At 38.3% G+C, this 72,089-nt stretch overlaps 1 long non-coding RNA gene across 1 annotated transcript; it reads left to right on the forward strand.

Annotated features, from left to right (window-relative positions):
- Window positions 1-15,678: 15,678 nt before the first annotated feature.
- On the forward strand, window positions 15,679-47,778 carry LOC125328612. The gene is made up of 3 exons (XR_007204787.1): window positions 15,679-15,962; window positions 38,887-38,934; window positions 46,463-47,778. It is a non-coding gene; the product is annotated as an uncharacterized LOC125328612 (long non-coding RNA).
- The last annotated feature ends 24,311 nt before the right edge of the window (window positions 47,779-72,089 follow it).

The following is a 72,089-nucleotide window of genomic DNA, read 5'->3' on the forward strand; positions in this document are numbered from 1 at the left end:
CACAAGTTTCCCCTTTTGAGTGGCACGGGATTTTTGCTCACATTTAATACTTTGATAGATCAAGTGTTAGAGTTCATTCCAGATGCAGTGTGCTGCTGAATACAAATCTTTGGCAGCAGCTCATGGCAAACTTTGCAGACATCTACAGCAAAAAGGAGCAGATGTATGCATGCTTTCTGGCTGCCAAGATCAGACGCCCAGGTAATGCTCAGCACCAAGTTCCAGTCCCAAACACCCACCACACCAATGCTGCAGCAGCAAGTTCCCTTTGCAGACACAGGAAGACACCAGCACACAAAGGAAGGGAGCCACTGCCTCTTCATCCGTTCTCACACTGTGGTCATCTCTCGATCCATCAAACAGCTGTGACCAGAATTGTGCCAGAAACTGCACCATGGTGTTCCTGTAACTCTGCTAATTCCCTATGCTCAGTTTAATTATATGAACTGCTCCGGATACTAATCAACACATCACATTATGATGATGCTGTTATAAATGTAATTATGAAAGCAACATGAATAATTTCATTAACTACATTTCAAGCTGTCTCCTTCTCTCCACTCCCTTTGTTGGCAACATACTATGAGTCTGCTCAGATCTTCTGGGAATTAGGCCACACACGTATGACATGTTTGTACTGAAAAGCACAATCCTGCAGACCTGAATCAAGGAAAAAGGAACTTAGATGCCTGTTGGGAGTTTTGCCAGAATTATGACTGCAGTCTTCAGGCCACTCTGTGCCAAGGACTCTGAAAATAAATGCTTCCTTACAGAAAATAATGTTTGATTTTAAAATCCAATTCCAGTACCCGAGTGGCAGGAAGCAAGTCTGCCAGTGGCCCTATAAACACAGTGTCAATAACTGCCCATTCTTCTTTCTGCTGCTCACTCTTTGTAATCCAGCAGTACTTGGCAGGCTACAACAGGGAGAATGGCCACACTTGCTCTGTGCTCTAGAAATAAAGGAAAGAGAAAGCACCAGTCTCAGACAACACATAATTTAGGATTATGAAAGGAAAAGACAGAAGGTGAAGAGTTAAAAGGACAAACTGCTCCTCCACTGAAAAAAAAAAAAAAAAAAAAAAAAAAACACCAAAAAATTACACCAAAATGCCACAGATGGTTTCAACAGTGCTGGTGGATCAGCTTTTAAAAAATGCCTCTCTGCTGCCTCCTATCCTGGCACCCAAACCAGCTTTTCCTTCTCCCTTCTTCCCACCTGTAAGCCCCCTCTTCTTCTCAAGCTGAAACTAAAAAGTTTCCACAGCCTCTTGCAAGGAAAACCAAGCCAGATGCCCACCCTCCAAGACTTCTGCTGTCCTTACAAGCTTAGCCTTTGTCATCTTGATTCCTGTTTTAGAGTAGATGGCACAAGTGGAGACAAGCAGAGCTTCACCAGAGCAAGTGGCTTTAAATTATAGTTATAGAGTGGTAAGTAACCCCAGACTGACCACTGACATTTTGCCAGGTGTCCTCAGGCTGTCATCTTTGTGCATTATACAGCACACTGAACACTCAGGCCTGTCCCATTTCCCAGGCTCAGACTGCTCTAAAGCTCAGCTCTAGATCGCAGCGTGCACCCACATGTCAAGAATGCAGAGGGCCTGGAGTGTGATCAGCCATGTAAACACAACCACGTCTGACAGGGCAACAGTGATGGACACTTAGCACCTGACTGATTCAAGTCCTGAGTATCCCAGTCATGGACCTGTTGGGGTGGTTTCAAATCCTGCAGAGACTATAGTTAAATAGAATCTCAAAATGTTCCCACAGAAGTGCTGCTTCTCTTTGCAACTGATGGAGTTTTGCTGAGCTAAAAAATAGGGTGAAGCTTCTTTATTAGCTTCATATATGGGACTTTAACATGTACATGCTATAGGAATTATGAATTAAGAAGCTAAAATAAATATATTTTTGAGATGAACAAAGAAAATCCATGAGAAAAGAGAAGGAATAGTTGACACAGGCTATTGTTCTGAGTAGTATAAGGATATTAACAAAAATTTTATCCAGAGATCCCACATGGGAAGTATACAGAAGGTGATTTCTGAAAAAAGAAAACCTATATTAAGCTCATGAACATTTTAAAATCCCTCCTTGCATTTATATCCAATATAATGACAATTTTCTGTATTAGGAATGACCTTAAAACAGGAAGCTTGAATTACACATATAGCTGGGGGATAAGATTCAGATGGATCCTACAGAAGCATGAACTTACAACTAAATTAAAACAAACACATCATTAAAAGTATGTAAACAGTCTCATTCATTGAAGTACTTCTTTTCTTGAAGGCAGCTTCAGTTTGGAGGTCACAGACAGTGAGATTAGCTTCCTGCTCACTGCCAAGCTGAAGGAAAAAAAAAAGGAGAAAACAGTTATAATTGTATTTTCTAATGAAATACATTATTTCAGAATCATGTAGGGAATTCAGACTGTATAGCTCTGATTCTCACTTCTTACAGATACACGTGGTGTTTAGCTTTTACATTACAAATCTTACTTTTATGATTTCTAACTAGGCATAAAATCACACAGTATGACCAAGGGGGTCAGTTTAAGCTCTCATCTTGGAAGTACGCTACTATTTGTTTCCTCTGTAAATATTAAAATACTTTTAAAGAAAGTTAAGCACTGTGATTAAGTTGAAGGGAAGCAACAATTAAAATCTGTCAGTCCCAAGTATTTTCTACTCCTGTGTAATGAATAAAGAACTCGTGGGTCTAATTCTCCACCTTATTTTAGTGAAACTGCAATGCTTTCAGTGGAGTTATTTTGAATGACAACCACAGTGAAAAAAAGAATTAGGACATATTGCCCTAATATACAGTCCCACTGGATTCAGCTTTACAGAAAAATAACAGAAAAAAAGAAAAAGGAAAAAAAAAAAAAAAGGAAAAAAAATCAAGCAAAGTGAACAACCATGAGAATTCTGAAAAAAAATTTAGGAGACAAATATCACTCTCAAATTCTGCATTTTCTGGATGTTTCAGAAGAACTGTTCTGAAGAACTTGGAACACACATAGAAAAAGAGCATGTGATGTCTTGGAAACACAAAGGCAGCAGAGAAGTCAAACTTTGCAAAACTTGGAAGATTCTACGCAGAAAGAAAGAACACAGAACTGTCTTAGGCTTAAACAGTAGAAGCGAGCAGATTCTGTTAAAACTTGTATGAGTCCCCTTATCGTTTCTGAAGTGTTGTGCTTAATAAGGACTTTTTTAGTAATCTCTACCATAACCTGAAGGAAAAAGTCAAATTGCTGAAAAGTTCATGTGTGGAATTTCTGTTTTATATTGGTCTGTTGATTTTGGTTTTGTTTTTTATATGACAAACACGAAAACATCAATTTATTTCACTTGCTTATGTTCTGATCAAAGTCAGGCATGATTTCTGCATGTTAAATTCATAAAGACAGTTTAAATTGAACTTTACAAACTAGCAGGGACCGTGTTAGGTTTTGAAAACCATATTCCTCTTCTTAATTTCACTCTCATATATGTGACAGCTGGGGAAGAGCTCAAGTAATTTCAAGAGGACATCATTTTCTCTGGAAGAAATACAGAACCAGTGATGTGTACAGAGCAGCCTCATTTTTTATCTGACTACAAAGACCAGGATATAAGGGCTCTCAAAATGCATTATTTTAAATTTGGAAAAATCACACTGACAATGCAGACCATTTCAGTCATAACTAAAAAATTACATATTAGAAGAGCTCTAATAAATCAGTGACATTTTAAACCAAACCAATTTGTATTTAAGATATATCTAAAACTAAAGCCCTCCTCTAAGAACTGGAAATTGAACAACTCAAAAGATGTTGAGCTCACAGAGTTTGCTTTTTAGGAGGAGGTATCAGACAGTGACATGGCATGCCATTGAGGGGTTTCCCCTGAAAACTTTGATGCAATCACATAATTTCCCTGAAACCTTCAGAAATAGAATATCTGAATTCAAGCAGACTCAGCTCATTCCCAGGATTTGTAACTAAAAAAGATGCACTTGAATAAATTGTTTTCTGGAATATAAATCGAAATTGAAATGTCAAAAATTTCACTGGCTGAACATAATGTCCCTGTTACACATGAGCCTTTTTTCTTCTCCGAGTTGTGGTCTCTTTCATGATCACACTGAGAGCAGGTGGTCAGCATAAATATGTAGAATGTTTTGTTGTTGAATGCAGAAAATATTGAGCACTAAAAATAATACATACATTGTTTATATTCTCCAGAGGAGCTCCCCAGGTTTCATTGCAGCTTTTGAAACTCCAGTCCACAGTGCAGAAATAGTGAAATTAAATATGCTTTTATAGAAGCTCCTTTTCACCTTTTGATGAACAAATACTGGAACACAACAATCTTGAACATTTCCCTAGTGTCAAAATAAATAAATAACAAATGTAAATTTGCTTCAAAGACAAGCAAGGCCCTTTGAGTAAGTTTTTCCACCTATATTTTGGTATGCATGATACATCCCTCAGAGAATATTTAGAAAATTGAAGGACTTTGGCAAATATATGCAAATATGTTCACACAAAAATTTGCCCAAGGGATGACTGTCCTAAAACCTCTTCACAAAAGTCTCTTTGTCAACCTGGGGTAGTAACAATGCCCTGTAAGGAAGGTGATCTGTCACAAACTGCAAACAAACAAGTAGATGAAAACACACACAAAACAGTTTGCAAAAAAATCACAGGCTTTAAAATGTGTTTCCATAAGGGTTTCCTGACCAATTTCAAACTAAGATTCATTTCAAACTTCTCCTTCCCCCTCCGAAAAAGAGGGGTGGATTCACGAGATGCATTATTTACCACATCTGTCACCTTGCTGTCAACTCCTAACACTTTTTTCCCCACCGCTAACAAAAAGTTCAAAAGGGGAAGATCATCTGATTTTTCTTGACAATCCCTTTCCTATTTCCCAATCTGCAAGCATATATATTTGACATATTTAGCCCTGGCTGGTTTGTTCCAGGTTTGATACTTTTCAGAAGCTTACTGTATGTGTGTTACCATATATGTCTCAATATGTATTTTAGAAAAAAAGGAAAGAAAGGGGAAAAAATCATTCTGTTTCAAATAATGAGCATGTGCACCTTTTTGCCTCAGGCCTTCATACACAATTTAGCCAGAAAGCCAGGGCAGATCATGATTTAGCATTTGACATCTCTTGCCTTCAGGCCAGGGGAGACTAATACAGATTTCTGACTCTGAGCACACCATGGAAAAAAAAAAGTGAGAGAGAGAGGCCTTTTATTGACTAAATGATAAAGAGGTTTGTAATGATAAATAACAGTCATTTTATTGTGGAATTCCCCAGAAAAGATGCATTCTGCAGTGTCTGAAGAAGCCTAAAAGCCGAAGCTCGTTCCCTGTGGATCCAAACCTGTTAAGCTCCAATCTTTCCAGGCAGAAATAGAGGTCGCAAATTGCATAGGACCTGCACTATTAAAACTGTATAAGCACGATACATAATCACTGCTGCATCCAGGACAGTTAGCACTAAGAGGATTAGCTGAAGGCTGCTTCTGGCTTTCTCCCCCTCAGCCTGCATCTAAAACAAGCCTGGTACACACCCAGGCTGCTTGAGAATTTTCTGCCAGCTTTGATCGATAGTTTAATTGTAAACTTTGGGAGCAATAATGGATAATTCAGCTTGAACCGTCCATTATATGCGCTGTTGCAGAGGATGGAGCTTTCAAAATTAAACAAGAGTTGTGTAATATTATTACATTTGTACTGCTCACCTACAGTTAAATTCCATTTACAAATACTGTCTTGACAATGTATGGAGTTCAATAAACATAGGCCCAGGTGGGTTGAGTGGGGAAAGGAAAGAGGAAAGAAGCTGAAGCCAATTATTTGCCATCTATTCCAGCAAGATTTTTATTTAACCTCACATAATAAAACACATAGAAATGGAAACAGGAAGACAAGAGATAGAGACAGATTCAAGCACTGAACTTAGTTGTGGTTACCATTTTGACCGCAGAATCGTGATGGAAACATGCCTAAATGTCTGTGGAGGTATTGTGGTACAGCAAAACCAGCAGAAAAATATCCCAGAAAAGTGGTAAACATGCACTGCTCACCAGGTAGTCTGTGTTGGCATAATCAATTTTTTAATAGTACTTGCACCAGTTGGTTGAGCTAGACTGGAGATATTCATGCTATCATATGGGTCATTTTCTAAAACACGAGAAGACACAGCAGCATTCTGTGGGGAGAAATCATCCTGTCTTGAAAGATGAATAGACAAAATGGCCAGGAATTCGGCTATCAAGCTTTCTGGCAAACACAGTCTACCGTACTACACATGCAAACACTTCCATACAATTCTAAAATGAGAAGTGAGGATGAGAAGCTTGTAAGAACATGGATTTTGAAATAAAAGCAGCAGTTTTGCAGGCACAAACTAAATTCTGTTTACAGAAACAAGCATTTTTCTAGTTTTATTAATAAATGAGTTGCATGAACAAAATTCGCTGAAAAATTACAATATGAGGTTAGAAAAGTAGCTCATGCTACCAGCTTTCCAATGAATTTAGGAACTCACGTCAAATTTACTCCATAAACCATTCTACACCTAATTTGAATTAAATGAATTCACTAATCATAAAAACACCTATGAGTTAGGAAAGAGTGTCAAGGTCACAGCGAGCTTTTCCCACTCCTCATCAAGGCCACTGATATCCACCAAAAGTGTCCACAAGTCCATCTTAGTTTTCACAGGCAAACTCTCATGTTTTGTGCTAATGACTAGGACTCATGGCCAGAAATATTTTGCCTTGGATTCCTCTGTTTTTGAGAAGGTGACATCCATAGTTAACTGTGTACTACATTAAAAAGTCAGCTAAAGCTCTTCCTACATGCTCTCTCATGCCTGACTAGCATGCAATTAAATGCACAGTATTCCTACTGCTTTTCTTATTACCCAGCTTATCACCTTGACAGAAAAATGCCCAGCATGAAGAAAAGGAGCAAAAAAGAAAAGGGGTTTTTTTGTTTGCTCGCAAACCCAAAGCTCCACTGGAAAAATTAGGCAAGTAGAAAACAAACTGGACAATTAAACCAGTGCAACTTGCAAACCAGGAAGCTGCTGGACTTGGCAGATGAAGCCAGGTAGCACCAATCTCTGCAGCACAACAGCACCTGTGTGTAAGCCATTCCCATAGAAATGCTCTAACTTTCATGGCTCAGTTATCTTCAAAGAAATCTTCATCTCATTCCACTCCTTTTCTTTTACAGCAAAGACACATTTTTCCATTTGCAATAAGTTCTTTGTAAAATGATGCAGATGTTGGAGTCATAAAGTATCGACACATTTTTAGCCTTTAACTGTGGTTTTTCCTCTTGGGAAATGAGGCAAATAAAAGTTTTCCTTGCTGATCATTGGTTTATAATGCCACCAGATTGCTGTCAGCTCCAACAAAGAACTCCTTGCACCAACAAAGACTCCCTCAGGCTGTAGGAAGAGACCAGAGTTTGCAAATGCAATCTGCATTCCAGAGAGTCAGGGAATTACCTATGGCTCTAATACTATATGCTTAGAGAGAATCAAACTTCCATCCACCATCAGAAACAGTGTGGCCAGCAGGGCCAGGGCAGTGATTTTCTCTCTGGACTTGGCACTGGTGAGGCTGCATTTCAACTCCTGTGTTCAGTCTTGGGCCCCTCTACGAGAAGGACGTTGAGGTGCTGGAGCAGCTCCAGAGAAGGATAACAAAGCTGGTGAAGGGTCTGGGGACCAATGAGGAGTGGCTTAAGGAGCCGGGAATGTTTAGCCTGGAGAAAAGGAGGCTCAGGAGGAACCTTATTGCCCTCTACAACCACCTGAAAGGAGGTTGTAGCCAGGTGCAGGTCGGTCTCTTCTCTCAAGTTACAAGGGATAGAACAAGAGGAAATAGCCTGTAGTTGAATCAGAGCAAATGGCCTGAAGTTTAGATTGGATATTAGGAAAAACTTCTTCACTGTAAGGGTTGACAGGCATTGGGACAGACTGACGAGGGAAGTGGTGGAATCCCTGGAAGTGTTCAAAAAAACATTTAAATGAGGCACGCATTTTTTGCCAAATCTTTAATCTGATCTGTCAAATATGAGGAGAATGTTACAGTAAGAGTTATCAACTACAAGCACAAGGCAGCTTACAAGTAATGCTGCTTGGTAAAGGAGGTTTCAGCTTTAAAATCGTGAATGGACTGAAGCTATTGACATAGAACTGGTTTATTCAGGATATTGAGGCTAAAACTGAAATACTAGGAAAATCAACAAAGTCCAACATGTCTTCCAGCTTTCGTGGGTCCTTCACATAAAAAGAAATTAAGGCAAAGCTCTGCGTGTGAAAATAAGGTGGAATTTGTTAGTCTAGATACCATGGTGATTGACAGAGTTTATCAAGTTGTGCACTGTGGTCACAAGCCACCAACCTGTGCTCAGCAATCACAGGTTCAAGGATAAGTAGTCAGTGTCCCTCAGAGTTGAGACAATGTTACCCCAAGTATAGGTTTAATAAAAGCTGCCGATTTCCTCCTCCTTTCCTGAGAAACAGGTTAAGAACAATGTATTTGTTTGAAGGGAAAAAAAAGTTAAAAAGTAAGCTGTTCACATAAAGCTAAATCCTTTTGGTTGGGTAATTTACAGTACAGTTTGGCCTTTAGTAATCATTTGCTTTGCTTAAAATGGAGAGACCAAAAATCACATAACCCAACTGAAATATCACAATTCGCTTTAATGTCTCTCCCTCCCTTTTCCATTTCCCAGGGTCACCCACCAGTCTTCAGACTATCTGTCCCATTTCCCCAATTTTTTAATTCTTGAATACCAAATTCCTGAAAATTATTTCTATCCAAAAGCTCGACTGAAGTGTAACAAAAAGACATGCAAAACCAAACCGCTGCAGATAGGTGCACCTAATTATTCAGTACATATAAGCTCATTCTGTCAAGGGGCAGTGCTGTTGTTGCCCAAAGCTCTGGGTTAGTTTATGCAGAATGAGCTCTCATCCTTCAGACCCTTTGTCTCTCTCTTGCATTTGACATACAGTGAATGTCCACAGCCCTCTCTCACTCAGAGCTGGATATTGGAACAGTTATGAAAACATTTAAGAGGCACAAGAGTTCTGTTCTTTCTCAGCAGATTCATGTGAAAAGAACTAAACTAGCATTTCCCAATTCCTTTGGCTCTCAATAGCATTTTTTCTCGAGACTAATTTCATCCTGGTATATCTGATCAAAGATTTTAAAAAATACACATTTTTGGTGAAGATATAGTATTCATGTGGGCATCCAGCCATTTCTTTCAGAAAGACAAAAGTACTTTTATGCAAGCTCTTTAGTTTTCTATTTGTAGAAAAACTTCTTGGCAGATGCTGGTTAATTGATATGCACATTTCCAAGGTCACTTTTTACAGCAAAATAAATATTTCTCTCTGTTCCCTTTCTAAATGCTTGTATTTTCCTCATGCTGATATCTATGACAACAGGACTGTGTGTTTGAAGCATGGGGTCACACTCAATTTTTCGCAAGCATACACTTTTCCTTGAAAGAAGTTTGTGCTATCTACCCAGCAGTGCACTCTGATGGCACACAAGGCAGCAAGAACAGCTTGGGAAGAAAGAGTGGCAGAAACATTGTGCAAAGAACTCCAGTTTGGGAAAGGCTTCACTTGTTGGCAACAAGGTTTATAACCACAAGAAAACCATCACCAAGAAATTTCTGACACACTGCTTAGTAGGATCCTGCTCTATAGCCCCCAGCTCTGGCTAAGCTCCACTGCCATTATAAACCCACGACAAAACTCCTCTTGATTTTAACAGGATGAGTTATGCCAGTTATATTGCTTGCTTTTAAGCCCCCTCACACAGTGTCCTTATACCCAGATCAGATACACATAATCAGCTGGGTTTATTTAGTTACGTACTGTCCTGGAAGATTTTGCAGCTGACTGTGGCCTGTGATTTACTAGGAGAGGTTCAGCTCTGTTGTCTCCATCACCTCTGAGCAGCTCCTGCTTCCAATCACTTGGTGGTGCTGCAGGAGAACCAGAAAGGGCATCTCCAAATCTGCCCATAGGGAACATATTGTTCCCTCTTTTCTGGAAATGATTAATGAAAAGAGTAGTCTGGAAATATGTTTTAGTCAGTCAGGGAGACAACTGACCAAACAGTTCACCTATGTTCCAGTGCTCCATACTAGCTCCGTGGTTTTTAGCACCCATTGGTAAACAAGAGAATAAGTCCTTCAAGGCCATGGAGTGCTGACATCCACGCTCAGCATGAGCAAAAAACCCAGATGCCTTTTAAAATTAAATGGGCACTATCTTTGGGATTAAAACATCATTTACTGCCACCTGTACTGTAGTAATAGGATCAACCTGGTTGTAATGACAAGAGGCAATCCATGCCATAACCATCTTACAAAAGAAGGTGGGCAGTAGAAGAAACAAATATCAGTATACAAAAGATTTATTTCCAACATGAACTGCAAGAAGGGAGGTCACTACCACAGTTCTGATGATTCTGATTTCTCAGGAATTCAGAAAAGGCTCTTTAGCAGAGGCAGCAATGACACATTGCTTTGGATTTGTGTGGCCAGGTTTTGGTGGCAGCAGAGCTCCAGGGATGGCTTCTGAGAGAAGCTACCAGAAGCTTCCCCCATGTCTGATGGAGCCATTGCCAGCCAGATCCAAGACAGATCCATCACTGACCAAGGCTGAGCACATCAGCAACAGTGGTTGTATTGCTGGGATAATGTGTTTAAGAAGGAGAAGAAGTTGCCACACAAGAACAATTGCAGCTGGAGAGAGGCATGAGAATATGCGAGAGAAACAGCCCTGCAGACGCCAAGGCTGGTGAGGCAGGAGGGGGAAGGACGTGCTCCAGGTGCCAGAGCAGAGATTCCTCTGCTGCTGCCCCAGGAGGTTCACAGTGGAGCAGAGATCCACCTGCAGCCCACGCCAGAGCAGGTGGATGCCCAAAGGAGGCCGTGAGCCCATGGGAAGCACACACACTGGATCAGGCTCCTGGCAGGACCTGTAGCCCCATGTAGAGAGGAGCCCACCCTGGAGCAGGTTTGCTGGCAGGACCTGTGACCCTGCGGGAGACCTACGCTGGAGCAGGCTGCTCCTGAAGGACTGCGCCCCACGGAAGGGACCCTCGGTGGGGCAGTTCATAAAGAACTGCAGCCTGTGGGAAGGACTCACCTTGCAGAAATCCATGGAGGACTGTCTTCCATGGGAGGGACCCCACACCAGAGCAGGGGAGGAATGTGAAGCGCCCTCCCTCTGAGGAGGAAGGACTGGTGGGGACAATGTGTGATGAACTGATAACAGTCCCAGTTCCCCTTCCCCCTACATTACTGTGGGGAGAAGGTAGAGAATTTTTGAGTGAAGTTGAACCTGGAAAGGGTAAGGGAAGGTGGTTTTGAGATTTAGTGTTTAATTCTCATTATCCTACTCTGACTGGTTTGGCAATAAATTAAACTAATTTTCCCCTTGATTGGCAATAAATAAAACTTATTTTCCCTAGATCAAGTCTGTTTTGCCTGTGACAGTAATTGGTGAGTGCTCTCTCCCTGCCCTTATCTCAATCCAGGAGCCTTTTGCTATATTTTCTCTCCCCTGTCCAGCTGAGGAGGGCAGTGATACAGCAGCTCCGGTGGGCACCTGGGTCAGCCCACATATAAGTTAACATAAGTTAAAAGTAAGCACAATTATGATTCAGGGTACACCAAATTTCCACCGGGTCCTGCCTATCACTTACAGAAAAGTCCTAGGGAAATTCAGATAAACAGAACACTTATAAATGTTTTGTAAAATTTTGTAGAGATGAAAATGCAGTTGCATACCGTGTAGTATACAGGAATATAGGACTATAGGAGGATAAAAAATCATATATATAGGCTATCCTCTATTATTTTGTGTGAGTGTAGGTAGATTTCCGTTAAAATGTGGGTGCTTAATTTCTAAGACATTAGTTTTGGTACAGGTGATGTTCAAGTCTTGGCTAATCACAGTGGGAGAAAAATCCTCACAGCAGATTCTTGACATCTTCTACCTTAAAATAGTGTGGTCACTACTCTCAGGAAAGCTGACCAGACACCTCTGCTAGCAGGCTCTGTGCACGCAGGAGTCAGAATTCCAGTTTTAATACTGAAACCTACAATATGTTCTCATCCTCACTAAGGCAAATTTTCCTTGCATGATGCTTTTATGAAGATCAGCAACTTGAGGAAACAAACATTGCTCTAAGCTTTGGCAATGGCTTGTCCAAAACCCTTCAGCAAAGAACCAGTCACAAAAAACAAGACAATAATTCCCTTGTGCTGACATCCACTTGCGGTCCTTGCTGTAGCAGCAATTCACCTTCGCAGTGTTAAACACATTTCCATCCGTAGGCTGCCAAAAACCAGCATTTACTTTGAGCAGAAATGAACAGACTTTTGAGCACAACAGAACTTTTTTTTCCTTTTCTGTGTGGGTGTTTCTTTACTTGAAAGAAAGCTGTATGAAAGACAAGGAAAGTGTCTTTGATGTGTATGTGCCATTTTAAAATAAAGGCTTCCTCTCACATACTCAGAATTTTACCAAGAAGTAGCAATTACAGGATTATCTGTGACTTCAAACATGAATTCTTTGGATGCTGTTCTTGCCTTGCTTTGTTACATTAATAATTATGTTTTAAGCTGTCTGGGATTTTTTTTCATATTTACAAACTATAGTTTGGTAATAAATGTGCAATCTCAGGATTGCTCACCAAAAGGGGAGTTTGCTTTCTGTCTTGTTATAACAAGTTTCAGCAGGTAGCTAATTAACATAAAAGAAATCTTTCTTCAGTCCCTTTACAGGAAGAAAGAGGGTAGACATGCTATGAACTTCTGAATGAGGTTTTGAGGTTTGGCTTTCGTAAGACCTGATGAAGTAAGTGTGCTTATTCCTCCATAAAATTTGCATTTGAAATTTGGAAAAGCTCTCTTCAAGGCATCCAGAAAATCATGCAAGCACTGATCATCAGGCCAACTACCAGCTGTTATCAGCACTCATGCTTTGCTCAAGAAGATGGGAATTTTTGTTCAAATAGCTGACTAAGTCTAACAATAACCCCAGTCAAGGCATTTAGAAGAGCTGGTGGCACAGACACTGCTGGGGAATGGAGCTGTGCCAGGTGGTGACCTGCACCAAGGGACAGAACAGGCAGTCTCTGCAAAACCACAGCCAAACATTACAGAAAAGGACTCAACAATTGCCTCCTGAGGTGCCCTAAATACACATCAGGATAATAACATTCACCAAGGCCAAGACCTAGAAAAATGTTTCAGTACTGGAATTTAACACAGAAGAAATTTTGTCACTCCTGGGATTCCTTGGGAAGCCCCAGGAGAGGAGACACACAAATACAAATATCTATAAATCAAACTGGAGTCCAAAGGCTGCAAAGGTTGTTTAAAGTCACCTCAGCTTTCTTTTATGCACCTTGGTCTGTAAGTTCATCTTTCAAAGAATTTTACTGTTACAATAAACTCACACACAGTTTGGCTGAAAAAAAAAATATGGGGGTTGGAACAGGAAGTAATTGAACATGTCAAAGAGTAGCTGGGGGTTTTTTTCTGACAGAGCTATTTCAGAAATGCTAAGGGTTTCACTGTCTGAAATGTAAAAACCATTCTGCTTCAATATTTTCTAGAGAAAATTGGTTTTCCCAGAAGGACAGTTTTTATTTTAAAATTCACCTATGACTTCAAAAAAATTAAATATTTAAAAACAAACAAACAAAGAAAAAATCAAAAACCCCACATTTATACAGCATGATGGAACAATTCAATATATGCTGGCCAAAGCACAGTGACTGATTGGACACATTCTTCCTTTTAATTTTTTTTTTTTTTAGTGAGAACTGAAAACATTCTGTGCTGGTTCAACCCATGAAAAACAACACATCCTTTATTCACAGCAACAGTCATAACACCTGTGCAAGCCACAGAAATAGTACTGTTCTCTTCTTGAGGAAGCTGAGCACACAATAGGCCAGTGACTTACCTAAGATCACATAAGAAGTCAATATTATTGCAGAGAATTATTCCCTTCCCCTTTCCTTGTTAGTGAAAAGTATTAACAGGGGCATCAGAAAAAACTGTCGTCTCATCCTGCCAGTCTCTGCAAACAAAAAGCCTAAGTGAAACAGGAGTTGGAGGTAGATCCTATCAAAGCCATCTTGCATCTACCATACTTAGAATTTCATTCTGAGAGTGCAGGTTTTTTGTGGCTTTTGATTTCTAAAATCTGTGAAAGCATTGAGCATATCAGAACACTCAGCAACACTTCACATCAGACTGAAGCCTCCCATGCTTTGGTTTTTCCTTTAGAGATTCCCAAAGCCATATTCTGTCTAAAATACTTCATGAGAATTTATGCTCGGTTACTTGAAATGCACACCACCAACATCAGACAGAATTTCTTTACTCTTCAGTGGCAGCTGCCAGGTGATCCTGTAAAAACAGTTCTGAGCAGAACAGGAAGACCAGGGTATTGAGGACTCCTTCTGATTGCACGTGCACTCAGGAGTTTCAGTGCATTGAAGACACACAGCTCTGTCTCTCTGCTCTAGTTCACCCTGCATGTTAAATCTCTGCTCTGCAGGAATACCAGAAAGATATTTACAGAAGGAGGTCTCTGAACTATTTCATCCTATATCTAGGGGAAAATGGAAACCCTACTGCTGGGTGAAACAGTGCTTATACAGTTGATTTGCCATGATTGCTGCTTTTGCTGCTAAACAACACAGCTTTGTTGTTGCCCCATGAGCACCAGGCTTGTAGGGACCTGGCATATACAAACCCCAACTTAATTCCAGATTGTGCATCTTCTACCACCCTGAGATTTTAGTTCCTTCCTGGACTCCTGCATTTCACTACTATTTCGTAAAGAAGGAGGAACAAAAACTACCTTATCTAATCAGATTGAAGGACATCTTTTATTCTCCATGAAGAAGCATGACCACGATGCCTCAGAAGTAGTTTGAGTCTTTTATATTTACATTTTCAGTTTGAGCAAGCGGAAAATAATAGGTTTAGCTTTTGTAATTCCCTACATACCTCCCAAAAACACTCCAGTTCTATTATGACCACAGAAGTCCTTGCTTTCCAAATACAGGCATGTGTTAGATAAGCCTGGATAGAAACAGGACTAAAATGAGACCACAACATTCATTTTTATCTTTGACTCTTGGCACTGAAATGTGGGTCTAGAGAGATGCCACAAAGCCATTTTGAAAATAGTTTCCAGAGGACAAAGCTAAAATCTGTGTTTCATCCCACTTTGTCCTGCAGATAAAGATTTGTCCTAAAGTGTTTACAGATTGTAGAGAAAGCAGACATGCATTTTGCCTAAATATGCATGAAAAGATGATGGCAGACTGAGGAGCTGATCCTGTTATTCCAGTGTGCCATACAGATTAACACAGAACACTCTCTGCATTTTTATTTGCATAAATATTTTGCCTGTCCTGTTGAGGTGACCCGGAGTAAGCAAAGGCCACAAAATGTGCTTTTTTCAGTGGGAGAGCATCTCTTGAGAAAATAACAACGTTTGCACTGCCAAAGATTGCGATAAAAAAGAACTCACTCAAACAAAAAGACTCCCACACAACTCTAGTACTGTTGGTACTCTTTTATAACAAGAGTTCTCTTGTGCAGAAATAGGAGACTGTCCTGTCACACATCCCAGGAACTGTGCACGATGCCTGTCTAGTTTAACATCCCAAAGACAACCACATGTAAGGAAGATGATATTGCACATCCCTGAATACTATGAAGGACTGCAGTGAAGACCAAGACCCAAATTACTGCTAACAAATCTCCTCCAGGAATGGCAGCCAGTGGTCAGAGGGAGGCGAAGCACCACTGACCTTGCCAGCACCTCTGCACAGAGTTGCACCAGTTGTAAAGCATCACAGGGGAAATGCCTGAGGTGAGTAGAGCTGCTCAAAGTACTTTGCAAAATGCAAAGTGTTATCATGGCCAGAACTTCCTGCAAAGCCACGTTTCCGTTTTCTATTTTGCCAGAGCTGGGCTCAGGTACTCTACTCTAAACCAGACATGTGCACACAAGAAAGCTTTAAACAATTTACTTTTTGTAATATAAAAAAAAGTCTAAGCCTATCTATGAAACTAATTTCTGTTGTAGCTCCATCCTAATTATTGCCTGCCTGCTTGTTGTCTGACTCTATGCAGCAAAGAATATGTAATGCAAGACATACTTGATGCATGTTTTTAGAATGTTGAAGAATTATGTTCATGGGTTTCAAAATCAGTTTTTATAGGCAGCATCCTGCACTCTTTCATGACAACTGCTATAGTTCATCAGTAGTGTGTCAGACCTCCTGTCACACTCAAATGAATTGACAAAAAATCCCATTACAAAATGCAGAAAAGAAGTGCAGTTTCTGCCTGCAATCATATTTTGTAAGTATTAAATCCAGACTATGCAAAGCAAATTGTCAGCAATAAATTCAATACAGAAATTTAATGGTTGTAACAGACTGCATTTGTGTTTCAATTATGAATAATATTTTCCTAATTAATTCATAATTGTATACCACAGCTTCCCTTTTTCACTTTTCAGTGTTAAGCAGTAGCTCCATCTATCCCCACCCATGGCATATCAGTGAAAGAAACATAAGAACTGCATACTGAATCATATTTGCACTTTGAGAAGTTATGGAACATTGTCTGAAACACACGTCTCAGGACCCAGAAACACCACCAGGCCTACTGACTGAGATTTAGCCATAAATACTGAACATAAGATAACACAAGAAAGCAAAAGGACACTTTGCTAAAACAGCCTATTTGTTCCAACATTTAATAGTAGTATTTTTTTGTTTTGAGACTGCAAGAGCCTTCTATTACTACAAATAAGCCTTTTCCAGCAAACATCTTAGTGGAAAGAAAAGAAAAATCCTATAACTTCACATGGTAGCCAAAGTACACTGCAAGACTTACAGACACAGCCTTGATAAAATTCCCATCAGAGGCCTGCAGATTCAGGCAAAAACATTTAATGATGGAGACCACAGGAATCAGGGACTAAAAAGATGTACTAGAGTACAAGAGCCAAGTCCCCCACAGACACGTCACTAGAAAGTGGGTGACCCACAATTTATCTATATGGAAAAGTTGTCAAAGATTATGTCACAACAGGAAACAACAGTGGGGTGAGGGGGCAAATCATTTAGAACATAAGTCAGAAACAGCCAACATTGAACCTAAAGTTGAGAGAGAGATTCCCACTTCAGGATTAGGTGGTCTCAAGATGTTCACACACCCAGCTCTAAATCAAAGCAAAGGCTCTTAAGTGACTTACAATTGTCCAAGTTACTAGCAAAAATGTGGTAGAGGATACTAATATCTTAGAAAAGATTAAAAAATACTTAGCAGGTAGCGTAGTAAAAATAAGCAACAATAATAGACAGTAAGTAGGAAATCATGTGAATGTACTCACATGGTATCAAGCTATGATTATACACGGTACATAGAACAGTATCGACCTGTTCAATAACTAATTAGTCCTTACTGGGCAATGGTTAACTCATACTAATCATTTTATCAAATTTTCTTTATATGAAATGTGAATGCAAAAGTGCTGGTGGCAATCCTGGACATGAGAATAACTCAGTTAACAGGCTGACACAAAAATCCAAGGAAGATCTATGAAACAGGGAGTTGAGCATAAATTCTATGATGTAAGCCTCTGAGTTGTCAATGCATTAGGATTGGTCAGCAGGGTCAAATTTATTTTTTTTTCATTAAAAAAAAAAATATTTGAAGAAGCTTCACACCTAAAGAAAAAGTTCCAGCTAAACTCAAGATGTAAACAAAGTAATAGATTACAGGAACATCTTCCTGTGATTTAGAGATTAGTTACCAGTTTCCAGTTTAGGAAGAAACAGAACATGGGTCCAACAAAATAAACAAAGAAAATACATTACAGAAGCGAGTAAGGTAACAGAGAGGTGGGAAAATGTACTAAATTATATTAGCTAGCCAAAGCTAAAGAAGATTATTAGGGGATTTAAAAGGACCCAAAAACTCTAGGGCACCGTGTATTTGAAATTCAACACAGAAAAGGAATATTAATTTCTTTGGAAAGGAAAAAATTCTTTGTTTCGCACATGCAAAAGTAACTACTGCATTGAAAAATAAAAGAAACCTAGAACACTGCAACAATAAAAGGAAAACAATTTGCCCAGCTGTGTGAAGGCATCTTAATCTTGACCACCTGGCTACATGAAAACTTACTACAGGTTCCATTTATGGAATATCAACAATGAAATAGTAACTTTTGAAAATTATTACATTTCTTTGCTTCTAACAGTAACTTCATTATGATAAACTCCATCTTAAATAAAACATAGCAGTTAAAGAAAGGGCACAGAACTTAGTAGTGGTACTGAAAAACTTCCCCAGGAGTAGAAATAAGGAAGTTTAACACTATTCCATTGAAAGAAACACTGACAAGAGTCAATGTAATGGGGAAAAGGATGGGTACAAAGAGGCAGTTGACAGTGTAGCTACTGGCTTAGGGTAACTGTGACTCCCTTTCCACCAGGCTCAGGGAAATTCAATCTTCACTCCCAGTTTGTTCACACACAGGTGCTGGAGTCTGTTCTGCAGACATGAGCATGTGCAGCTGCAGCATGAGAAGTTTTATTCTTCCCTCTCTACCACCAACCCTTCCCAATACTTGGGGTTCACTGATGTGATATATGACTGCTGACAATCCTAAATGGATAGTTTTCCATCTTTATCATTGCATTTTTGGGACAGTGTTTTATGAACAAACAGGCTTCTTTCATGTATACCATCCTCTGAAATACCTGAGCACACAGCGATTGGCAGAAAAGACGTGGATATCTGTTTAGGTAATTATTTTTTTATCTATTTCATAAACAGCATAACTGTTATTAAGAAAATATTTATTGGCTATTGTTCAGAAAATATTATCTTTTAGTCTTCTACTATTATTTGAAACAATTCCCAAATTCATTAAGGTATCCTTATCCACAAAAACATTGAGGATTCAGAAATTCGGGAATTTCTGAACTAGCATGATGTAAGGACCACAAGACCTGGGTCACAAACAAAGTCTTTTACTTCCAAAGCAAGCTTCTATTACTGTGGGCACCGATTCAAACATTGCCTTAACAGGCAAGAAATGATGAGTGAGTTAACAGCACAGAATTGCCATGCTGAAAGACAAGGGGAACTGTTCAGTGCAGGTGCAAAATTCCAGGGGCTCGAGGCACATAATGTCAGTTCTCATAAGTAATCATCTTCCAACACTGCTTATTATTTCAGGTGCTCCTCACTCTTTGCATGGAAAACAGTTGTCATTATTTCGTCATCTGACCACTTTGGAGAGCTCTGTAGGATTTAGACAATGCTTTTAAAAAATTGCATGGATTATTGAATTAAACCAAATTGATTTGTTGGCTTGAAGAAGGGGCGAGAAAAAGAGCCTTATTGCCATTACTCAGTAAGTTTCTTACAGATTGTTCACTAAACAAAAATTACAGGCTTTGTTTGCATGTTGTGTGACAAACTTGAAACTACAAGTGTTTACATGTGCTGCACGCATACACTTTGGGGTTTTAATAGCTGGTTGACAAGAGATTAAAGGCAGAAATATGGCATTTTATTAAAGCAAACATATCAGTATGCCTACCATGATAAAATGATCTAGTTTTCTTCAGACACAAAAGTTTCTGTTGAGTGATACCTTTGAAATTCCTTGAGGGCACCCTATTATTCACTTTCCTCAGCAGAGAGCAGCTGCAAATGGTCTCCAATTTTCAAAGAGTATTGCCTGGTCATTCTTTACTGTCAAAATGAAGAAGAGCATAAAAGTTAAGTCAATAAAGTAATATGAAATGCTTAATATAAAAATTCAAGAATGAATGATTAACCATTAAAAACTTACAGTAGCTATTTCAGCCAGGAAAAAAAATTAACATTTCCCTTGAAACCTATTAACATTCCTTGTAAACAATATTCTTTCTTGAAATATATGACCTTTCCTAATGCTCTCCATACACATGGCATTTTTCTTACATCCACTTTACCTTCACTGATATGCAGCTGAATTCCTCGGGAGAGGGTGTTTAGAGCCCCTTCCTCTGATGCACTGAAAAAAATGTATCCTTTGATTGCATTCCCCTTCACAAATACACCTAACCTTCAGCTTTAGATCTTAAAATCCTTTCCTCATCTGAGAGTCCTGTGGCCTGTTGTGGTTGTGACATGCCTCCACCATTCCAGCCACAGTCAAGCGTCGAGCATAAAATCGATCTCACTCATTTGAGCCACTGGTAGCTACATGTATGTACAGCAGGTGAAATGACACTACCCTGATGCATGTACCTGAACAGTACATTTTAAAGTCACACAATTATCTCAATTTCTTCTTCAAATGCTTACACTGAGCACGGCTCGTACAACCTTCTGCACAGGAAATATGATCCAATTTTTAGGAAGACAGCAATTCTCTCATTTCTGGGATTTCTTAGCCTCCAGCTTTTCCCTAAAAGTGCTGAATGTGTGAACCATGTATTGTGCAGGTGACCCTGAGGAAAAAATGACATGGAAAATGCCCATATTTTGCATTTGAGACTGACAGATGTATTGGTCTAAAACTACCAAAAGACAACTTTAGGAGTACACGTGCAGGGTTAGAACCTGAGATTCCACAGGTTCCACAATCACAGTGCAAGCCAAAGCAGTGTTAAGGTAATTTGTAGCTTGCTGGAAGCAGTTACATTATTAGAAAGTGTTTGTGACAAAAATGATTCAAACAGTGATGGAATTGGTAGGTGCACAGTAGAGGTGAGCATCCATGATGCATGAAGTCCCAATATTCAGTCTCCAGTTGAAAAATGTGAAAGAAAGGGCTGGCTTCCTATGGGTCACTCATGTACTGCCACTGGGGCTATGATCTTCATTTTCTCTTTCTTACTTCTTCTTCATCTTCTCCTTCTAATTTATGGGATTTATGGAAACAGACCAACAGGCCAACATTCTGTGCAAGGCAGCACATCACAGTAACAGTGACTCCAGCAGACTTCTGGATTTCATGTCTACTGGACTTTGCAAGTAGTGTCTGACACAAAAAAACACACTTGCAGATCACTTCAGTTAGATCACCACCAGATGTGTGGGGGAGGGAACACTAGAGAAACACTGATTAGGAAAGTCAAGGTAACCACGGCTTGGAAAAATGAAACCAAAAATAATAAATAATACCACCAGTAAATTAAAATCCTTCCATTAGGAAAATACTCTCTCAAAAGCACAGCAGATCTCACCTCATATAATGCAGATGACACAGGCATCCACTTGTAGTTGCAGCAGTTCTAGAAGGACAAGTAATACAGGTTATAGGGAGTTAATTGTATGCATCATTCAAGAGGATAACTTCATTATGGCTTTAGGCACAGGCGTCTTAATACAGATATGGACATATCCAAATAAAATTTCAGGGCCCTTCAAGGCGGGCTGAACAGGGCTCTGAGCAACTGGGTCTAGTAGAAAGTCATGGCAGGGGGGTTGTAACTAGATGATCTTTAAGGTCCCTTCCAACCCAAAACACTCTGTGATTCTATGATTCTAAGTTTTCTGGTTATCTGGGAAACTGGAATTCCCACTTCACTAGCTGTCTGTGAAATAGACACAGAATCTGTGAGAAAAAAAAATACATAAACCAGGGGTCATAAGTCACACCTCAAAATGTAGTATTTGGAAAATTGCACTAAAACATGGGACTCTGTCATTACTGCATGGACTGAACCCACACCAAAATAATCACAAGGCTAATTTACATATATCCGTAAAGAGCTTGAACAACTTCCCTGAAGTGCTGTTCAAATGTATCTTCAAATAAAGGGAAGATGCATCTACATTTTTCACTGCACAACTAAAGGTGGCCAAAGGAATATCATCTCACACCAGGTCTACAGAAGTCAGTGAACTGAAGCGAACCCCGCATTAACAGGCTAAAGCAAGGCCTTGTTTCCATGTTACAAACCTTAATGCAAACTGTTAATAATTACATGCTAAATAGATCTTTCAAGATCACAACTTAGAAAACAAAAAGCCACAAACATTAGTGATAGATATTGCATTTGAAGTCACATTTAAAACAAGGATGGTAAAATCTGCATCGTAACTGGTGAATCCTTTGATCTAGTGCTGCAGTTACTGCATTTACTCTAATAATCTTGGAAAAACACACTTTACATATACTCTGATTTCAAATAGAAATAGTAGCAACATTGGATATTAAAAGCCTCAAAAGACTTTTCCACAAAGCAAGGAAAAAATTCAGTGGGGTGTTGAATTTAATATGAGCATTTTAATCAAAGTAGTCTTAATTCAAAGAAACAAAAGTGAGGATTGCTCAGACCGGCTTGCACAAACCTATTGAAAATCTTGTGTCTCTGCTTAAACTAACATACTTTGTTAAGTCCCACTGAAATTTTTAGCTCTTAGATGAAAAAAATAAGTCTTAGTTTCTTCATTTTCCTGACAGGAATCTCAGTTTTCATTGTCTGACATCATTAAAGAGTGCCACTCCCTCCAAAGAATGATTAAGACCACATAGTTTAGACCCTTATTTCTGGTTCCCCTGATAAATTTCTTTATCAGCTGGCCTTAGTGAGAACCGCAATGACCGGTCATAGGCCACTCAATCATTCCAGATTTCTTGTTGCAGTAAGAAATTAAACTCACCTGTGAAGTAGACACCCAATTAGAGTAAGTGGGATTGCATCATATGTATAGTAAAAGAGTGAGCAGCTCAGACATATGTACTGCTTAAACTTCACAAAATTTAGTAAAGCTTTAAAGTTGGAGGTCATTGAAACCACTGCACACAGATGGGCACTTGCAAGAGAGGAAGGAAGCCCCAAAAATAAGACACAGGATGTGGTAGGCAGCAAATAGACAAAACACTCTAATAGAAAGCAAGACAGGTTTAGAAGTGGTGTGTGGTAATAATAAATTACATATAGTCTTGAAATGGAATGGAATAAGTATTGGAAAAGTTTAAAGGCAAAACAGAGACTGAGGATCAGATACATCTGAATAAAAATAGATGTGGATGATGCAGACCTGTACATTTGAGCTCACTGTCCAACGACCCTCTTATATAGACAGTGGTTATCTAGTCATGAAATAGCAGCACAATTCCAGAAAAACACATCTTGTCTTGGTTCTTACTGTAATTTTTTCTCCTTATACAATGTAGTAGAAAAGAAGTGCAAGCACATTGTTATGACAAAATAAGTGTGCTCAAAAGTTGCTTTCATACCTTATCTTCTTGAAGATGCTCTAAACACCATCTACACTGAATAAAATGTAAGACCAGAAGTTGCTGTTAATCAACCTTTTCTGAAAACTTCTAACTCAGACTTCCTTCTCCCAGAAGAAATGTATTGGTCAGGCATGAGTACCCAGGATCATTTTGATTGTTTTAAATGCAGGGGTTTTTTCTAGATGAAGCTTCTGTGAGTTCTAGCTAAAAACTAAATTACATCCCTTAAAACTTATTATTGGCATCTAATTTGTGCTCATGAATTAAATTCCTACAGGTCATTTTCCTTATAAAGGAGCATTATAGAAATAGAAGAAAAATGTTAAAGGTCTGGTGTGACATATTTTTATGATTTCCTGTGATAAACAGCAGAAACCTTCTATACTTGAATCATGTTCCACTGCCAATCAGGCCACGTCCATCAGTGAAAACAGCAGCACTGACTGTTATCTAAACAAAAATGGAGTTGTCACAGAACAGAGCATTTATTATCATTAGGCATTTACTGCAAGCAAACTACACTCCCCAGTTCACTCCCTGTATAGTTACTGTTGTTTGGCAGGTGGCCACCATCAAGACTGGTGAGAGTATGAACAGCTCCAGCACATTTGGGCATTCTACTTTACTCTTTTTGATGACACACCTTTATATTGCTTTGCCTCATAGACATGTACTATTGGGTGTAATTCTAAAACCCCAAACCTAAGAGCACTGAGTGAACTTTTCTCAATTTTAAACCAGTCTCATGGGTTTAGAGGATATGGTCGGACACATGAATTCAGCAGGTGTAGCACCAGTAGGGACACTGCACTGCAGCAGATGCTACAGATGTCAAGGCACTCCTGCATAACTAATACCAGAAGCCCCATAAGAATTTTTTAGGATGCTAGTAAAATTTTCCTAAAACATTTCTGTAGCTGAGACAGTACAGTTCAACCTTGATGAGTTCCATTTTAGCTTGTCTTCCTCTATGTATTCATTTGTGATTTATATTCTTTGCCTCTGCAATGAATTATGCAGCCGAGTTCAGGAGGAACAGGACTGTACTCAGTGGAAAGTCACAGTTCTAACATACACTTGAGATGAGAAGCAAATCTCTAAGACACAGAAAACACCAGATCCTGAATCACACTAATCTTAAGCACAGCCTATTGCATTCCATTTTTATGGTACCTCCCCACCACAGCAGAAGCACTCATAATGTGAGAGAGTTTCTACAAAATGAAATAATCTCAGGAGAAGGCACAATTCTACTCATTGACATTTTATTCTAAGCTTTCTTCAATCAGCCTCATAAAGCATAGGATAAACTCCTTCTTTCCCATGAATATTCCATTCACAGCCTTTTGTAGAAAATCATTGAGAGCCGTCCTGATAGAGGGTGACATCTTGATCTCACATTGACACATAACATTGCATCCCATCTTCTCGTATCATAAATGAAAAGAGAGGCTGCATTCCACAGTCTCTGAATTCTTTCAAGACAGCTCAGCAATCTACGAGTGAAAGGTAGGATAAATTATTACAGGAGACTTCTCAGCATGGCTGTTCTAAATCAAATGCTGTCAAATAATTTTTAACTTTCTTTGATCTGCACTCAGTCTCTGTGTTCTTTGCTGACCTATAGCACAGACTCTCCTTGACTTCCACTCCTTTCTTTTTCAGTCTCTTTGCTCATAAACTTTTATTTTCCCTTTTTTTATCATGTACATGTAGAAATATATAAAAAAAACCCCTAGATCCAGTGGCTTGGTGACTTCTATTTTATAGTTGCTTGGAAAAAAACACACCAACCTAGTAAGTGTGGTAGGAACCTAAAAAGAAATGAGAAAAAGACAGGAAGTTAAATAATCTTGCAAGAAGGAAAAATACAATATTTTGGGCTGAGAAAGTATTCTCCCTAAGGTGTTTTATGGTTATAAGAGGCACATCACACAAACTCTGTATCTGCTGGCTCCTACAATATATTTTGTAGGAGTAACAACTACAACTTAAAAAGCTGGACAGAGAGGAGAATTGGGCAGGCAGGAAAATAAAAAAAAAAAAAAAAAGAGTATTAATGAAGAAAACTAAATGAGAGCTAAAGGGGAAGCAATATAGACAGAGTAAGACAAATTAAAAAGGAAATTATGTGGATTAAGAAATAGCATAGTAAAATTAAACACATGAATCCACAGTAAATGCTGATTGCGTTGATTGTGATTGCTACTGAAATGGCACCTAGGGACTCCAGTGCAGGGTCTCGTTGCATTACCTTCTGCATTGCATTGTATGAACAAACTCCAGGCATGAAAGACACTCAGCTGTCTTGCCAGGGTGTACTAGATGAATGTGTGGACAGAGATAAAGAGAGAGGACACAAGGTAACAGTAGGTCAAGACACCATCAGTCTGAAATGTCACACTCTTCTGTTTATTTTGAGGAGAAATATGGAGCCTAGTCCATATGCCCTGAACAGAACTACTGTTCAGCTTTGCACTTCTTATACCTGAGCAGCTTCACACGTACTCTGAGATCCGGGAAAAGCAAACGTACTTAATTCCCTTACCAGTTCCTAAACACCTCTTTTGTAACACCTGGATTTTCAAGTGCCTCATCTGTGGTAGCAGAGCACCGTCACTGCTATGCACTGACTCTTGATTAACTGAAGCCATGAGAATTTTTTGGTTTGGGACATGCCCTCTTCTCCAGTTCTCAAAAAGTGCAACGCAAAATATCAGAACTAGAACAGTTCTTTGTTTTGCACTAGAGCAGGTAGAACATACAAGCAAGAATTTTTCCAACCTCCTTAAAAGTCTCCACTGGCAAAGACTGCATAACCTGCCATTCCAGGGATTAACTTAGTTACAGCTAGAGTGTCCCTCCTAATACCAGTCATTTTTGTTGATAAATGAACAAACTGTTTCCTATCATGACTTTGCTGGTCCTGGAGATGTGTCCTTGATGCATCAGAAAACTTCTTTGAGTCTCTGCAAATTTCTTTTTTTCTGGAAAACAAGAGAAACTCCATTTTTTAAAAAGGTTTTCCTTGGTGAGTTCTACATCACAATCCTTTTCTTTTTTTGTGCACTACCTGTTAGACTTCTCTTGAACACCCCACAGCCTGTCCATATTTATTCCTAAAATATAATTCCCAGAACTGGGCAAAAGCTCTTCCAATTGAATGACAAAGATGGTACAGGTATCTGACCTTATATTAAAGTGTGTTATAAAAGTTCATGCTTGTTACTAAACACAGGCATGAGCTATCCCAATTAAATTCTGTTTAAATGCCAACTCAACTACAGAGCATCCTCAACAGCACCTCACCCTGCTACTGAAACCATGTTCCAAACTCTCTTTGTTCACTGCTCTTAATACCAATTTAACTCCATCATGAAGTTACAGGAAATTTGCAGGACAGGCAGAGATGACAACTCTAATTTCTTTTTAACAAACAATCATACATGAGAGCCATGACAAAGGAGGAATAGCTGCTATTTTACATTAAAGAGGGTGGTTGGATGCAGATACACCCTAATAGCTTGACTGAAAAGTTACTAAAAAGGACAGAATTTGGAAGTTGGATTGTTTTCAATGGCCAGTGCATAACAGAGTCTCAAAGAGACCTGGACAACATCAGCTATGAGAACATACTGTGAACTGTACCTCTAAGAATTGCTCATACCCTTTTGTTACATGAACAAGCATCTTGAGGCTCCAGTCAGCAAAGAACACAGAAATCTTTAGGAAGTGTTTTCATAGTCCAGACTTACTTCCTTTCACAGTTTTCATCCCTTCCAACTTGCCCCAGTAAAGTTACAGCTACTGTTAAAGCAATGAAGTTACCATTGTTCAGCTTTGCACTGTTTAAACCTGAGCAGTTACTGGAGTTCATATTTTGTTTTCCATATTTCTCCTCTTATGCATTCAAATTCAAATTGACAAATGTCTTTGTATATAATTTTAAACCCTCCCCATCTCTAATGCATCAGTATCTTGTTACATTGCCTTTGATTTCATTGCTTGCAATGCTACTATCAGCAGCATGGAATTGCCAAGGCACTAAGCAGCCCAATTTTTCTTTAATTTCTCAGAAAATTGACAGCTTTATGAACTCTCTCTTTACCTATGCCCCATAAACATGTCAGGCTGTGGAAAACCATTCTAATTAAATCCCGAGGGATTGCAATGGAAGATTATAGCATCTTGGCAGGTTATTAAAAAACAGTTGTTCATATATACACAAATATCTGTACTAGAAGCTAGCATTTGACAGAACAGCCAAGGAATTAACCCCACTGGCAACTCCAAATAACGCTCACCAAAAAAGCCCAAAATAACAACAACAAAAACCACCACCACCAAAAAAAAGGCAACAAACCACTGAAAACAAACACTAGCCCATAAACCACGAACAAAAGAACCCAAGCCAACCAAAAAAGCCAAGGAAGAACAACCAAGTTAATTAAAATGGAATTGGGTAGGGATAAAGGGGGGAGGTGCCTTTGTATTTGATTCCTTTCCAAAAGCTGCTAATTCAAACTGTCATCTGCAATCATCACCTTTCATCCTTGATTACAAGCATCTGATATAAAAGAAGGAAGAAAAACACTTGTAAGGTCCATAGACATGGCCCTGCTGACTCCACAGCCTTGAAGTATATTAGGGCGGATGGATAACGCAAATCATTTGATTCAGCATAATACTCCTTCTGTCTGCTCTGATCATCCAAGGGAATACATACGAACTTCTGATGGTAAAATGTTTGTTAGAGGTCAGTGTGTGTCCTTCCCAACAACTTCCTCAAATAATGATGCCTTTGAGAGTAACGCTTGCCGCCCCTGCTCTTGCACCTGAAAGAAGTTGTCCAAGCTCTCATCTCAGCAACAGATATTCAGGATTTAAATACCGAGGAATTTCTGGGAGGCTGTACAGAAATTTTATTTTGTAACCTGTGTCTGACTTTTTACAAATGAATAGTTTGCATTGTGAAAGCAACTTCCAAAATGCTGTTTTGTTGAGAGAGCCTCTTGAGCCACAGTTACAACAGGCAACTCTCGTCTCTCCCCTAGGCCTGCTATCTTCAAGGAGAGCAGCCTTGTTACCTGAGAGGAGGAAGGGAAAGGGAACAAATTGAATGTTATTGCACCAAAGATAGCTATGAAGAAACAAGTATAGCATCACTGAGCCAGCTGTGTAATGGGTTTTGCAACTAACTGGACTTCTGAGGAGTTATAAATTATTTTAGTATTTACTTTTTTGAAACATGTTCTGGTGTCAGCAAATATAATCTGTCATGCAAATGTTTAGTACATCACTACTTAGATTTTCTGGTGTTCCACGTTTATGTGAAAAGAATTTCAATCAACATCAAGTATGAGAAATATCCAAGACTTAAAAATCCTCAAAGACTGACACACAAAGATGCACTGATTTCACGGTCTCTGAGATGACAGAGAATCACACTCAGAGAACTCCAAGTTTTTATCCGAAGAAAACTATTTTAGTTGCACTTTACATAAAAGGAGCTTTAAAATAAACCTGCTACTCCAACGATACATGTGTGAAACACAAAAAATCTGTGTATCAAACTGAAAGCCAAATGAATAAAGAACTTACACAGAGGTATCTGAGTATAGCACCAGATTGACTCAAGTCAACAAACTCAGAATTAAATATATCTGGTGTCATCTTTTTGTTGATGAAAATCACAGTGCTACCAATGACAGTGAAGAATCAAGTAAAGATAAGAATTAAAAGTTACATTTTTGGAGTGTGTAGGACCTGAGAGATGACTTTTTCTCCCTGCCATTTACTTGATTTATTCACTCATATAAAATACATAAGATATACCACACCTTGTCTGTTACTCTGCTAGGAAATTATTACGTAATTTAAAAAAATACAAAAACCTTCTCCAATGTTCACACGGTACATTAAAGGTACAGGATGGCTACTGGCTACATTCCTGCCTTACGGGACATCAGGGCTTTATTGTTCTGCCACTATAAGGAAATATATTAACAGATAATGACAAGTAGAATAAATATTGAAATTTGAACCCTGATAAGGTTTTTTTTTTGGATAGGTGAATTTATATTCTAAATCACCTAACAGCTTTCAACAAAGTGCCAATCTTCCTGTTATTGGTTTAATTTAAAAAGGGGATTACTTTCCTACTCTTATTGGAAAAAATATGACAGAGTATCTGTTTGACTGTGAGCAAGGACACTTTCAATGTGATAGGGACATTTTCCTCCACAAATTAATACATTTAATTTTGAAAGCTATTCTATCAGCCTATAGTTTTTATTCATGGTTTGTCTTGTGTCATGCTCATAAACTTCATGATAAAAATGCACAGATCAAACTATTTGAAGAGAGAAAAACCAAGACAGAAACCATGCTTGTTCTCCATTAAAAAAAAAATAAATAAAAGCTAATCTGCTTTCTACTTACACAAGTTCATTTTATTCAAGATGAAATGGAGTTTTTACATTTTTAGATAAATAATTTCATTTTTAGGCTACTCACAGTTAAGTGGTAAAAGTCTATAGCTACCATAAATGGTAAAATGGTGAAAGTCTATAGCTGAAGAAGAAAATTGAGAGGTGGGCAAATGCTAGACAAGGATCATGGTTACATCAAGTCACACAGTGGGGACGTCACAGGATGAACATCCAAGGGAGGAAGTACCACTTACAAAGGTAAGTCCTCACCTCTACCTACCTGAAACAATGCCAGAATCAGACACCTGAAACTCCTTTATCCTTTCGTAGCATCTCAGGTCTTCCTCTGAACAAATCAGCCACCAATTCACTGTATAGAATATGATTTTACTTGGAAGACACCTAATTTATATCTTCACATACTATCAAAAAAAGAAGACTACAGTCTTCTGAGAAAAAAAATGGGAAACAGAAAAACAAAAATATCCAGTATTACCTACTCACTTTCTTATTTTATATTTACAAATTCGAAAGAGGTGGAATGTTTGACTTTGGAGTAACTGCACATAACAACTAACAAATAAGGCACTGACTGTATTGACTGCAGGATCCCTTCTTTTTCAGGGGAGAAAAAAAATCTTCAAAAATAATGAAGCCACTTATGTCTGAGTTCTATAAAAACACCCATCTTTCTCCAAAACTTAGTGCTAGCTGAGATAAATCTGCCTTCCCTGCTTTCTAATGGCTAGGTTTTGTTTACTGGAAAGGTGTGTGGGGGGAAGTGATTTTGATTTATGTTCCTGCAATCACAGGATGGAGAAAAAAAAGTCTTGAACCACAATCCCCAGTTCTCAAAATGAATCCTTTGCTGGTTATAGTTGAGTGGAGACAGATTTACCACAGCCTAAAAAAAAAAAGATTGTTTTTCAGAAAAATATTTACCAAAAATGCATGTTAAACTCATTTCTTGCTCTCCACTACAGGAAAGAAAACAAAAATGGGAAAGACATAACATTAAGTATGAAATAATTCAGCTTTCTGCCATGTTGTATATCTAATCAAAGCTTAATATTTAATAGTTAAGTCAGGACTTTTATGAAGACACCAAGGCAACAGAGTGGCATGAAACCTTGAGAAGCATACTGAGCTAATTTGTAAAAAAATACAGACTTCTTGCATAATAAGGTGTACCTCCATCACCTGGTTGTCAGCGTACCTCTCACAACAATATTAAAGGAAAGGAAAGTATAATTTAAGAAAGAGAAAAGGTGTTTGAAGCACAGAAGTGATCTTTAGTTTTACCAAAGGTGAATGCACAACCAGAGATGAAGTCAGAATTACTTTAGACTTTTTCTGGCAGTAACACACGTTTATAATTAATACTACTATAAATTAATAATTATGATTGGTTCTCTGAAAGCTCTAAAATCAGGTTCAATCCTTCCTAAAGACCAGTGGTGACTGAACCTCTCCATGTTCATTGAAGAAGGCTAAGGAAGTTAAGTTAGCCTTTGCCAGAGGCTAGCAGTGTGAACATGAACAGTTCTTTTCCCTCTTTAATATTCATTTATACAAGTCAAATTCTGATCCCATTTATAATAACATAAATCTAGAATGACTCCCTTGCAGTCACTGGAGTGAGTTTAGATTTACTGCAGACTCTGTAAATAAGAACAGAATTTAGCCCATACACATTTAATTATCTTGTCTAACAGACTATATCTCTTGATGAAAGGAAAAAAAAAAAAAAAACCAAACTGCCTCAGACTTGGGAATGAGCAATAAAAAAGGTAGCACTGACCAGCTCCTGCACCAGCAGGAAGGACCCCAGGAAAGTAGGTAAGTACAACCTAAGGGACAAACCTATTTCTTTATGTTTTCCTGGAGATCTTAAATTCTGTCAAAAGTATATTCAGCTCTGATAAATCGTAAATATACTGTAGACTTGCTCCATTTCCTAGGTGTGTTGCTGATTGTTAGTAATTTACACTCAAGATATAGCAACGATTTGCCATTGGCTTGGGGGAAATTGTTTTGCTGCCTATGATTTATAGCTATGATTTGCTTAAGAGTTTTATGAGGCAGTTTCTCCTGAATATGCCCTCAGTGAAAGGCCCCCAAGCAGAGGCAGCTTACAGAGACCCTCAGACAGTATCTTATTTCTCCTTCACCCAAATAACAGGAGACTGTTCAAATTTTGTATTACTTTCACCCTTCTTTCTCTTACTCAAAAAAAAAAAAAAAAGCACACCATGAGGCAAGGCAATATTGATACTCTATTGACTGAACACTAGGTTTTCATGGATTTCATGCTATGTAGCACATGTAGCACATGCCTGTCTTGGAATGATATATCACAGCATTCTCAGTGACAGTGACATATCAGTTAATCTGGGCAAGGTATAGTACTTGATATCTCTATGATACAAGTGATATCTGGTTACGTCTGCATCTCATGGGAAGGCATGTAGACCTTACAAAGCAGGAAGGTCTGACGATGGGGGAAAAGTGCCAAAATCTCATTTCTGAATACTGGAAGCAACTGTTAAGAAGAGTCCATTTACTTTGTCAAAAATATGCCCAAGAGGATGATCTGTGGGCTGTTACTGCTGCGTACCTGACTAGGGAATACCATATCTCATCAGTCATGTTTTGAACCTAACTCATCAGAGGGCTCAGAACAGCTCTCAGTACTATGACCTTTTTCTGTAAACTATTTCCCTCCCTTTTTTCCTTTGTCACATATTTTCTCCAAAAGTTCTAATCAGTTTTTGAAAATACATATGGCCAAAAAGTTGTCTGGATTTTCACAGATGTTCTATATTTTATTTAATTAGCAGATTCCCTTATGCTATTGATTACTTTTTATTGCTGTTGCATTAGAACTTCTGAAATAATGGGATCCCATTATTGTGCTGGAACTTGGAAAACATAGAACAGACTAATTTATTACAGCTTAGATGTAGTTGCATGTTAAACTTCCCAAGGTCAACACCAGAAATGCAGAAACCAACCTAACAATTGCTTATTCCATTTCAACACTTAAGTGGATTTAGAAGTAACAAGTAATTTGTTCCAAAATTATTTGTCCAGATCCCTGTCTTGCACATATGTTCTCAAAACATTCCATAGTGACTAGTGACACTCAGTGGCTCATTAAAATCCTCTCCAGTGACCCAAATAATCACGTTATGAAGGCCAGATGATGTCTAAGTGTGTCACACTGGAATGCCAAAACCTAAAGTACTTAAAATCAGCACTGTAAGCAAGAGGATGACTACACACTGAATGTTTCTCTTGTTTTGTTAGGTCATAAGCTAGACATATAAACCAACCAGGTTGCAGATAAAATATCATGCATGTTTTCTGGCAGAAATGAGGAATCTTAAGGATATTACTTGTCAAGCAGTATCTCAAGTACGTGTTTGGCATCCTACTTTTCTCAACACTACCATTCTGTTTTGTAACCTGAGGTGTGTCACTCATCCTCCAGACCCACTTAGTCTTATCTTGCCAGCATACAGGCAGCAGCATGGACCTGAAACATCCAGCAGAGAAGGAAGCATTTGCCTAATTCAGATAGCCTCAGGAGAGAAGTTCACAGGCTGGACCATGCACCACCCTACATGAACTATTCAGCACCTTCTCAGAGTTTTGCTTTAGTTTCTGCTTGTAGTTCAGATTTCATGTTTAAACAGAAGGAATGTTGATTTACTTATTAAACACAAATTTCTGTAACTTCAACGCTACGCAGTCTTTGATCACATATCATTCCCTTAAACTTCTAAATATAAAAACTTTTCCAGCTGAAAATATCAACTCTTCTTTTATTTCTGAGATAACAGAGACATTGGGAACTGTCTAAAGCCCATCTTTCCACTTTGATCTTAGTGGCTGAGCATCATCGTTCTGATGGTTGGCAGAGCTGTGTGGGAGCACAGTGTTCAAAAGACCACTGGACACTCGTTTTGTTGCTATGCAGTAAAATTACTTGCTTTTATTCACTTATTGCCATGAAGGCTAAGGGAAAGTAGAGATCTGACATTTGTCAGTAATGCAATTTGTACTGTGCAAAACAAACCAAACAAACACAAAAATCTCTTCTCATGACCACAGAAAAAACAGGGGAATACAGGAAGATGGAACATTCTGCAGTGGTCACCCAGCTCATGAACAAGGGCCATAGCTCAAGTCCACATTGCAAATATTGACTTTTCTTTTCTTTTCAATACTTTGGCAAGGTACACCACAGCAAGTTGCTGCACTTGCTCAGCTGAGAATGGGCAGACAGCATAAAAGGTAATGTGGTATCTGCCAGAAAAATCTTAGGGTGTAGATTTAAAAGAATCAAAGCAGATGAGGTTTAGGAATAGCTGTGAATACCAATGTTGTCTGCTACTGTAGATGAATGCAAGAGAGGGATGAACTTATGCTGAGACTACATATAGGTTCAGAAATTTATAAATTTCTGAACGCACTTATAAATATGTGCGTCATTCGCTTGTGTAAATCCTATTTACAGTAATGGTTTAAGGAACTACCCTTTTCCTTAGAGGAAATACTGCATTACTAGAGAGCAAGAATTTATTTTTCATCGTGCTGTCTCAATAGTATAAAATGTGTACTCCCAATTATAACTTAACACTGTTTCTAAAAATATTTGCATAAATAGCAGTTTGACAGATCAAGTGTAAATGAAGAGCTGTTGGGCACATCAAGACACACAGTGCCACATGCCTGGGTTAATCCACATGCTTATAGCCAGAAGAAAAAAACAGAGATGAGAGTATGTTCCAGTAAATATTGATGCTATCAGCTCTGAATGTCAATTATATGTATTTCCCTTTAAATAATTTATAATCAGTGGTAAACCACAAGTCACCTCCAGCTACCATCCATAAAGTATAGTTTTCTACACTCGGTATGCAACAAATTCATTTTGAAGCATGTCTGAACTTTTTTGTCATGAGCATCAGACTGAATGCCTGTAATAAAAATGACAGGTAAATAAGAATAAATGGTTTAACGTTAGCAAGAAATAGGGCTCTGCTGTTTCACCTCTGATGACAGAATCACAAGTTTAGCTCTCCCCTGAAGTTAAATGCAATGTTCTCTCGCATCAAACCTTTAACGCCTCTTTTTTTTTTTCCAAGATTGCGGCAGCCCAAATGCAATTTGACCGAATTCACGAAACGCACTTTGTAAACAGATATTTATTGCCTGCAAGATAAATAGTCAAAATACATCAGATTTATTGATGCCTTGGGAATACGGTATTATGGCAATTTAGAAAGGAACTGTGAGCAAAACCACTGCAGGAACTGACTGTGGATCGGTCTGCGCTGAGAGCGGGAAAAGCAACAACACAGGAAATATACAGGACACATAGTGTTTAGGATAACATGGCTAAACCAAATGCACTGCAGTTTTTGTAGCAAACATTTTCAACAGGAACATGTACATCAAGTGCCTAGAATTTATTTTTTTAAAAAAAAAAAGTATTTTATACATTAAGGGAGAAAGAAATACTTTTGCAAAGAGGAGGGGAATAATCCATTCTACTTGTGCACTTTGGCAGGGAAAGTAGTGAGATACTTATATTTCAGCAAGTGAGATTTAGATACCAGTGAAAACTTTCTAATAGTAGGAACAGTTAAGCTTTAAAATAGACTGCCTGGAGTGATTGTGGAATCTCCAGTTCGAGGTTTTCATTGGGATATTGGACAAATATCTGTCAAAACTAATACAGATAAACTTGATTCTGCTTCTTGATACTTCTTCTCAGCCTTATTTTTCATTATTCTATGAAACATTTGCAAATTGCTTTTTTAAAATCATCGTTAGAATTGTATTTCACATTTAAAATAACACATGGAAACTCTAATGCTGCAGAATGAAAACAACTTGGATTTATTTTATATATTTTTAACTGCCTCTAAGACCACACAAGAAGTAGTACCCTTATTGATTATACTACATATCACTGAAGTGCAGAAGGCTCTAACCTGTGAGTTGTGAAGCAGGTGTCCTAACGGTGAACCTATGGTGTCCGAATACAACAGGGCCGATACGATGACCACGATTTTTTGATATTAAGAGGTCTGGGACACTCCTAACAGTGAAGGAGTGGTATGCTGCTGTGTGAGCTTGATCTTGTCACTGATACAAGACTTTAGAAGAGCATGTGAGCTATATTTTGCCCATATGTGTATATATAGATACACTGTATATACACAATATATACACATTGTACACAAGTGCAGAAAGCACACTGTAACAACACTGTAGAAATTCCTATCCACTCACCTCACTTACAACATACCTAACATCAGGAACTGTCCTCTCCCTGGCTTGTCTAGTCTGTATAAAATCTTGTCTCAGATTTCCTTGATTCTTCCAATCCACCATACTGCATTCAGCATGTAAGTATACACCTACCTGTTGTTCATTTGACTACTATTTTACTTCTAAAAAATGCTTTAAACATTGTCCCTGTAAGATAATGTCCTTAAGAATATTATGTACAAATGTTCATTTTAAACTAGATATATCTTCTTTACTGCCAGGTTGCAAAGACCTCTTGTTTTAACAAGCACCCCAATAAACATTTATCTAGGTCCCATGGGTGTATATTACAGGTTGCCAGTGCTTCTGAAAATGCCTGAGGTTTTTCAATAACTATTTACAATATTCTCTGACCCATTTTAATTTTTTTTCCTGAGTTTCCTAGAGCATGGTGTCTCCATTTTTAAATTTTAGAGGGATTAGATACATTTAGTATCTTATGGAGCGTCAACTAAACCTCAGTGCCTAACAAAAAATCCTTACCAGTTATATTCAACCCCCCTTCTTGTGGGCCAACAAACATGATGTGGAACAAGCATCTTAACAGCATAATTGAGCCAGTGTGAACTCAAGCTGGTTGGTATCCTTATTGTAAAAGCTGTTCCTACCCTGTTCACCACTAAGCTAGGTGTCCTCTTACCACTTATTCCTTTATTTGAAATTTTTACATGACAGCAAGAGCCGGAAAACTCTCGTGTTGCATTTTGGAGGTACACTCTATACAGAAAAGAATTTGTGATAAAGAGTCATTTCAGTACAAATAATACTGAACTGTTCACTGCACACAACAGGGACACATGAAGAGAGTATACACAGCCTAACTTTGGGCAGCACAGTCAGCTAGGCCAGTCGTCAGAAGAAAGAAATCATTCACTTCATGGGACCACAAAGCAGGCTCCTGCCCAAGATGCTTTGAACTGTCCTCTGGGGCAGTTTCTTTTTCTACCAATTAGAGAGGAACCCAGGGCTAACTAACTAATAGTTTACTACCTCAGTACACCATATAATGGGTCTAATTTTCATTCAGATTTTTACAACAGGTTAGAGATGAAAAGTTATCAACAGCCATGGCTTCCTAGAAGACATTTCCTTCTCTTTCTTCTGCTTGACTCTGAAAATCATTTCCACTCTTGTAACACCTGATGTGTGCAAGCTCCCCAGGACAGACAAATCCATGTGTAAGCAGACTGTTTGTTTCAAATTAGAGAAAAACTTCCTTGAGTCATTCTTCATAAACCAAACAGATGACATTAAAGGAAATAGTGGATAATCTCCTTTGGCTTAAAAAGGGTAATGAACAAGTGCCAAATAGATTTTCACTGATAATACAAACTGATTTGAAACAGGCTGGCTGCACTCTGGCCTGCAGTGTTCTGGTTGGTGTTCACTGCTGTGTACTTAATTTATGGACCATCTCCTAATGCCTAGAAACTGCTCTTCATGGGAAAAATATCTATGCCTACTTTATATCTATATATACCTAAGAATCCTTTAATGAGAAGCAATTCAGAGAGGCTTGTATCCACAGGGGTGGTTTAGAGAACTCCTCCAAAACTTTCTGCAGCTCAGGACTTCTGACTTGCCCTGTCAGATGCTCATCCTGTTCAGGTAATGTTTGCAGCCCTTCAGTACTGCCTCACCAACAGTCCTTCCTGTGCACCTGGAAGGCGCTTTCCACCTGTGAGCAGAAGCTGACTTACATCATCCAGCTTTCCACAGCCAGCCTGATAAGCTCCCTGAACTGGCTCAGAGCTGGAGCTCAGAGATTCAGAGCAGCAGCACAACTTTTGGGAAATCAAACCAAAACCCCGGCAGTGTAAAGATACCCCTACAATGTCCCGCAGCTTAGATGATCCAACTCATCAGGAAACAGGGATTTATAAGTGATTTTTTTAAATGGAGTTTTTATTTTAGTTTACAATGAGCAAACAAATTAAGAGTCTGCAAATCCACTGGGTTAAAACAATAATCTTGCCACATAGCCATCCAACTTGAAAGTGATCTCCAATTGTTTGGGTTTGGGTTTTTGGTTCTTTTTAAACACCCAAGACTCAACCCCTGACCTCCCCCCAGTATCTTTAAAGATAAAGATATCAGTAAAGATAGAAGAGAGTAAAATTTGGAATGTAAACCAAAAAATAAATTAATAAATAAAGAGAGTAACACCATGTTCCCTCTACTCCTCAAGTCCTGACCTGGCTAGCCCGTCTCCTGGCTAGCCAAAGCAACTGCCCAGGTATTCCAATACAAGGAAAAATCCTGTTCTGCATAAGGAGTCCCTTCACAGACAAAATTTTGAAGACGGAATTTGTGATTTAAGGGAAGTGAAGACAGAAATTTAATTTTTTAATCATTTCTAGCTTCTCTCTTCACAATGTCACTTTAAGACCCTTTCGTTTGCTTCAGTATCATTCACCTTGAGGTGGAACCAGAGCAGGAAGCTGAAATGCCAAATGACTGGAAGAAAAACTGTGCTTGTGGTACTCCTGACCACACCAAATGCAAAGAGCACAAAGAGCTCATTTTCTTAATTCTCCCAAACCCATTTCCACTCCAAAGAGCCATAGAAAAGCCTCAGATAAACATCCAGATCTTTGATTGTTTATGCAAACTGAACACTTCACAGGTTTTTGGAGGCTAGCCCATCACTAAAAGGAATAAGAAAAGCTTTCCATACCCGGAATCCGAGAGCTTTTGTCTCCTTCACGGCCATGATCAAATACCATTTTTTTTTCCTCTCTTATTTTCAGATTTCCTCCAACAGACAGAAAAACAGACAAGTGCACTCTATGATTCAGGTAAGGGTTTTTTTAAGAATATACAGATTAATATAAACAAAACCAAATTATAAGTGCAGACCAAACAAGTCACACAAGGAGCCCAACGCTATAGGTCAAATTCCATTCCTGCAACAATTTTACCCAAAACAGATGTATAACTAACCTTACAAAAACATGTGAGTCCCTATTTTGGCTGCTGGTTAAGAACCTCCTGTGCAGTCTATTCCTGTCAGGGACAGAAGTAAGATATTCCAGACAAAAAAAGTGACCCTCAGAAGCATAAATACAAAACTTATTAACTGCCTCTAATTCTCTAAGCACACAGGGACAGTGAACATTATTGGTTAGGGATATTCAGCACTTAAAATAATTGGTTTTCCTCTAGCACAGCTCCCCATCCCCACTAGCCTTAAATGGAGAATGATGCAAAGATTCAAGCCCAGGATTGTTTTTCCACAATGCACTAGATTTTCTAGACTACTCTCAACTCCCAGATGACGCATGTGTCTCAGAATACAGTAAAAGACATTTTAAAGTTCTGATTCCTGCAAAAGTTACTAAGTGAAAACCTGAAATTTCAAAAACTATAAACTGGGAAGACCTGTAATAGATAAAACCAAAAAAAAAAAAAAAAGAAGAAAAACACCAAACAACAAACGAGTGAAAAAGAGTTTATTATGGGCTTGTCTTCAAAGTATCACAGGATATCTTCTGTCCCACCCTACTCTCACATCATCAGCTCACTAAGAGGTGAGTTTCACTGACAGGCTTCACAAAAAACACCCAAATCCGCAACACAGGCAGGCAGAGAGAATCCTCCCCCAGGGGGCAAATTCCTTCCTCTGGGCAGGGGGTGATAAAAGCATTAAGAGGCCCAAGAAAGTTCTGTGCTGTGAGTGCTTTTGGTGTATAGTCCCAGGCTGGTCCAGAGGAAAAGTTTAGAATATCTCTGAAGTTCTGTTAATGTTTTTATACCTCCACACTTTCCCCATGGAAACTGAAGACAGCAATTGATAGGAAATAGAGGGAGTGCAAAGTATCTCATGGATGCCTGTTAACAAAGGTCCCAGGTCTTGTCTCTCTCAGAAATATATAAGGAGAAAATCCTGCATCACAGCTAAGACCTCTGTTTTATCTCAAAATTAGATAACCTGGAGTTAAGGGCTAATGTGGCTTTTAGGCAAAACAAGTTGAAAGGCAGTTGTCCCAGCTCAATATGTATTGAACTGGAGAATAAAGATCAGTGAAGCATGAAAGGTATAGCATAAGAGTAGCCATGAACCTAATTACTTGAGTAATTGAATGAGAATATACCCCACCCTAATTATAAGGAATAACATTTTTAAAGTAAACTAGCTATAAGATGTCAATATATGATAATCAAAAATATGCAGCATAGCTCTTGGATTTTGTGGGATCAATACCTCTCCTTCTAGTGGCATTCTAAATTGCTTCCTTTGCATGGATCACTATATCATCATTTAACAACCTGCACCTAGTCCCACTAAAGAAAAAAGAAATCTGAATTGACTGATGTTCATGATTCACTCTGCCAGAGTGGCACTTGGTACCCTCCTGTCCTCCCAAGGCGTGGATCTTGCTGCAAATCCAGGTGCACACAGGCGTCCCATGAGACAGGGTTCTTAGCCTCTTCTATGGGGTTCTGTGATCTTCCTTCAGGAAGGAAGATCTTGCATCCCTATTGTTACTGCTGACAGTGGAATTTCTGTTAAAGATGAGCTTTTGTTTGTTAAAAATGAAATTTTTTTTTTTTAAAAAACTGTTTCTCTTGTACTGACTTTGTTCAAGGCCTATTACACACACAGCATCTTTACAGCCATGCAGCAGAACCATACAGCTGAGACAAACCCGTCTCCAGAGCCTGGGCTGTCAGTTCAGACTTCTTTCCTTCTTTCCCTCCTCATGTTTTTATGTTTACTTTATTTGTGAGTGCAAGAAAGAACAAGTAGGTGGAGGGTTTAGCTTGGATTGGTCAGAATCTGCAAGGGTCAGAGGTTTCAGATCTTCTCCTAATCGATTTGTGTGTGCCGAGTTTCATAAGGGACAAAATGTTTTATGCTTTCTCCAAGTGGCGCAAAAGCACAAGCCTGGTTTCCTCGAGTAACAAAGATTGTTTCTGAGCAGCTTTTCCCGAGGCACCGAGTGATGTAAAGGATGATTGGCAGAGTGCGTGGCTCTGAATAAATGAATAGCACACATATGTTCTTTTTTTCTCTCTTTTCCTTTTCCCCGCTCTCCTCCGAGAGGCTTTTCAGCCCCGTTTCGGAGCGTGCACTTGCAGAGCAGCACCTGCGTTTTGCTGGCTTCTTTCGAGAGACCTGGCGGGCTGACACTCCCACGGCGAAGGGCTCGCTTAATAAATGCTTCTGAGGCAAAAAGCCATTTTTTTGGGGCTCGTTTCCGGCCCGGGGGGTCGGCGGGCGCCATCCGCACGCCCACACTGCCACCTGCCGGCACCGGCCGAGCACATCCCTCTCCTCCCGGCACACGGGCGAGCAAAAAAAATAAATAAAAAAGGGAAAATGAAGTTACCCTTGTTGCTTTAATAGGTGGAAATCTTCGTAGTAGTACCCCGAAAAGAGACAACTGTCCCAGCACATCTGGCCAGAAGTTGTTTTTTGCTGAACGGTGTTGGTGACCCAACTTGCTGACTGCATCCAGTTGAGACAGCCCGGCATCCTGCTTTGTGCCCAGCCCTAATGAGCTCCGACACTTCACATTGGGTTTAGCAAATAGATGGCTACCAAAGAATCATTTCCAGTTATTGTCAAACGTGGTTGGAGACCATATTTACTTTTTAAAGACAATTATTGATCTGCAGTTGCACAGCGGCCATCCATTTCATTTATCCCCTACACCACTAAGAACTGTGTCACAAGTTCCCAGTTTAATGGAATTAGATCATTTGGGCAACTCAAAGTTCCACATGAGTTACTTTAACTCCTCTACTGCCACACTGCCCTTCCCATGCCATGACTTACTAATACTCCTACAAAAGCTGCTAGATCCTAGCACTGTTCTGAAGTAGTGGTGCCTTCTCAGACACCAGAAGTCCAGAGGTAATTGTACCTTAGCTCCTGATCTTGGAACAATGATGCATGAATCAAACCATGAAGAAAAACAAAAAAAAATTTTTTTTTAAATCCCAAACAAAAACAAAGATCAGAAGATCTCTCACCATCTCGTTGCCACAGTCACATTCAAGACTTGTGCACAGAGTTGAAGAACCATAATTGAAAAAGAGCACTTGAATTATCACTGAAAAAAATGGCCATGGTTTGAAAATAGAATTTTATTTTAAACATGTTAACTGATCTTGTTTTTTGTGAGCCTTTCTGTGAGGAAAATTTCCTCCATGCAAGTGTTTACAGTAAACAAATTTGAGGCCCAGTACTCTAGTTGGTTGATGAAAAAACAGAGTGGTATTCCACAGTGCATTAAATTCTTTTTGTAGGGAAAAGGAAAATTCTACCTTCCTTTTGGGATGAATACCATAGAATAATGCTATGTTTCTGGCCAAAAAGTCTTAACAAAGAACCCGCTGAAAAAACATACATCAAATTATTCTGACAAGTCCAGTAGACCTTCAAGGCTTACAGAATATACAACTCATTGCATTTAAGCTGTCAGATACAAAAATAACATCAATACCATGTAATTCAGGTGACCAATCATGCAGCCAAAGTATCTTAGCATTTCACAGAATGACAACAGAGACAAATCAGATAATGATTCATGGGCTAAAATGTGTTTTATCTTTACAGTTAAAGCAGCACAATGGGAAAAAAAAAAAACAAAACAAAACATAAAATAGATAAAATAACCCTCCACAAAAATCCCCCCAGAAAAAAAAATTGCAGGAGAAACATTCTAAACATTCTTGAACCAGCTTGAACTATGACTTTTGTGGCTGTTCCTGTGTCAGAAAACAATGCTAGTGGTTCTTCAAATGATTTGTGTTCAGGTAAAACACCTCCATCAGTAAAATTCTCACTGACCTCAGCCTATCATCCCTAGTTACAGGGACATCAGAACTACCCATGCCCAAAAGAGATTTCTGTATCAACTCCAGGTTCTTTCTGTATCAACTCCAGGTTCTTTACACTGTACCCTGCATTCAGCGCCTCCAGAACTGGACTTAGAGGATATTAAGCTGGAGGAATTTCATTTCCAACTCATTCTGAAGATCCCTGTAATTCTATTAGATGCTCTACAGCAGTCCACCTCACCCAGCAGCTCAATAAGAGAGAATTTTTTAAAAAAAACGGTAAACTGTGCAGGTTTTTACTTGTCCTACTTGCTGAGTAGTAATGCAGTTATCCAGGGAGGTTCTCTCTGCACCCTCAAGTTTTGGAACTCCTGTGCAGTCACATCAAAGTAGCAGCCTTGCCACAGCAGCTCCTCTGCTCACACATGGACTAAAGGGCTCACAGCTATTACAGTAACATTTACTGTCCTCACAGCCATTACATACCCTGGAGCCAAGCAAGCAGACCAGATGAAATATCTCCTTTCTGTAATCACATGAACTTATGTGCCCTCAAATTCCCAAAAAAAAAAAAAAAAAAAAAAAAAAAAAAGGCTAAAAACACAACTCAAAATTAATCACCACCACCATAACTGTTCAAAACTAAACTCTCACTCCAAAAATTCTCACCATAACTTCTGCTGGTTAAATCCCATGAGGGTAATCAATATTTCTTACTCGCTTTTAACATGCTACTCTTCAATTTCATGAGCTAACACATGTGAGTTTGAACTACGGATAGAAATAACTAGGGCAGAGAAGGTAAGTAATTCCATGTATTTGCAATAGCAATGTTCTGGGAGTTTCACTGTCTGAAAGTGAGTTGGTGTACAAACAGAACATAATAAATACAGAGATCTCTTGAAGATCACTATATAAGAAAGTCCCTAATAAATGGTAGACAAACCCTGGGCTCTCAGTAATATGCCTGCTCTGAATCTCAAGTCCATTTTGGTTACACGATATCAAAAATTATTCTTTTCTTGAGCAGGCCTAACAATATCAGTAAAATTGCATGGATTTTTTTTCCATATGAGACCTTCAAAAAATGTGTGAAGCATTTCAATTTTTATTCTATAAAACTGTCTCAAGTATTTGAAACTAAAAGTTTCATTTCCGTGCTAAATGTTTTAAATGAAGAAAAGGTTAGCAATATTTTCACTTTACCAGAGCTATCCTGTCTGTTCCAAGACCATAGCATATTGGAAAATGGACTATTTAGCAACTGATCTACATTCATTCTTAATTAAAATTTAAGTGAAAATAATTAGTGAATATTTTAATGAGAAAAGAATATGGGTCATTTTTGAAATCTAGGTAACAAAAAAAACTTTCTCCCAAAAATAAAGGGGAACAATGAGTTTGTCAATTCAATTTACCTATTAGTTGGGTTTTCTTTTTTCAAACAGCTTCAGTAGAAGTAAAATTACTCATCAGAAAATCTGAGTATTATATTGCCAACATTTAACTGAACAAGCCTGTATTCTGTTAATTTCCCCAATCATCTGAAATGACCTCATATTTCAGTTGACAGAAAAAAATGTTTGTTCTTAAGGTTCCATAAAATGTTTGGGCAATTTGTGTTTCTACACTGCTCGCTGAAAATTTCACCAAACTCTTTGCACTGCAGAAATCAGCAAACTAACATTTTCAAGTCCCAGAATACTGAAGCTTTACAGGGGCAGTGCTCACTCCTGCATGGGAAATGGGAGTCCTCAGAAGCAGGCATTAATATTTGTAGGCAACAGGTTCAAAATTATTGGTATAAAGGGAATATTCCATGTCAGTTACTTTTCAAAGCCAAAACCTGCTATAATTTACCTGGGCAACACCCCTGCAATACACACACAATCAGTGAATGACACAGCCTGTTTGGGGCAGAGCCTCTGCTCCTGCTGCTCAAGACCATTGCAGGAAAAATGGGGCTCATCTGGAGATTTCCCTGTTCTTCACCTTAGGTCCCCTGACTGCCAGAACTGCAGAGATGAAGGAAAAAAGAACACGGGGTTCTCCAGTGTTATGGCTCAGGATTCTGAGAAAAGGTGCCTTACTACTAAAGACAAGGTGTTCACATCATTTGCACCATTACTTAATTTGGCCCAGGTACTTGTTTTCATCACTATTGGGTCAAATTGGACCCCACATCAGAAATATTTGATTGCTCTTTGATGATCCTCCTTTTAAAAGGGCACTGTAAAAATTAGCAGCAATTCTTTTCATCTCATAACTATGAATGATTCTTTTAACAGATTCATAACAAAATTTAACACAGAACATATTCCAAAGCACAACTCATATCAAAAGTGCTCAGTAGCAAATGAGCATACTGTCTCATTAAGCCTGACTTTCCTTTGCTAAGAAACACAGCACTGTAAACTTCTCTACAAAATACTCCTTCTGAGAGCCTTCTAACAAAAAGGTCCACATGAAATTATTCTTCAGAACTAATATTTAACAGGGATCAACAGTATTATCCCCACTGTTGTTTTTTAGCAGTATCAAAAAAATAAAAAAATCTACCCCATATCTTGAAGAAACACAGTTAATAGGAAAAAAAGTTTCATGATCTTGGAAGAACAATATTTCTGCAGACATAATTAGATGCCAAATTCACAGTACACAGACATTAATAATATTCATAGCTATATAAAAGTGTGACACCCCTTGGAAATCAACAAGATTTTGGCTTATGCACAAAGTCAGACCTCTAAATACTTGTAACCAATCTGATTTACTCATTTACACCAGTGAAAGATCTGAAATCAGTAATATTATAAAATTTGGAAGCACAGATAAGGTTATCTGGAGCATCACAAGTTCAGGTACTTGTTTTATATTCTTAATTCAACCCTGCTTCAACCCTGAAGTCATGAATGCATCAGACTTAATTATTTTAAGAGATAGTTAAATTGTTGATAACGCCTTGGTTACAGAGGATAGACCAAAACCATGAACTTTGAAGAGCGCCCCAAAAGCTAGAGGGAAATGAAAATAATTGATTTCAATCACAAATTTATAATTGGTACTGTTACTTACAGACTGTGGCTGCTGGTACAGTTGGGCTACTACACACCTAAGTGAGATGGCATCCTCTCCCTTCCTAATGAAATATGCTGCCCCGTGTCTGTGACTAAACTGCAGGTCCTCTCCCTTTTTTCACCATGGTCTGGGTCCAAAGTATGCATCCTTAGCATATTTTAACTGGCCCTCAAGTGTGAGGCATCCTTGCATGGATTTCCCTTAGAAAATAGCCCAAGTGGTAGCTGAGACAGATTATTGCAAGCTGTGGTAAATATGCTGGCCTGCATAATCAATGTATCTATCAAGATTAAAGCCCCAACAATAACTGTCTCTGCTGCAAAGTTTAGACAACTTTTTCTGTAAGTAACTGAATAAAACTAATGGGGTCTGGATTCCTGTGAACTTGTACTTGTTGAATCATCTAATGGAACCCAGAAGAACACCATAGTGCATTTGTGATGCCTTTCTCTTTTGCAGATTCCCAAGAGTCCAATATGTGGGCTCAGCTTGCAGTCACTTTGTCAGCACAGCTGCCAGCATCAACTCCCTCTTCTTCCATACAGTCCTGAAGCCCATGGACCCTTCATTCCTTCAGAACTGCTACTCTTCTGAAAACTTTAGCTGAAGATTTCCAAGAGTTTGGATGTCATGAGGGTGGCCAAGAAGAAGGATAAACATAGGCAGAGACAGACACAATGACCACCTCAACTTCCTCCCTAGGAAACCAAGCTAAAAGAGGAAACACATTTTCAGAATTATGCGCTGAGCTTCTTTCTGTCAAGTGGGTGGGTCTTAGTTTTAATGTAAAACACTAACTGAATTAAACCTGCTTTGATTAAATACAGCTAATTTTGAAACGTGTGTTGGAGCACTGCAGTGCTTCTGAATGCAGAGTTTTTAAGACACTGACAAGAACGTACTGAATTTTTTTTCCAATCTATTTCAATTACACTTTTATAATGGCAGAATAATGGCAAGATTAGTCTGTTTTATCATGATTAAATCTTGATTAACATATTAAATAACCATTGTACACTAATTAACTCTATTAAATACAATGTCCAATACATTGTTCTACTTCTGTAGACTTCCAATGAAAAAGTAACTATCATTAGTATGGTTATTTCTTATACAGTGTTTTTAGGATCTAACACGGAGTTTCACTATGGACGAAATACCTAAAGGTATGATTTTGATAAGCTGTTTGGGAAGACTTTATTTTGAAAGAAATTTCCAGATAAGTTACAATATGAACAGAGAAAAATACATTATTTAAGAGAGCATTTCCAAACATGCCCTATGCAATCTGAACACTGAGGATATAAAATTTAAATCTATACTCTTGTAAGGACAGCATGAAGTTGAATTTTAGATAACTTTCCAGTTCAATTATGTGAAGTGGCATTACAGTATTTTACAGGATGCACAAATGAAAAGCCATTACCAAGGATTTGTCATTATTTCACAACTGTGAACAACTCTAGGCAAGGCTTTTAACCAGCAGTTAAAAACTCCCTTGTGTCTACGTCTTGCAGTAACTTTTTATTCCACTGGAAACACTTTAAACATCTAGTTTCCTCTGTCAAGAGCACTCACAGGAACTCAGACATCTGCAGTCTGATTTCCTTGTATAACAAACATCCTCTCAAAATACAAAATGAGAGCAGCCGTCACTGTAAGCCAACACATTTATGCCAGGTTTTCAGCCAACTCTTAAATACAGTTCGGGGGTTTTGTGCACAAAAACATATGGAATGAACTGACATGAATAAAAAATAGATTTTTAAAATCTGCCTATCCGCTTCATGAGACATTTCAAACGTGCAATGGGTGATGATGCAAAGTGCTCAAACTCAGACTTGTCTAACTCTGGGCACTGAGCTGAGGCACGTCCACTTTCTTAAAGGTCACTGAAGGGACTCATGCACCTCCACACACCAGTTTAGAGACTATGTGTAAAAACAAAACAGAAGTCCCTGCTGTGATAGAAATGAGCAATAGTTGCATATGTTGCTTCCAATAAAAGGCACAACTGTACTTCAAGAAGCATAAATGCACAGCTGGGATTTGTCCACCCCAGTACTGTGTCTTTTCCTGCTTCTCTTGGTTCAAATCCTGTAACGTAACAAAAAATACATTGTAAGACAGCAAGTAGACTTCAGCTTGGTGCTATGTAGCACCTTTCCAGATAAGTGCATCCACACAAGAGAAACTTAATGATGAGCAGAAGCCAACACTGTGCCAGGAAGCTGTAAGGCTCCAGCTCTTAGGCACCAGGAGCCAGGAGCTGGGGGTGATAACACAGCTGGCAAGGTAGGGTTTCACCAGGCAGGTGGCACATGCCATTGCCCTCAAGTAAAGCAAGGGCCATGGATGGTGGCCAGGTTCAAAGTGGAGATCAAGAGGCAATTTTGAGGTGATGAGGCAGGTCTGAGGTCAAGCTAGGAAGTCAGATCAAGTCCTGTGGGGTAGCCAGGACAAGACAAAGCCCTGTGGTCTCTGGGAAAGGTCCATGGTGACAAGTCAAGTCCAACGTCAAACCAAGGAATCAGTCCATGTGCCTCAGTTCAGATCAACAGGGCCCTTGGCCAGGCACAGACATAGCTGTGGCTGAGCTGGGGAAAGACACAGTAATAGCTCAGGCAGATGCTGAAGATCCAGGGATGGTTTTAAACAGAACTGCAGAGCCCACAGGTAGAGGATATGGTGTGAAAACCCAAATGCCAGTGTTTCACATGTTGCGAGGACAGCATTTTGTCTCTCCCCAGAAATGATGCACCAGACATCATCTGCCCATCACTTCTCCATCTGCCCAGAGTCCTGAGCACAAGAGAGACAGAGGTGCCAACAGCAGGCAGGTCACCCATGCCTTATAGCAGAGGATTGCCCTCAAGAACAGTCCTGCACCCCCAAAAGTCCCAACCAGCACTAACACAGCTCTGTCTTATCAACTGGGTGCATCCAAGGGGAGGGTCTCCCCCTTGTCACACCATCACACAGACCTGTGCTCACCCTGAGACCAGATGCCTCCACGCCTTTCCTCCATTCATGTAATCCAGGAAAAACTGTTGCATACATTGGGACTCCAGGACACTGAGAGGTCTGCACATGTAGGTTGCAATTATGTTGAATATTTTCATATAGCTCGACAGAAATGTAAATATCAGCAACAAATATCTTTGTCAGATTTCCAAAGAATGAACAATTCTTTGTATGTACTCATTCACGATTGTTTCTGAACATGATCTCTGCCTTCAGGCTGTAGGACAATGCCTTTTTAGTGGTCTCCATCAAACTTTGTTTGAAATTATGTTAGTAGTTGGAAGAATTTTTTAGTCAGACCACCAAATGACAACCTTAATGCACAGGATATACAGTCATTGGCTTTTACTTTGAATTTCTTTTATTGTCTAGAGTAAAAGAATCAGCAAGAAGAGGAACTGGTTACTACAAAAGCATGATAACTACTTCAATCCCTTGCTAGAAACATACAGTAATTAATCAATTAATGCAGATCACATACATCAAGGAAAAGATACAGTATATAGGATGAAGTCAGCATAATCCTTTTGTGTAGTTTTATGAATGATCTTGTAACTCACTCAAGTTACTTCAGATTTACAGGAATATATAAGCAGACAGTAGAATCAGAACTAAATGAAAGAGCTGGTTCATATTAATAACATTTTAAAAAAAAAAAGAAGTAATGGTTTCTGGTGGACTTAAGAGATTTTGATTTTCATCATGAAATAAAAATGCAACATGACTTTCCACAGTCAGAGTTGAATCAGAAAAGCAAACTTATTCAGCAAGAGCCCTTAAAAATTAATTATGTATTCATGCTCATGTAGCTTTAGCACGTGTTTACAATTAACCATTACCTTGAATGCATTCAGGAACAAGAAACAAATTCTTCTGAATTTAAGAATAAGTTAAAATGGTCACAAAAACGTTTGATCTCTTAACACTCTTTTTTAAATTGAGCTGTATCATAAAGGACATTTTCAGGACTAATTAACTACTTAACTACTGCTTCTGAAAGGGAAGTACTTTCAGACCCTCTGATGAACCATTTCATGTATTACCATTCCTTGCCATCATTTGCATTTCCAGTACCCAAGTCTTTGTTATTTCTTCATCAGAATGTTTGTGCATATATGTATATATGCACATTATACAAAAAAATTTATTGTTGTCTGCAGCTGTATAAAGTTTAAGAAAAATTAGCTCAGCTCAAAAGTCTTTTTTTAATTCTCTCATTCTTTATAGATACTTACTAATGTTTCAACTCACAATCTGGAAGAAAAAGAAGCCAAAAAAAGCCATATATTGAACTTAATTTTAAAAGGAAGTTATTCATGGGAAATTTGAGGGAATAAACCCCCTTTTGATAACAGCTTATGTTTTATATTAAAGTGTGTGTTCACCAGATAAGCTCCCCTACCCACAGGTTTAACTGTAAGTCCATGAAAATAAGTTATTTGATTCCTTGAAAACAATTCAACTGAATCAATTTCTAGTTATCTTTGGTCATGTTCTTTAAATTAAAAGAAACAAAAATTTTATTATTCTATAACTGGCTTTTCATCTGAAGAAAGTATCATGCATTTATAATTTTGAACACTGCTTAACTTCATATTTTTATCTGAAGACTTCCCCTGATGTTGTGTGCAGTTGTGTGGCATTGATTTCAGAATAAGCTTCTGAGTCAAGGTGTGATCAGTTATATAGACAGGCTCACTGCACTTTCTTATATCTGAAATATCCCTGGAGGCTTTTACAATTTCTCAATGTCATAGATTTTAATCTTTATGGAGTGAAATCCAAAATTATCAAACACAAAGTATCTCTCACTTCAAGTACAGTACATGGTAATCACAAGAACCCCATAATCCAAAATACAAGATGCATATAGAGACTAGTCCACAGTCTATTGAGGTCAAAGTCCATCCTAAATTATATTATTCCAAGATTATGAGTTCATTCATTTGCTATGAATCTACTCTCAACATTCCTTCTTGGAAGGCAAAAAAAATATATTCCATAACAAAAACAAGATAATTAGATCTCAAACATATTTCATCTTAATGTGTAATATTTCCTTAGAAGTCATAATAATACAAAATAAATTAAATCCCACATATATAATGAAGCCAAATCAATTTTTTAATGTCTCTGAATGCAATCATAAGTGAAATCTTTGTGTTTTTAATACCAAAAGAGGAATTAAGACCTGCTTAGACTGGAAAAACAAATGTTGACTAAAATGTTGGTAAGAATTTTAATACAAAACTTGTGAACTCATGCCTCCTGGACACCCACGAAAACATCCCCTGTAGCTCAAACTGACTCAAAGTTCTGTGACTCAAAGCATTTCTGCAGCAATGAGATTAAATTATTAACCTGAACTGAGTTGCAAAACACAAGCACCTGTGCAGTTTGACCCTAATCACACTGCTTTTAGACTGGAACTAGATCTTACCTTGCTGACACCATCACAGAAAATGACCGAAAATAAAAAGGTTAAAAAATCCCAAACTGATATTAACAATAAGAAAGTTAAAACTTGTTGAACTCTCCAGAGCTTTGAGGGAGGGTGAGACAGGGAGATACAAGTGCTTCAATAAATCATAATGGATTCATATTTAAAGTTAAGTTGACACTGCTGCTAAGCCACCAGATTGGGATTCAGGTCTGGGCTTCACTGCTGCCTGTGTCATAGACATATAATGTGATTTTAGATGACCCGCCATTATCTTAGTTCATTTAGATATGGGCATACATATTTACAAGAGATTAATTAGGTGCTTACGTGAGGCAGGTGCTTAAAGCACCTTCCTCAGTCAGTGCAAATCTTACTCTGTCTCCAATACTACAGCATAAAATGGGAATAAAGGCATCTTGCATACACATTTTCCTCTTTGTATTTTCCACATTTCAAGGGCCCTTACCGATTCCCTTGTCCCCCGTTCTCTTTGTACATCACCTAGCACAAAAACTCAGGATTATTATAAAGCCTGGGGACCTTTAAATAGAGTGATATACCAGTAAGTACTTAGTACACTCTCAATAAAGTCTCTACCAGAACAATTTCTCACGGTTAGCAACAACCTTTGGTGAAAGACAACATGTCAGTGTACTCTCAGGGAATTTGGACAGTTTTCTAATTAATTTCTGAACATTTGTAGCACAAACCAAGCATCCATAAATTATGCTTAGAGTATTTGGAACACTTCCAACCTCATTTACTTCTCTTCTACCTCTTCTTTCGCTAGAAGAGTCAGATATGTTTAAAATCATACAACAAAAAATATTTCTTTTTAGAACACTTGCAGCAATTACCATTTTTATAAAGCTTTTTATTTTATGCTTAGGGTTTGTCCTCAGCTGATCTTGTTTCAGGTCAAGAAGTGACCCAACAAATGCAAGAAGCAGATACTCTAGACTTCCTTCTCAAGTGTAGCTCAATATAAGGCATGTTAATGGTAAAGTCTCTTGAGAGCATTTATGAGACAGAAACACTTGAAGGAATTATTCATACACTTGTTTACATTAGTACTTATAGCATTACCCTGAAAATGAGCTCTTCACCACATGAAATCCACTGTACCTATAAAATGTTACATCGAAAGCAAACCAATCAAATAAACAGTGCAGGACTATTTCAGATTATCTACTTGCACTGTGGCACAATCCTACTTAGGTCTGTCAGTTTAATTCAGGACTTAAGTGAAAGGTCTCGGTAAGAGACTCATTCGAAGTCCACATTGCATAGCTCACAGCATATCGACAAGACTTCTCCTTTCACAGTGCTGTAGGAAGTAAGGCCAAGGTTGTCCTGCTGTGGGTCCCAAGCACATCAGTTTTCTCAAATGACCCATTTTATTTGCAGATTTGAGAGTTAAGGGGGAGCACCAGGTACTTTCTGGAAAATTACTTCATCTAATTGTCAGGTATTTCATTAAGAAAAACACCACCAAGACAAACTCTCCTCCCACAGCTGGTTGTGGGGGCTTCCTTCCTAAAACTCAGAGGTCGCCTGCCCTGACAGCCACAATTATGTAAAGTGCTGCAGTATAAAGCAAAGACTGAGGCAGTCAAATCAAACAACCAGATCCATCTAACACAACACCACTCATTTCAATTCCACATCTATATTAAACATCATCTTTACTATGGTCTAATGCTGCCTTCACACTACACCTCCTACACAGCAAGCACTTTCCCTAGCTCAGTTACCAGGCTCGGTGTATAGACCCTGTAAAAGTCATTATGGCAATGTAATTTCTAGTACTTGCATTGTCACTATAGCAAAATCTCACAGGGATCAGACCCACTTATGGTCTTAACTAAAACTAGCCACCTGACTTAATTAACGTTTAGAATTCATCAAACCTTGCAGGGCTCATACTGGGCTCTGGGGCAGCTTGGCAGTGCTCACATTGGACTCCTGCTGGGTCTACATCTCTGGTAGCAGCGTTTTTCCACTGGATGACACACTTGGTGTTAAAGCATAGGAAGAATGAAACTAAAAAAAAAATCAGTTTCACAATATCTCCACATTATGCAATGCACCAGACAGCACAGGCAGAACAGGAGGCAGAAATAGTAAGAGCAGCAGGAACTAAGAGAAACTCACATTACCCATATATATTTGCTCCATAAGTTGTAACCCAACAACAGTTGTATCTTTGTTAAATACCTTTCTGTGCAATACAAATTCTGAATGTGTTTTTGTTTCTCTCTATATATGCACATTGATATTAAAAGCAGCAAAAAGATTTGTTTCTGTGAAGGTACCAGAGATGATGGAAAAGTTTTCCATAATTAGGAGTGATGTCAATAGGGAAACAGACTTCCATTTGGGCCATCCAAAACATCTAGATTTTTCAAGACCAAAGTTCTATGCTCAGAGCATCGAACACTGATGGACAGACAGCTGCTACTCATGGTCTTGACTGCTTCAGGTGGGTCTGGGGCAGACCTGTGGAACTAGGTCTCTTTATAACCTCTTTTTCCTTTGTGCCCTCATAGCACACAGTCTTCACACAAGCCTGCTTTGCATTTCTTCCTTCTTTGAACCCAAGTGGCAAGTTACCAAGTAATACTCAAGTAACCACCAGAGACACAGCATTCTTTCAGTGACCTTAATGTGTGATGGCTTGATTAATTAAACTTTATGAAGTGTTTTATTTTTCTGCTCTATGTGAAAATGTAGTTGAATGTAAAAAACCTGTTCGTTAAGAACTATCATGAGATTAAATACTTCCAAAATGTTTAAACACAATGATATTGAGAAAAGAAAGTGTCAGCTGTATAAATATACTTTTCCAATGTGCAAGGTGCAATATGAAGGCAAACTTCAAATATTTAGCATGAATTTCCACTACAATTTGAGTTTTTACCTTCCTAAAGCTTCAAAAATTATTTTGTACTTTGATGTTCTCTGTTCCTCAGGGAATTAATTTAATTTATTATTATTATTATTATTATTATTATTATTATTATGCAAAGCACCTTAAGTCCTACATTTGGTGATATTTGAAGACTCTAATATTGTTAAGACACAAAGCCTGTACATTCTTTTCACTGCTTACCAGTGGCTGCAGGCACTGAGAAGGAGCAATTCAAGTGCATGAGAAAGACAAAAATATGAAATTTCAACACAAGTCTTTGCTGAGAAACTATTCATTTCCTACAGGACAAACAACATATTTGGGGGCAGTGAAAATATGACAACTCTATCTATCAATCCAACCAAGTTTATCGTGAGGTTTAAGCATTTCTTAACTGTCAACCTATAACACGGACCAAGAAATAATAAACTACATTCTGAACCGTCTGCCAAAAGCGCACAGGGAAAAAAAAAAGATACAAAAGATGACTTCCAAACCATAAATAATATTTTTGCAGTCATACTTGCATCCTTATTCCTGAAACCAATTTAGAAAACAATTGGACAGGGCACCCTGGGAATAAAGAATCATTTGCCATTAGACTTTAATGTGTGATTACTTAGCAATGTAATTGAAAGCATGACTGTAGCTCGTTACCAGCTTTCTATTGCCAGGAGATTACATCGTAAATGATACAGAGCATTTGTCATTTTTTTTTATTCCATACTTTTTGTGACAAGAAGTTTTGCTTAATATTTGAATTTGTTTTTCTTTCTCGAATACTGCAGGATCAAGGGTTTGTGGGAAGGAGCTGCAGTGAAGGAGAGGTGATAGGTCTCATTTCATCATTAACATGAGAAAACATAAGATGCTAACTAATTGCCATGATTGCATTGGCAGATTTGTGGTCGAGGCCAATGTCTGAATTTGGGCATATAAAACTAACACAGTGATGTACCTTTAGGACTCTATTTTTGGCTCTGATTCTGTGAATTAGAGTAAAATCCAAGAACTAACAGTGCAGCCTATATCTGTTGGAGCAACTTCCTAGAAATGTGTTGTTATACTGACTGTACCTCCTGGAGACCTGACCCAAATCATCGTACTCTACAAAGCCTCATGGTGTTTAAACGCTTGATCTTCAACCAAGGTAGCCCAAAGCCGGGTGGGCTTTTGGAGGAGTTGTGTCCTTTTACACCTGCAGAGACCCTAGACCTTCATTAAGAAGCTGCACTGACAGCTAAAGAAGAGCTACAGAAATTCAGGGCTCCCCTTTGCACAGAAAGCATTGACTCAGCAGAGTTTCCCTCACTTGTCTTTACACCCTTTCCGTCCAAGCGTCCTGTGACTTTAACAACTCTCACAACAAAAGTTCCAAAGGCTTTGCTGGTAAGGGGAGCTTGTTCTCCCAGATCATGGCTAACATGGCTAAGGCATCCTGACTATGTAACTCCTTCCTTCTCAGAGCCCATCTAGTTTGCAAAAATGACTCTCAAGAGAAAATAATTTAAAAATTCACGGGTTTTGGAACCCTGAGATTTTTGCCCAGATAGACTGGGGTACAAACCATGCCTTGCTGGTCCTTGTATAAAGAACCTATGTCACCCCATCCACATGAGCCCCATGTCCAAGGAATTTGCCCAGCCCAGCAGTCCCTCTATACATACACCATAAACAAACACCATCAGACAAGTTCAGTAGAACCGTGCTGCCACAGAGCAATCATCAAATGCTATAGCATTCATACTTGATTGTTTGACGCCTTCAGATCGCCTAAGACATACATTTCACATTTTAAGGCCAGGGGTTTCTGGGATTTAAAGCCCACTCTGACAAGAGAATTCAAGAGGGAGTTGTGAGGAGTTGAAATCCACAGTGATTTCCTCTCCCTTGCAGCCCATTCTCACACGTTTTTCATCAATGAGCAGGGAATGGAGCTTGAGTAAGGATTCTGGCATTTGGCTCACAGGCTTTGTTTTGTCTTTATCCTATTTTGCTGAATGTCAGATGACCACTGAGGCAATACAGAACTCCAAGAAGAGCAAATGTTTCAGAATAGGAATTATCATTCACGGGCAACAGTCTCTCTCCTCTGTCACACCACTAGTACTGAAACCAAGAAGGAAAGAATACAACATTAACTGCAAGGTGGGAAGCCTTCCTTCCAGAGGCTGATTCTGTGCTAGCTTTCCCTCCAGTAGAAAACATGACTGCATCTTGAGAGAGGCCCTTCAACTACAACATGCAATTAACTTTTCAAGAAAAACTTTTTATTACAAGAGTTCTTATAAAAATCATTTGCTTCCCAGCTGCTTTTACATAGTTTCTTAAACTGTTTTCACAGTTTGAGTGATTGGAACAAACCAGATTACTTCCCTCTAATTTGTCCTAGTGACCTACTGTATACATTGATAAAGGGGTATTTTTTTCTGTCTATAGCTCTGTTTTCACTGAAGAAAGCTATGCCAGTTGCATTAAAATACTTTTAACCTATTCAATTCATGACAGTTGAAGTACCAGAGCCTTCTGGGCTTTGTAATGTAATAGCATCCCTTTATCACGTTGAATAGTTTATTGGAACCAGCTTGTACAGATGATTTAGTTCGCCATAGTGAGGCCACAACTGCAGGGCTCCAATCTCTGTTTGGGGACTCTTCTGTAATTTTCAATGTTTCTAGTTTGGCCTTCAAATGGGTTTTCTTTTTGGGGCGTTTTCTGGTTGTGTTTTTTAATGGCATTAGAGGTTTTGTGTGGTTTCTGTGGGTTTTTTTCTCTTTGCTTCCTTTTAACTAATTTTTTCATATAAATTCAGCCAAAATTTTCAAATTTTGCCCTCTTTCTATATATATTCTTAAGATAAGACCTGATTCAGATAACATGCATTTTGTGAACACATGATGGCCACTCATTTTCATCAAAACAGGAATTGGTTTTGTCCAACACAAGGCAGAAGCATTTGCTAGCTCTATTTTATATAGAAATACTAATGTAAGAAATATTACTAGGACAAGTGTCCTCACTCTGTAGAAAAGGACAACCATATCAGAGATCTGAGACTGCACATGGACTGGGTCAGCTAACGAACCTGATGACTTCATGTAGCAGCCACCACCAATCACATGCACCTAGCATGGCTCCTAGCATAAGTCTGTGAATTTTAACCTACTTTTTGCTATGACAGGCACAAATGAAATATGACGACACACTTGTCCCAAAAAATCACTTTTCGCGTGCTCAGAGTAGTAGATGGCCAAACTATGCAAATAGCCTGTTGATCATCAAGCAGTACTAAAGTGTCTGGAGTTGTCTGGAACAAGCAGACTACGAGCACCACCAATAGAATGTGCATCTGTGAGCAAAATCCACTTCACCTTTCAACTATCATTTGGGCTTAAACTATGACACTTTGGCAGAAGAGAGCATTCCTTCCAGGGCATTTAATGGAATCCGGGCACATGATAATCTGCTGCTGATCTCATAATACGATTCTGTGTTTGGGTATATTAACAGTCACATAGATAAAAGACTCTCTTTCAGCCTACAGATGAGTATGCAAAAAACATAACTTTCTACAATTTTTGTTATTACATTTACATACGAAAGCATTTTAATTGCATTACAAATCAAGATTTACCATGAATATATAGAAAACATCCAAGCAGTCTCTGTGTTGCTTTGAAAATTTTTCCTAAATGGTAGGCTTTCACAAACTCTAGTCCGAGGTTTGCACTGGTACCAAAGTGAGATTCTTACCTCAAAAATATGTAGCTGCCTCCTCTACCTTGAGCTGCTAAGCAGCATGGATTTGACTCAGTTTCATTTGCCTTTGAAGATTTCCTAAAAACACTTGCCTAGTGCACTTCTCCATCTCCTTAGTAATTTTGATAAGGGGAAGGCAAAATATAGGGAATTTTGCATCGTTTATGTAAAGACATTCCATGATAAGAAAGGGGGTTGGGGGGTGGAAGAAGGTAATTTTGAGTCTGCTATTTTTTCCCCTCCAGAAGAAAATTTGGCAGTAGAAAAGTCTGAGGCCAAACTTATAAGGCTTGCTAAGCACTGCAAAAGAAAGGAGGAGTGAAGATGAGATGAAGGAGAAGACACTAATTGGTGGTGACTTTCCAGATGCGTGCTGGCAGAAAAAAGAGAAGTCCTGCAATGAAAGGACAAAAAGCAACAGTTACAAATAGCAACAAGAGAAATTCCAATTGTATATGTTTAAAAATATTGCCCACAATAAACATGGCTAAGCACTGAAACAGTTGCCCAGAGAGAGAGAGAACTTTGCACCTTGAGAATTTCCAGATCCTTTTCTAAGTAGCCTGAACATCCTTATCCAAAACTGAACAGGGGAAGCTGAGCAGCCTTGAGCAAGCAAGACTAAATGACCTCCATAAATTCCTTCCAATCTGAATTTTCTATGATTCTTCTATTCCATGTCTACACACTCTCAGAGGAAGGGTGATAGTAGGGGTATATGGTTACAGGCTCTATAGTCACTGATACAAAAGTTAGTGGGTACTGTCGCCAATACACAGTGTCTACCGTGGCTGAGAAAATTGAAGAAATTCAGCCAAAGACACCAAATGACAGACCCCCAAGAGAAAAAATTATTTCTGCTGTCTGGTGTACAATAATTATGTCCTGATGCAGAACCAGAAGAAATCTACACTGCTCTTGGAGAAGATATTGTTCTGTGTCTTAGAAAATGCAATCACAGCAGGCACAGAGATGGACATTCACTAAATCCAGAAGATGAAAAAAGAATCCATCATGTGTACATTAAAGAATTTCAACAGCTGTCCTTTTTTATGAGAATATTCGCCTCACAGTATTGTCACATCAACAAAGCTTTCAGTGTCTACTGTACAAGTACCAGTTGTGACCATCAGATACCCAGATCAGAGCTAATTCATTCTGAACTCCTGCCATTCTTTTCCTCTGCTTGACTTCTCTGGATCAGAGGATGCAAATTGCCCTGGATTCCATCAAATCTGAGTAGTTTGTCTAATATGGACAAATTTCTTCTGGTGACATCCTGGTAATTGAGACCACAAAACACATTATTCTATTGAGCTCCCATCACATATGAATCCAGGTTCACAGAATTAGAAGGCAAAGACACAATTCCAGTTGACCACGGAGCCTCCAGTATGTAAATTAGATTTGGCTAGTTCTGTGCAACAGAGCTATCAAGTAAACTGGTGAAACATACCATAAGAAACCAGATACAACAGCCTGAAGTAAACTACAGTTGGTTTGTCAAACTTTATAAGTACAGTTATGCTGACTGAAAAAAATTATCCCTGCCAGTTAGTCCAATTTGGGGAATTACTGGGGAATGTTAGCTCATGACTCAAAAGTTCTGCCATAGTTACAACACATGGAACGTATTAAGTGAATACTCCAAAATTCTTGTGGGATTCATTTTTTGTTATAGGTCATGACAGGATTTTTTATTTTCTCTCTTACATCTTTTTGTCTTTTACTACCCATATCACTGTACACCAAGTATAGACTGGTCCTGGAGAACTCTAACCCCTCTTTCTAAACTACAATGCATCAAACACCGCAACCTTCCCCAGTTCAACACCTATAAACCCACCAAAACCTCAGCCATACTACTTTGTGCTGATTTATTTCTCCCACATCTGAAGCGAATCAGTACTTAGCTGTCTATGGAAAACAGTCTTACTGCAAAGAACACATCACTAATTAAGCACTGGCTGATTTTAATTATCTGGACAGCTACAGAGAGGCAAAGTAATCTCCTACAGTACTGGCATAGATGTTCATAGCCCAATATGGTTTATCTATATCCACCTAGCCCCACTGAACTCTACAGAAATTGCTCTCACTGAAGAGAGATTCCCTCAATTTTAAGATACAGTCAAGATGCCCAGAATATTTTGGATTATCAAAGAGCCTTCTGGCACATTTAAAATAAGAACAGCAACATTAGTTTCATCACCATCACTAAACGCGATAGTGGGAAATTACATCTAGGAGCTGGAACTGCATCAAAAAGAAATTCCTGTACAGCATCACTGTATACTCTTAAACCACTGCTAGCTTTTGCCCCAGAGACAGGATATACTTCAATGATGTGTGAAGTAATCTCTGTATACTTTGCACTTAGGTTTACAATTCTCTTTGTCATTCCTCAAGATAAAATGGCACTAGCCAGAGGAAAGAGGACATTTCAAGAGTAGGGTGGTTTGTGTTGGTTTTTCAGTTTTGTTTTGTTGGGGTTTTTACCTCTATTTTTTGGTCCATGCGTCCAGTTGGTGGAGACTGGTATCTAGTCTTCCTTCTCTAAACAGCCTTCTATGGAGTTGACTGCTATGGATAAATGCTCCTCATCCTGGTATCTGCCAGCAGCACATAGACAGAGGTTTTCCCCATTATCATAGAAAATTCTCTGAGTAAGGTTAGACTGGATATTGGTAGCTTCCTCTCTGCAGTTCCACTCCCAAAGCATTAGAGGAGTCATCCCCGTAATTGTTAAACAATGGAATAATTTCCTAAAACTGTAGCAGCAACACTTTGATGGACACTGTAGAAGCAAACTAGCATAATGTGGTTTTTATTTTTTGAAGTTCTGTTACATGTACTGCAATAAAATATCCTAATGAGATCTCTGGAGACATATATCCTATTGAGGAACATGTGCTGAACAAACCACACCAAATAGTACTCCTTCAGTATGCTGGAAAAAAGGGAAAACATTTTTCATTCATTCACCACTCCAGTTCAATGCTCTATCAACTGGCTGCTATTGGCATGTCTGCTCTGGTAAATTTTGCCTCTACTTGTTCCTGATACCTCTGCTACATAAAAAGCCCAAGCACAAATTTAAAACAAAGTAAATATCTAGGTTTCACACCAGATTGGTCTAACACACTTACTTCGAGCACAATTATCACCTTTTATGATTTGGTTTAATCTCCTCAGGAAGAGGTCTAAGGTTGGCTAAAATCCTATGAGCTACATACAAGGCACTGGGTACATTCAGAGACCAGCATTTCTATAGCTGATAAAATATTTCCACACAGCCAAAACCACCACATATTGCTGAAACCACGCTTAATGTTAATCCATTTTACAGTAAACTAACAAATGATACAGATGTCTTCCTTCATCACACCAGTGTTAAGTGTGTGATTAATTCATATGAATTTAAAAGTAACTTCTAAAACACCTTGGTTAGCTCTAACTTTTAGCCAATAAGTCTCTTCAGAATATAGTTGCCTATGGAGCTATATAGATCCACACTATGTGGAGACTTTCTCTCAGGAAGCTTGGTAGACCTCAAAAATTAAGATCAAAACCTTATATTTGATCTGGGGTATCCACAAAACCAGTATTAAGAGTGGCTAACTCTTAGGACTATCTCCCTTTGAGATGGATAGACATCATTTTTTGGTCAGGGTGTCTCTTTAGAGTCCTACTGATGGCATCAAATGATGACTAAAATCATCAAATTTCAAATCATCCCTAGCGCCGCACTGCACAAGGTGATGAGCAGCCATGATGCAGCAGAGGTGATATAATGCAATATCTGTCAAAGCAACATTTTTCCAGCCCCTATTGACGCTGCTTCATTAAAGTAATTCTCTCCTACTGACATTACTGCAACAGTGGCAACCATAGAGAGCTAACATTTGCCAAAAAAAAAAAAATCACAAAGTCACCAGTAGACACAATGCAAAAATAATTCACAAAACGTTAAATACTTCTGTCCATCAAGAACCTGCACCCTTTTGACAAGGACCTTATTTGAAAAATACTTGATGGTCATGATTTGAGTTTGAAAAATGGCATCTTTTTTTCTTTCCCTTCTAACTGTGTATATGCATGTATCAACATCGATGCATCTGTTTCAGAAGAAAATACAATTAGGAATCCCTGTGGAAAGCTGCCTTCAGTTGTGTCTTCACAATTTATGTCTTTGATATAGATTTTAGTGACACAAACAGTATTATTGATGTTACCATCTACAACAGAGACCAAGTAAAATATTTTAAATAATGAAAAATGCTTGAAGATTCTTTCTTGTATGCCATAACCAGAAAATCAGCATTAAATTGAGAAACTCCTCTCACTTCAGATACTCCTCTGCAATTAAAGTGTACTGTCTCTAAATGGAAGAAAAGAATCAGTCAAGAATAATCAAGTCTCTAACAGGTTTTGGAAAGGTACAGAGCTGCTGTAAAGATTCAATTATGTATTTTTTTTAAATAAAATGGAATCACTTAAACCTGATAGTGCATGCTGACAAGCTACAGCAGATTGACAGAATAATTCGGACAGACTATCAATCCAAAGCTGTTGAGGTGAACATTGTCGTTAGTAGAGCAGGCAAAAATAATTTAGGAGACACTAGGATTTCACATAGAATCTGATCAGAAGTTTTCCAGTACAATTTTTTAAAAATAAAACTTCTCTTCAAAAAGGTAAACTGTCAAAACAAGCAAGCTTCTTTGAAGGGAAGGAAAGGTTAAAATTATAGTTTCATTATTGACTTTTTTTAATATAGTATCCTGTGAATTTTCCTTTCAGAGTGAGGAACTGAAAGGGGTGAAACACTGCAGTGATTTGGGAATTTGATAGAAGTGCACTACTTCAGAAGTGGAAATAAAAGACAGCTGTTCCTACCCATCCTGGCCCAGGACACTTGGACATCCTCTTCCTATCTTCCCTGCTGTCAAAAGTGCAGTGAGGGCAACAATACACTTGCACCAGCTTCAGTGTGCCAAGTCACAGGCAAAGAGAAAAGTAGGTAAGCAAGAAAACAAACAAAAAAATCAAGAGCACCAACTGCCTCAGGGAGGAAAGGAAAATTAGGCTATTGTTGTTATGAACTGTTCCTAAAGATACTTCAAAAATGTGCTTAAGGGTGTGGCATAAATCCTTATTAGGCAAGAAAATGAATGCCATAATCCTCTGAACACTGCTTCTTGGCTACAAACATTTAAAACCAAAACACATTTTTTTCACATTTTTATCTGCTTCTTACCTGGCCTAATATACCAATAGTTAATGAGAAATTAAAGATCTGTGCCTTTGGTTGTTGTTGCTAATTAAAGAACAAAGTAGAATATTTTCATCTGCATCCATGATTTAAACAGTAGTTGAGCTTAAATAGGAATTATCTAAGGATTGCAGGTTTTGTCCCACTATGTTACCTATAATTACTCTTAACCTACATAAGTAAGATAACAGTATCCCCAAAGTAAATGAGATGTCAGCCTTCAGCTTGTTTCAACAGCCTGCTCAACCCATTGAAGGTACCGAAAATCTCCACTGACTTCAATGGACTTTGGATCAAACCCATAAGTCTTTAAAGTATTTTGGATTAAAGTGGATTTTGGCAGTTCTCCAAAGAGAAAAATACTTAAGAGCAGCAGAGGGGTTCCTGGGAATTGTTAGATGACAGGTTTTCCTATAGCAACAGTCTTTCTTTACAGTATAAGTGTACCAAGCCTGGCATTCATTGAAAAAAAAAGAAGTCCATTATAGGAATCTATTTGTTTTAGCATAAGTATTGTGCCTATTTAAGTGTCTGGGTATTTATCTTTAGGGGCGAGAAAAGCTTTATGGATAGCTAAACACAGTCTTAATGCAGGTTAAAGTATCTTCTCTTTAATGTTTTTAAGGTTTAACTTTAATGTATGGCATTATTACTTTGTCGAAGAGAAATTAAACATAGTGCAGTGGAATCTAATGGCACATGATGTATCTAATCAAAGCTTAAGAGAGAGAATAATGCTTTATGGATAAGAGCTGCCACTCAAATTGCAGCATTTTGTATTCCTTTAAATGAATAGATGTTAAGATAATCACCATTTCATGACTGATATCTTAGTATTGTATTAACAGTCACACATATATGCAGGTCACAGCTTCAGGGCTTGTGTTCCCCACCTCTGCTCCCCCTGGACTGTTCCAAGTTCTGGAGAGAAAAGTGAAAAAAGCACCGTGTGATTTGTAAGCCTTGAAATAAGAAAATTTCTTTCATTTGTTTTTATCATTCAATCTACATAATGATTTTCAACAGGCCAGCTTCTAGATGCTGTACGGTGCTTACCTCTCACTGACAGCAAGTGGTGGAGATCCAGTGAACGTCAATATTGTCAGTGATTTCACTGGAATGAGCTGTAGGAGCATTGGATTGGATGACATTTTCCAGGCCACCAAGGCTATCCCAGCTGCTAAGTCAGGCAACTGAAGCCCAGGCATGGCCATTACATTACTACTATCAACTTTTTTCATTCTAACTTCTAAAGGATTTAGAAGGTTTTGGGTTTGTTGGTGTGGTATTTGTGTTGATTTTTTTTTCACTCCCACTCTGCCTATCAGAGAGATGTTCCAGAACCTAAGTTCTTGTATAGAACAGAAACGTCTTTCTAATTTCCATTCTATTGAATTTTTGGCTGTTTTATATCCATTTATTCTTATGCCAGTGTTGTTCATTCTTCCTTCCTGGCTTTTATTTCCTGACATATAAAGACAGCACTGATATCTCCCCCCAGAGCTTTAGGCATAAAAGGGTGATTGTGCAGTAAAGTCTAGAGCTGAGCAGCAGAAGATACATCCACTGCTGAGCTGTTCATCTTTCCTTAGGGTGGTGGTGTGCCAGCTTCAATTAGCCAACTTAGTTATATACAAGAATACAAATCAGTCCTTGTCTAAAGATGTTACATTTTATATTGTCTATATTCCTTTAAAACCTACTAGCTTCACATCCTTTTTATTTTGCAGCTTTGGGAGTTTTTAGGGGCAACAACTGACAAATTTCTACAAGAAAATATTAGTGTCCATGTGATCACAGAACATTTAAAGATGAAACTAAAATGTAGAAATTTCTCTATGAGAGAAGAAAGCAATGGAGAAAATTGACATTTTTTGTTTTATTTCTTACCAGAGATAAACAATTTCACTTTTCTATTGGTCAGTACAGCTGTGACTGAGGAGTTCCTGCTTCATCAGCTACCCAGCCTGGCTAATCAAGTGAACAAGGACCATTTCCATGTTTCTGACTTTCAGAGGTTATGTCATACTTACTGATATGTAGAAATTAACATGAATAGCTAGAAATTAACATGAACAAAGGAGAAAGTTACACAGTTCCAGCAAACACACCAAAAAACTAACAGAAGAAAAATCCCCAGCTGCACGCCTCTTCAGGTGAGGTTAAATGCAAAAGAAACTGTAATCAAAGTCAGAGGAATTCTACTCATCATCTACTAAAAATAGTATAATCATCCAAAGATCTAAGGCCTTCATGTTCTGAAAAGCAGGACACAAAACATGCTAAATCAAAGATTGTTTCCTTGGAGCACACATTTTAAAGTATTACCTTTAAGGAGGCTAAAAAGTAAGTTTCTTATTCCACTCCATTAAGAGATCCTCCCACTGGGCTGCCATCCAATTGCAATTGATACCCCTTAAAGTTCAACACCTTGACCTTCTTGACACAAAAGTCTCTTGGTAATTCTGTTTTAAGAGATGCACAGATGAAAGAGACCAGGCAAAAAAGAAGTGGGAGGGAATTGTACACTAAGCGTCAAATGTCACTTTATTGAATCTGGGGAAAGTGTAAAGTTTCCACTTCTTTCCTCAAGCCTACATTGCAGCTGGAATGAACAAAAATGAGGATGTGCCACTTTTTTAAGAACTCAGTACTTGCGTGATGCCTGCCAACACTGTCTGGAAAGGCAGTAGTCAATCTGCTGAGGTGTGCTTCCCTAAACAAACAAACAAAAACCAGAAACACTCACAGAAACAAACAAAAAAATCCTCCCCTCCTTCCCTCCTGCCTCCCTCACCCCCCCAAAAAAACAACCACCAAAAAATTCCACCACCCATTATGAGTTTGTTCTATTATCCAGAGTTATGGATGTATTTATGGCTTTAAAAAGACTGTATAAAATCTTTCTGAACAATTCAGCAGATCAGTCAACCCATTGATAAACTTCCAATAATGCGTAAAAGGGTTATGGAAAGACCTTATATTTTCAGATAACCAAGTAAGAAACAAAACCACAACAAAATTAGTAGACTGACACACTGGCAATGCGCCATGAACTCAGGCATCAGAAAATTTTCCTCCCCACTCTTCCAGATATTTATAAAAATATGCAAGTCAAGGATTCTTACGCTCATCTAAGGGGGACCTTTCTCAATGTTCCACTCACAAGTGGATGAATACATGCACAGTAGGAAACAGGGTCTCAATGGTTTTATCCCCTTTATGAATACAGTGCCAATAACTACCTAGTATCAGACTATTAGCAATTATTATACCATCTAAATATAAAGAAATTTCAACCAAGAAAAATTCAATAAGTAGAATTAACCTTTTAACCACTACATAAATATATATACATATGTCTATAAATGTTTTTTCTTATTCTACTCCCTCAGCTCTATTTCTTATGAAGCTGGATGAGTCACTTAAGTGATTAGCAATTACATTTAGGCAATAGTATTTCCCACAAGTGTATTTCAAACTGTTTAAGTGTTTAACTTAAAAATTCATAAATCTACCCATGAACAACACTAATACACTACCAGCTTTACTAACAGGCAAAGAGACACAGAAGATCAATTTATTTAATCCTTGATCAAGCCATACTCTTGGAAAAGCCAACGATATTTTGGTGCAATAAAGGTGTATACACAACTTATCAGATAATGTTAAGCATATCTAATACCACCCACAAAGTCAGTGACTGTAAATGTCAGCAAATGTACAGAAGTCTGGGTTTTACCTTAGTACCCTGAGTAAGTTAAACTGTATAGCTCTAAGTTCTTAAATAACCTGGCAGGCCATTTGTACTTCAGAAGGGTGTGAATTATGATTCTTTGACTCCTTATGTTTTCTTCCTTACTGCAGAGCTGCTCTAATGACTTATATCTTGGGCACTACCACAAGATGGATGTTTTAGAGCATTTGCAATGGGAAGGGAATGTAGTAGTGACTCTTAAATGACTGCAAGAAATACTTTCAGTGTTTTAGAGCATGAGGATGAAAATACTTAACAGGATTCTTTAATTTTTTTTTTCAGCTTTCCTATTATAAAACACAATTAATTAAACAAAAGGACCTAAATTGGCAATATGGAAAGTGAAAGCTACAGAGATATCTTAGTACTGACGTAGCATGTTAATATAAATGCAGCCCTTGCTAATATTAAAAACGTGCTTATGAAATATAAATGATTTTCTTTACATATAGTAGTTACCCTTGTAAGTATCCAAATAAGTGCAGAAACAATTTTCAAATAACACATTTCTTGAAATATGTACAGTAAAAATTATGATATTTGTTATTTGTATTGTGTTGATTCACATGTCCTTTACTCTCTACCACAAATTTAATATTATCCATCTGTGGATCCATCTATTTTACAGATGCAACTTGTTCTGGAGATAAGGCAGAATCAATTTCCATTGTACAAACAGCAAGAGGGAAGGAATGAAGAATGACTAGGAAAAAACCCTCATACTTTAGAAATTGATGCAGGAGAGATTTGCAGCTTCCAGGAACTAAAGTTCACTGTGAGTTTCTTTCCAAAACAACTTCCTTCAAACATCATAAATTCAATGCAAGACAGGCTTCGGAAACCCAGGTAAAGAAAGGTTTGTGGTCTGAACTAAATGAGAGCCAGACAAGGACCATCAGTAAGGATTGTTGGTATTTGCACTGTGTGCCTAAGTTGCTCTGCACTGGCAGCCTTACAAGAAAAACTAACAGTTTACAAGGAAAACTGAGATATTTTGTCTCCTAGAAACATCCAGTCTCTACCTGCTCCAGACAGAAGCAGGGAGCATGAAATGTGAATGTGATTTCCCTTGGGACTACATATTACTACAAAAGACTGAGGCTAGATTCTTGACAGCTTTCTAGGATCTCATCACTTCGATCAGCTTAGAAGATTTCAAATCTCCTTGCATGATGAATTATAGATTAAGAACAGTATCTCCCATTTATTTTGTCCCCATTTATTTTGTCAGATCAGACCATGACTCTACCTCATATTTTCAAAACAATCAAAAGAAATCTTGGGGGAAAAAAGAAACCAAAAATATTAAAAAAATAAAGCAAAACAGGAGAAGGCCAACTAAGCCATTAATCTGTTCACCATAAAACAAAAACAGTTCTTAGGATCTAAAGTCACACGCAGCCAACTAGAAGAATCATAAATCATTGCCTCATAAACACTAGAGGCAATGGCTTGGTTGCACTGAAGACAACAAGGTTTCTGCTACTGATCTTCAGCTACTGAGGTTTCACCTCATCTTTTGTGATCTCCTGGAACTAGTACCTCATATCACCACGCTAGTCTGTCTAAGACAACATTTCTGCATGCAGAAGAAACCCATAATTCCTGCTCATTCATAGCAACCACAATTCAGTTAGTGTAACAGATGCCAGGGTTTAGCTAGGTTATCATCTGAAACAGGTTTAACATAGAGCCTATAATCAGCAGGATTCTTGGGAAAACAAATAGCCTTGAAGGGATAATCACTATTTGGAAGTCAAGTTATGTAAAACATATTTTCCCCTGTGTTATTGCTTCAAGTTGTTTGATTGCACCTAGTATGTGTAAAGAGTGGAAATTATAGAATCTTCACCCTGAGTGGTTTAGGCTCTGTTGTTGTAATAGCTACTTAAGTTTTAAAGGGTTTTCTTGCCTTTTTCTTTCGGTCTTTCTTCATGCAGGTAAAAGCTGATAGGAGCAAAGCAATGAGGCAGGATAAAGAAATTTGCAGCCAAGGAAACTCTGCCAATTTTCTAAAACAGATGCCAATGCTTTTGGCACCTTTTTGTAGTTGACTAAAAACTAAGTCCAAATTTATCATCAAAGAGCTAGCCAGGCATGCAGATTGCACACATATCACCCTCAAAGGGAAAGCCTACAAAGTTAAAAAAACTTCACAGTATCACTCTCTCTTAAAACACAGATCAAATAACCCTCCTTCCCTCCTCCCAGCACAGACAGCACTATCTAGTCCAATATACACACAATTGTATTTCTTTTTACTCTATTATTATCTATGTATATTGTACACGTAACAGACAATAAGATACGCCAGAAGTAAATATAATAAATCCACACACACCAGTGTGTAGCTACTATTTACCCCCAAACATTCCCAATGCAGAAACTGAACTAGAAAACGGGACCATCAATAGACCAAATATCCCTGCTCTACTACAGACAAACTACTTCTTTCACGGTTTCATCCTGTCAGGAAGAATGCCAAAGCCTGGGTCCATGACTTTCTTCAAGCAAAACATTTCCTCACATGTATTCTTCAAGCAATTACTTAGAATTGCACAATATGACTACAATACCCCTACCCCTGGCTAGCCACGGTCTTCAAGGTACATGTGTATTGTTGGATCAAACCCAATTTCCCACATGCCTAACTTTTGTTTATAAATAATGTATTTCTGCCTGTGCTTGAAGAGAGGTTAGGGAATGGGAGGTATGCATAAAAGGGTAACAGCCACTGTTTTTTACACTTCTGTTTCTTTCGCCCTTCTCTTTTCCTGCGTTCTCAGTGTCAGCCAATAGCATGGAGCAAGCAGAAAAACCTTCACCTTCCAATCTGGACACAACGGTCCTGCTGCATTCCTAAAGCAGGCTGACAAGGTTTTCTTATGGAAAGAGTTGAAAAATGGAAGACATTTCTTAGAAAGAGCATTTTCTTGTACATACAAGAAATTAATACTGTTTTTACAGCTGTAATGTTTTAATTTTGTGACACGAGAGTGTGAATTCACCTCAGTCATGCTAGGATTACATCCCTGAAGCTTTGTATTGCATAATCATAATATGTACCAGAGTCATAATATAATGTGCATAATCATAGTATGATTATTATTCGACAAAAGAATGTCGAATAACACTGCTTTAACATGCTCTTTTAACAGACCACACCATACTTACTATGAGGCAGATGCTCAGCTGGGGCAGACTGTTATAACTCAACTCAAAACTAAGAAGTTAGCTATACTTAGCTTTGTTGAAAGACTGAGGGGAAAAGAAAAAGGAGAAAGAAAAAAAAAGAGGGGAAAAAAAAAGAAAAAAAGAGTCTGGGGATTTGGTTTTAGTTTTGGTTTTATTTTTCTGTAACCACACTTACTTGACAATAAGAGGACAAACATTTTGAGAGTCTGATGTGTGTGCACAGTACACGCACACACACGGAATACTGAGTCCGGAAATGTTTCTGTACAGATCATACACGTAGCAACTTTCCAAGGTTCTTCTTGTTCTCTTACACAGGAATGTATTTTATAGACAAATAAAATATTATTCCTTTTTCATTATAGTTATCATTTCAGGAAAGCAGAGTGTTGCCAAAGTCACTTAATTTTCACATTCATTTTACAAGATGGAGATTACACTTTAAACAGATAAAAGAATCTAAATGAACTAGAACAGGCAAATACATTTTGTCAGTTTTGCTCGAATGTTATTAACTCAGGAGGTGAAGGTCATGCTTCATGTCCTTTAAAAAAAAATAGCTTTCTTTTAAAATTGTATTTCTATCGTCTCATTCTGTAGAATGTTTTCCGAGATGGCTTTTCAATTTTCTCTAATTTTCAGATAAATAGACATACATACACCCCAAAAGTGACCTAACCCAAGACAACTACTTTAATAAGATACACATTCTCTATATCTTTCTTAATGCATCACACATGCAATAGTCTCCTAGGACCATGTCCTGCCCTCTGCTATACAGACAGCTTATTATTCAACATATGCAATGAATCATTAATGATGCACACCCGCAGAGGGGAAATCAGAATTAAGCCTTTAGTTGGTGTGTAATATTTGCTCTCAAACTTCATCTATCAGGAGCAATGGTACTTCACTTACCATTGCCAAAAAAACAAATTGGAAAAAAAATTAAAAATTTATAAGGTCTATACCATTTCTGTCTGTGACCTCTACACCATGTATTAGGGACAGGTGTTATACTGAGTGCTTTCCTATTTCTGCTTGTGCATAGATGTAATCCAAGAGTTATATGTTCACGTGCTCAACGTCCATCTTTGGGAAGGGGCTATATTTCAAATACTCTCTCTCAAACAACCTCTATGCTCACAAAAGATTAAAAAGAAAAAAAAAAAAAAACAAGACAAAGAAATGGCTTTCTAAAAGTACAACTCAGAAGGCAATGCTAGAATATAACAATGACTCTGAGTCAGTAGTGACTGAGACAAATGATCCATTTAGCTTCTTCTGCTGTCTTGTCAGTCATCCCTACGGCTAAGGTAGCAGCACTTTTGGTTTTGTTTACAGGTATGACAAAGAAGCTTAGCTCCTTTGTCTACTTCTCTTTCATTACCAAACCTGAAAAGACTGGAAGGGGTGCCCTGAAAAGGAGAACCTCAAAACATATCCAGTTCCCAGATACCAAGACTCATAACAAGTCACAATTTTCATTTTACAACTCCTGGAATTATTTTTCTGTCACATATATGTGTATTTATTTTTATGGAAAATAGGAAAAAACTTTTAGTAATTTGAACAAAACCTGCCTCTAGAACTATAATGTTTTCTTAGACAACTACTACTACAATATTTTGTCATAGGTGTCCAATTAAAAAAAAAAATAAACTGGAAAAAATCATAAAAATTTAACACAAAGAAATTAAAAACTCTTTCAATGTTCCTTAA

Source organism: Corvus hawaiiensis, chromosome 1, assembly GCF_020740725.1.
Source record: "Corvus hawaiiensis isolate bCorHaw1 chromosome 1, bCorHaw1.pri.cur, whole genome shotgun sequence".
NCBI lineage: Eukaryota > Metazoa > Chordata > Aves > Passeriformes > Corvidae > Corvus > Corvus hawaiiensis.